This window comes from Neofelis nebulosa, chromosome 2 (assembly GCF_028018385.1).
Source record: "Neofelis nebulosa isolate mNeoNeb1 chromosome 2, mNeoNeb1.pri, whole genome shotgun sequence".
NCBI lineage: Eukaryota > Metazoa > Chordata > Mammalia > Carnivora > Felidae > Neofelis > Neofelis nebulosa.
The window spans coordinates 134,220-199,434 of record NC_080783.1 but is presented as its reverse complement, the minus strand read 5'-3'; the positions used below and the strand labels follow the sequence as shown (position 1 = coordinate 199,434).

The following is a 65,215-nucleotide window of genomic DNA, read 5'->3' as shown; positions in this document are numbered from 1 at the left end:
CAAAATGACTTTCAGGGATAGTCGTATGACTAAGAGGGTTCACTGTGAGAATTAAAATAATGCACGAAAGGGGCGCCTGGGTGGCTCAGTCGGTTGGGTGTCCGACTTCGACTCAGGTCATGATCTCACAGTCCATGAGTTCGAGCCCCGTGTTGGGCTCTGTGCTGACAGCTCAGGGCCTGGAGCCTGCTTCGGATTCTGTGTCTCCCTCTCTCTCTGCTCCTCCCCTGTTCATGCTCTCTCTCTGTCTCAGAAGTAAATAAAAACACTTAAAAAAAATTAAAAAAATAATGCACGAAATATGAAAAGGCTTAAGATTTTAGGTGTTTTCTGCTAGTGTAGAGGTGGGGCTTTGAGAAGTGGCCCAGTGACTGGGGGTCATAGGGAGCAGGTGGCAGGAGGAACCTCCCTGTCCCTGAGGATGAGCCGGCCCTCAGATGTCAGAATGGGAAGTGGTGCACCTTTGGCCCCGTGGTTCACTCGTGGGGCCCGCCCTGCACAATTCACAATCCACAGACAGGCCTCTGCACACACGGTACGCACATGCATACATGTGGGCACACACATACACAGGCACCCACCTCCTGGTGGGTGGCCCACCTCCTCTGTCCCCAACTGTTCCCGCCTGCTCTCTGCCAGGATTGATTGGCTTATGTATTTATTTTTTATTTAAGTTTATTTTTGAGAAAGCAGGGGAGAGGCAGAGAGGGAGGGAGTTCTAGAATCCCAGGCAGGCTCCCCACTCTCAGTTTAGAGCCTATGTGGGGCTTGAACCCACGAACCATGAGACCATGACCTGAACCGAAACCAGGAGTCAGACATTTAACTGACTGAGCCCCCCAGGCGCCCCACCTGCCAGGATTTAAGACGAGAGTTCCTTTCCGCACCGGTGGCCTCGCCTGGGTTCTGGTGCCTGACCGGGCCTGGCGCCCTGGGCCACTCCAACTGTCGAGTTACCCCTCCTGCCCTGCCAGCCCCAAGAGCCAGCCCTGACCTTGTGGCCGTGGCCACCGTCCCATGCCCCTGGCTGGGTGCCCACGGGCAGCCGAGGCTTCCACCGCACAGGACAGATCCCATGGGTGCTTGATGGCCTGACGGAGCTGGCCCTGCTCTGTCCCTGCTCTGTCCCCACCCGTCCGGGGTCAGCTGGTAGACCTGCTCAGGTCATGGTCTCACAGTTCTTGGGCTCAGCCTCCGACCCTCTGCAGCCAGGTGTGCAGCTGGCACGTTTCTCCCTGTTTCTGGGCTGGAGGCTGGGGCTGCTTTGCCTGGCAGCCTGGGTCGGGGAGGTGGCAGGGACCGGGCTGCGGGAGAGAGGCCTGTGCTAGGCATTTCCTGCCCGTGTTACCCAGTGGCGGTGGGCACGACGAGCATGAGGCCTTGTGCCCGCCGGCCGCCAGGCACCCGCTCCGGGAGCTCAGAGAGCAGGTACGGGACACTCAATGCTGTTCACCTCTCGACTGTCTGACAGTAGGGGCTGGCGTGTCTCACGGACGCTCCCTCCAGCTTTCCTCTGTGTTGTCTTAAGGCTGATGGTGTCTTAGAGTCCGCGGAACACAACACAGCCTGCAAAGCGGGACGTGGGACAGGGGGCTTGCTGGTGCAAACCCATGTTTATGGTGGTAAATGTGTGCTCCACCAGACGGGTTCCTGAATCTTCGCACACCCAGCAGGGACGTGACGAAGTCCTGTCCCGCCTGGGTGGATGACATGTGTCTCAAGGTGACAAGGACCTGTGCTGTCTGGACAGGACCCCAGCCCCCAGGGGAGCCGGTCACGTGCCTTCACGCCTGCGGGTAGCAACCTCTCTGGCGGCCACCGGCCACCGTGAAGACCGGTGGGGCGCACAGCAGGGCACTAAACATTATGTGAAAAGAGGCAGGAGGCCGGGCTGTCGGGAGTGTCAGCAGCACAAAGCCTGTCTGCAGACAGGACGGCTCCTCCTGGGACGGGGCCACAGCAGGTGGGGCTCCTGCCGAGGATAATCTCCCAGCATGCCTGGGGTGGTGAGGGGTGGCTTTTGTATTTGGATTAGGAAAAGCTTGTGCTTTTCACCTCAAAACCTCTACACTGGTGCAACGAGAGAAGTGGTTATTCAAGAGGGACCAGGACCTCTCACTGCTCATGGCTGATGGCCACCAAGGACCCCCGTTTGGAGGGGCCCCAGGGAGCGGCAGGAAGGGCCTGAGCTGCTGGGTGAGGGAGGGAGAGAGTGGGCCTGGGGGTCTCCACCCAGGGAGGTGCTTGTCAGAATGGTGGGGAGCCAGGGGGCTGCCTGCCCCTCAACCCCAGGGACGTGGCTGGGGCCTGGGCAGCCTTCCCCAGGCCTGCAGGGAGCAGAGCCCTCCTCGGGGAGAGCTGGCTTCCTGACTGTGGACCCCAGGGGCTCAGATGAAGAGTTTGGGGGTCATGTGGCCCACAGGTCCCCACGTGTCTGTCAGGATGCTCACCCTGTGCAGAGGAGGAGGTGACAGGCTGTTGCACAATATGCCTGGCCTCTGACCTCAACCCTCTGACGAGGACAGTGCTTACCCTGGACGCAGTCCCAGGTCCAGCCCCCGTCTCCTCCCTGACCCCCAGAGGGACAGGGGATCTACTTGGCCAGTCTCACCAGCCCTGCTGCTGCCAAGCCATCCTAGGCTTTGAGGTCCTTTGGACCTCAGGGGTCTGGGGAGAGCAGGCTGGGTCTTGTCCTGCCAAAGGTTCAGGCCCCAAAGCCCACGTGGGTGCTGGGGACACAGCCTGTCTCCCGGGGCGGTGAGGAGGAACATGCTGGCTGGACCTCCCTGGCAGGCTTGCACTGGCCATGGCCCTCGGGGGAGGCCTCCAGCGAGCATTGGGCTTATCCTGACGCCTGCCCTGGGGGGACAGCCAGAGTCAGGGCGAAGTTTCTGGAATAGCTCCTCTGCAGGGGTGCATTAAGAAGGAACTATCTGGGTAGTCTGTTTCCGGGCTCCCCTCCCTGCTGGCTCTGGTCCGTGGCTGTGCAAATAGGTGTTCTTTGGAACAGTGGCCCAGTCAGGCCGTGTCCCTCCGTTTCTGGGCGGAATGTGCGGTGCCCAGAGCCACCTTCTGGGTTCTGTGGCCGTGGGCCCGTGGGCCGGCAAGAGAAATGGGTTGCAGAGGGTCTGAGGTGGACGGGCAGCAGGGCTGGCCTCAGAAGCAGAGAACTGGCGGCGGGGGTGCTTGGGTGACAATACCCTTGCCCTCGGGTCTGGAGATGCTCCTGACTCAGGCCCGGAGGGCCTGCTCCGTGGACACTGGCAGGAGGCTGGTCAGCAGGCCGAGGTCCTGGCCCCGAGCCCCCTGTCTGGGCTGGCAAAGAGGGTGTGGTCCGTCCATCTCCCCGAGTTCCCAGAGCACGTGCTGAGCACAGAAGCAGGAGCCACGGCCATGCTGCTGGAGGCGGAGCCCTGCACGATGGTCCCTGCCGTGGAGCAGGCCTACAGGGCAGGGTGGGCAGGGGTCCTCTGGCCAGGCAGCCTGGAGGTAACCTCCGGGCCCTCTGGGTGTGGGGTCCTAATCCTCTCCCAGCCTTCCCTTGAGTCCTCTTTGTGAGTAGGCCGGAGCCACAGACCCTGCTCTCTAGGGGCCCCGGGCCAGGCCCCATGTGTCAAACATGGTTCCTTCCTCCGGTCCCTGGGGCTGGGGCCATCACTGCCGCAGTGTCCCCTTGCTTTGTCCCCTTCTGCTCCCCAGCCCTAGTCTGAACTGGGGGGTTCAGTGAAGGGCCCTGAGCCTCCCACCTCAGCCCACTCTGCCTGCCTTGATTCAGGGAGCTGCGACCCCAACTGGATGGGGTGCCCTGGGCCCCACCATCTGTAAGTGCAGGGATCGTGGACGTGACTCCCAGACTTCTGGGTGACGACATCCGAGGTTTAGGCGGCGGGGTAGAAAGGGAGTGTTCCCCTTAGAGGTGAAGCAAGGAGGCCCCCCATGACCCATCGGAGGGAGGGATGTGGAGGCTGCAGGGTGTGTCCAGGTGGGGGATTTGTCCACCACATGCCATCAGAGTCATGACCTTGGGTTACAGGCATAGGTGAGCGGGAGAGGGAGGCAGTGGGGCATCTGGGCCCCATTGGCAGCTGGATAGGCAGCGGGCTGTGCCGTCCAGCCAAGCATCTCTGATGCCGGCGATGCCAGCCTGAGCATCTCTGGGGGCCCACATCCGTGTTGCCCTCTGGGCCTCCTCTGGACAGCCTCGGTGGGTGACACGGTGCTCCTCTGTCCTGGGCCCTCCTCAGGATGGACGCTGGGCCTGGGGGCTGCATCGCAGGCGAGGGGTGGCAGGCCCCCCACTCTGAGACTGGGCATCCTCAGTCCTGCCTGTGGGGTCACCCGGCCACAGGGCAGAGGGCACAGGGAGACGTCTGCCCCACATGGGGGCCTCTTTGGGGGCTGGACAGGAAGCCCACCACCTAGATCGGGGCCTCTTGGTCTACCTGACCTCTGGGTCTCAGAGGGTCAAAGAAAGGGATCGTGGTCCAGGATCAGCCAGCTCTCCTGCGTTCACAGCCTCCTGATGCAGCTGTGGGGCGGGGTTGTGCCCTGGTGCTGTCCCCTCCCTGCCCTGTGTCCCCAGGTGGCCTTGTCTGTGGCAGCTCTTGAGGGCATCTCCTCTCCCAGAGCCCCGCTGACCTCAGCAGCTCAGAGTTGATTTTGCTTCACCCGCCCGATGGCGTGGTCAGTCCTTGCCCTGTCCTCCTCGGCTCAGCTGCACCCCCCATCCTTCATTCTCCTCCTACCCCTGTCGAGTCTTTGCCTCCCTCCCTCTCTGTGGCCTCCCAGCCCCTGGTGGTCAGGCCTTGCCCTGCACCCTTCAGGGCCCTCCTGGGGCTCGTGGCTTAGACTCCAAGTGCCTCCAGCTGTATCATCCCTGGATCCAGTGTTCCTGGGTTCTGCCACCCGGAGCCCAGCCCCAGTCACTGCTCCAGTCACTGCCTGGGCCCAGCAGCCCGGAGCCCGGTCCCAGTCACTGGGCCAGCCGGGCCAGGTCTTCAGGACTGGCAGCTTTGTGGTTTCTCTGGTCACTCAAGGTGCTTCTCATGGGGCTTGGCACAGTGACCTCATCAGCAAGTATCAGAGAATCTGGCCTTGCGAGGGGCAGCCGCTGTGCCCTCGGGGCGCTGGTGAGGCTTAGGGTTACAGAAGCAGTAAATCAGGAGGAAGAGAAATGTTGTTCACAGAGCCTGAAGGTCCCAGCAGGTGGGGAAGAGTGGTCTGGGCACTGAGATGTTCCCATGTGCGGCTCTTCGCACCCCCCACCCCTGTGCTGGAGTGTCCTGGCCCTGTGTCCATGCTGAGGCGCCTTCCCATCTGCGAGTGGACAGACAGCTGCCCTCAGGCAGCCAAAAAGTTTCTTTCCCCGATGGGGGCCTGGGGCCCTGCCAGCTTGGATGAGTGGCACTCTGCAGCTGTAGCCATGGCTCTTTGCCTGGTTTACCTGCCCCACTGTGGCTCTTCCTGGACAGCGGGCCCGGGGAGGGGTGACCCCAGGGAAGCAGAGGAGACCCTGCACTGGGGGACGGCTGGGCATCTCTGGACCAGGCTCAGTGACCAGAGCTCACCTTTCCCTGGGCTCCCTGGTGTGGGGAGGGGGCTGAGGGGAGGAGTGCCCACAGTCTGTCCGGGGCCTGGGGCCTCCTTGAGGCCACGAGGGCGGGGGGTGGTGGTTCACGGGCTGTCTTGTCCCCATCCAGTGACATCTGTTACCTGGGCTGGGGCTGGGGGCGTTGCACAGGATGTCCCACTGATCACTCCTACTCCCCGCGTGGGCTGTGGTTTTGCAGTGGCCCCACGCCCTTCCCAATGACCTTGGGCTTGGCCACATGGCTCCGCTGGTCAGTGGGATGGGAGGGGCTGGGTTGCAATGGGGGTTGGGGGGTGCGTGAGGTGTGCCCTGGCCTCCTGGGGTCCTCCTGGAAGAGAGCCTGCTGGGGCCCAGGACAAACCCCCCGCCCGAAGCAGCAGGGTGGGCAGACAGCCCCTGGGGCCCATGAGCTCGAGCACAGCCCTTGCTGGGGAGCTGCCGAGTTTCAGGGGTGTTTGACACACATCGGCAAGTTGGAAGTGGAGGGCTATGTTGTCTGTGTTCTGCCTTTTTCGCTTCACCCCCCACTTTGTGGAAATGACATACTGGGTGCTTGGCTCCCGCGCCCCCACGTGATGCGTCCTCCTGGAGCCCCGTGGACGGTGGACACTGGCCTCATCCTCCCCACCCACTTTAGTCCAGGGCTGTCCTGGGGGTGAGACTCCCTGCCCTCTGAGCTGCAGCCCCTGGGAGCTCCTGTGTGACCGCTGAGCATGGTGGGGAGGTACTCCCGCGGGCACCAGGGGGCGTGGGAGTGTCCTGAGCCCCCGCCCACGGCACCCCTCTCCTCCTCCAGGCCCCCGGCCCACCCACCTTATTTCTGTCCTGTCGCACCCACTATGCCAGCCACCGGCCAGGGCAGGGAGGCCGCTGGCCAGCCCGGACCAATCTGGGGACCAGGACTCAGTCCCCAGATTGTGTCTGGGGACCAGTCACAGAAAGGGGGCTGTGTGGGAAGGTGGGTCACGGGCCTGGCTCCGATGCCCAGCCCCTCCCTCGCTGGCCAGCAAGCCACGGAGCGCCACCTCCTGTGCTGTTATGGGGTTTTGTCCTTTTCTTACGGACTTAACACTCGGTTGAGCACTGCAGACGTTTCCCCTGGTCTGTTTGTCTTTGAAGCTTATTTATTTACTTCCTGGATAAAGAGACAAATTTGCATGCGGTAAAATCCAGTATTTCTATCTAGCATTCCAAGGTCCCCATTCTGAAGTTGTTTTCATCCCAAGACGTAAAAGCTAGTTAGGCTTTCTCCTAGAATAAAGCAAGCTTTGAAGGAGTAGAAGGAGGAGAACAGGTCTTGAATTTGATCCCGTTTCCCAGATCCATCCTGAGAGGGTTCACGGACCCTCAGCCTTCACCTTGTCCCCTTCATTCTCAGCTCTGGGTCCAGAGGCCCTTGAAGGTGCCTATGGCTCCCTGGCGACCCAGGGCTGAGGGACCCCTGGGCATGGGGCCGGGTGAGCAGGTGGGAGCCCTGGGGGGCTGGCCTGGCAGGGAGGCCCACGGAAGGAGCCCTAGACTCCCTGCACCAGCTGGGCCCCAGGGAAAGTCCGGTTCTTTCTGAGAACTGAAGCTTAAGCTCTCCCGACTTGGGCTGTAGGGCGTGGCCTTGCACCTGAGCCAGGTCAGCTCCCGTGGGAGTCAAGTTCATACTCTGCACGTACCGCACCCTGCCCAGTGTCTGTGCCCAGGGGCTGAGGGTTGGCTTCCCTCCACCTGGACCGCCACCTGCCCACCGCCATTGCATGGGCCCCAGCCAGCATGCTGTCCCCGCCAGGTGGCACGCAGAGGTAAGTTGGGGTGCGCTGGGGTCAGCACAGAGACACAAAACACGTCTCTAGTCCCTGCATATTCCAGAGACCTGGCAGAAATGAGCTGTTCTGTGTTTGTCTTTAGAAGGAAGTCATATATTGGGCTATTTCTCAAGAATAACTGCCCTGAACTCACTCTTCATTTCAGGCTTGCGTGACCCCTCCCTGTCTTCCCAGGCCCGGCGCTGGTCCCGGCCTCTGTGGGGACGTGGGGCTCGGGGCCAAGGGGATGACGGTTTGGTGTCTGGAGTGAAGGCCTGGGTGGGCGGCTGCTGGGGGTCCGGGACCTCCTGGCTTTGTCCTTGTCCCCCCCTTCCCATGGCCAGGCCCCTGTGTGCAGCAGGAACTTCCTGGCGTTGGGGGGAGTTCCAGCCTGAGCCTCTGACACTCCAGGGCCAGATATCCACATGTATGTTTTAAGGTGCTCGCTGGAGGGTCTGAGGCACTTAGAGCAAGGTCCCCTCAGGTGCAGGCACCCGGCCCTGCCGGCTCAGGGTAGTAAGTGCTATGTTTCCCTTTGTATAAACAGAGGGAGTTGTGTTTTTTTGACAGTTCAGGTTCAGAGGGGGATTGGGTGTGTCTGGAAATGCTTTGCATTTTCGTTCTCTGTCTCATCCCACACACTTTGGGGAAACGCCAGTGCCTCTGGGCGCTCTCCCCATGGGCCCCGGACGTGGGCACGACCAACTCTTTCCTGGGGTGAGGACAGCGGGTCCCCAGGGGCCAGCTGACACAGGGAAGGTCCAGGTGTCCCCCTCTCCGTGGAGGTGGATGTGGTCACCACCCTGAGGAGGAAGCATGAAGTGGGGACGTCAGTCTATCAGCTGGAGGCCAAGCCCAGGTCCCACTGGCTGCCCGGCCTCTGGCGCACAGGGAAGGTGAGGGGCCCCAGGGGGAGCCCCCGGGAGCAGGACGCCTGGTGGGACAGCAGGGCAGTGTGTTGTGGTTCCAGGTGGCCGTCCTGGCACAGGTTTGGGCGGCGGCTGTGCTGGGTGTCCCAGGCTTACGGGTCCACTCAAAGCCCCGGGAAGAAGGGGCTGCCTGGGTCACTCGGACACGCTCGCTCACTGTCTTCACAGCCTTCGACTTGTTTGCTTTCCTCGGATTGTGCACATGTTCAGAGGCCCCTCTCTGTTCGGCCAGCAGGCTTGACTGGTTGACGGGTAAACTGAGCCATGGCCCTGGGGACAGAGGGACAGTCCCAGGCAGGCTTGCCTGGGGAGGTACCCTGTGTCCCTGGGCACAGGGAGGGGATAGCCCTGGGCAAACTTGGCTGAGCGGGTGCCCAGGGGCCCTGGTGGTCGGAGGAGCCGTCTGGAGCAGAGACACGATCTTCCCCTCCAGGGGGCTTGTGGTCTCAGCGAGTGGACTGTGATGGGTTAAGGCACAGACCCTCCTCTTTGGGGCACCCTCTGGCTTGGGTGGCATCCCCAGCGGGGACCCCGGCCCCAGGTGGCACAATCTGACTGGCAGCTGTTGGGGTGAAAGCCCAGATCTTCCAGGTCCTGCCTCAGAGTTGATGGGGTGGGGGTGGGGGGGCTCCTGAAAACCTGCCTTTCTGGTTTGAAGCCCAGCTCTGTTTCTGGGGATCGAGTATCCCCTGGAGTGCCGAGCCTCCGGTCCTGCCTGTGGGGTGTGTGTGTGTGTCCCCGTAGGGGGGCTGTGTGACCCTGTGGGGGTTGACCTCGCAGGAGGCTGTGGCTCCAGGTCTTGGGGCCGGTTCTGAGAGTGAGGGGGACGATGCAGGGGGATCTGGGAGTAGTCTGCTGGTGCCCACCTGTGGTGGCCGCGAAGGGGGGATGGAGAGGGTCAGTGGAGCCCGGGGGGAGGGTGCAGCACCTCCTCACCATGTCTAGAGCGTGCCGCCCCCAGTGTGTGGTCAGGTGGGGTTCACTCTGTCAGGAGTCACCGGTGCTTTTGGGAAAAGCCTGGCTTATGCCCCAAAGCTGTCGTGGAGCCCTATGGTCTGTCCCCACGTGGTCCGTGTGCTGGCCTGTCTGCAGCCGTCATCCTGACCGAGTGCTGGGTGGGTGTCCTCTGAGCTGGCTGCCGGCCAAGACAAGGTGTCCCCTCCAGGTGTGGCCTCCTGCTGGAGGGCTGGGGACGGTGGCCCTCACGGGTTCCCAGTCCACTAGTGGACCAAGGAATAAACCAGCTGGAAGATGCCGTTCTCAGGGTGAGTCAGGCCCACACCTTCCAGAAGGCACTGTTTGGTGTGGGACTGTGCGGCTTTGTGACGGGGCCACCGTGACCTCTGTGGCTGGTGCCCTGCTGGGCTGTCTGTCCTGGCCTCCAGGCCCCAGGGGTGGGCTGGGAGGAGGGTCGTGTCCTCCCTACACCTGGCCGTGGGAGTGGCTTGGCTCCCAGCCTCCTGGTCTGGCACCCCTTGAGGGCCAGGCCAGGTCTGCCCCAGGGCTTCTCAGAGCCACAGAAACTTCTGGGAGGGACAAACCGGGAGTGCTTTGCGAATTGTCTCGTATTTTCCCAGCATTATGGGCCACTGGTGCCCTCTGGAGCAGCCATCCGGGAGACACATTTGGCCTCTGCAGTGAAGGTGGTGACCGCCAGCCCTCCCAGGGTCACACCTGGTGGTCGCCCACCCTGCAGGGGCCTGGAGGGCAGGGCTGCGGCCCCACCACCTCCACGGTGCCCCAGTGTATGCGGGCTCAGGTGGCCAGCACAGGAGGCCACCTTTCCCCTGGAGGCCATCCTGGGAGCTCTGGAGGGACCAGAAGGCGAATGCCTGCCCACCCGCTGTTCCTCCCATTTCCCCCCCACCCCCCTCCCCGGGACCCTGGGAGGATCTCACGCCTCTGCTGGTGGGGATGGGCAGTGCCTGCCCTGGGCCACTGAGGCGGCAGGGCTCCTGGGTCTTGCCCCCTGCGGGGCCCCCAAGGCAGACTCTGGGTCCCTGCGGAGGGGGTACTGCAGTGGGGGTGGGGCCTTCACGCACCTCCCCCCCCCCTCCCCCCCGAGGAGGGAAGGTGCAGGCCAGGGTGGGCGAGGCTCCAGCTGTGTGACCGGATGGCCTGTCACGGAGCGTTCCAGTGGCGGGCCTGATGGGCTCTGGGCGTGAGGAGCTGGGACGCTCAGGCTGAGGACGGCTCGGGCACCAGGCCCTGCTGCGGCAGGTTGCTGGGCCAGGGCATGTGCTGTCCTTGTCAACGGGAGATGGACAGGGTGTGGAGGGGCCGGGGGTCGTGCCGTCGTGGGGAGGGGCTCCCCGGGGGCTCCTCGGCCTCAGCGCGCCGGGGAGGGAGTCAGGACAGCACCCGGCTGAGGCGGAGGGGCCGAGTGCCCACCTCCCCACGGCGACGGTGACCCAGGAGCAGCACCAGCACCCAGGACACACTTCATGGGTCTCTCTGCAAACAGGTGTCGAAACAACCCAGGCGACACCCTCAGGTGTTTTCTGGTCTGGTCTGTCCTGCTCCGTGTTTATTTTAATCTCCTCAGTTTGTTCTTTTCTACCCCACATCTGTCTTATTTTATTCTGTATCTGTTCAGTCCTGCTCTCTCTCTCTCTATCCTAACCCATCCTAACCCGTCCCGTCCCATCCCATCCCACCTGTGGCCATGTTTCTCTGTCATGTCTTGCGGACGGTTACAATGTGGCCTTCTTTTCTTCTTCTAGAAGAAGCCCTTGGGTGGAGGGCGGCCCATATTATTCGGGAGATGTTGGGTTTGGGTGTCTGGCAGCCCATCCCTGTTGTTTCTTTGTTCTTCTTTGTATGGATGGCTCTGTGCTCTACCCACCCTGGTGTTGATGGTGTCTTCAGCAGAGGAAGCTGTGCCGACCTGGGGGACCTGGGGTGGCCCTGCCCCCCGGCCTTGTGCTGATGCAGCTCCCAGGGGCAGCAGAGCCCAGCCTTTCAGGCCAAGTGCTTGGCTGTGGGCAGGGAGCCCTGAGTAACATCCATCCTGTCCTTGGCCCCCACCGATGAGATGCTCCGACTGTACCTGATGCCCTCAGCTTGTCCTCGTGCCTACAGTGGTACAAGGGGCTCAATGAGGGCCAGGTGAAAGATGACAGATGCACCATGAGCAGGGATTTGGCAGGGGGGGCGGCTTTGTGTGACAACCTTGGATCCTGCATGCGAGCCCTGGGTTGGAGCCCCAGATGGGCTGAGGGAGAATGTGTTCTAAGGAAGCCCATTGGGTCCGGAGGCCCAGAGGACAGACGGAGGGCTTTGTAACACTTGACGGTTGTGTGTACAGGTGAGAGGGGAGGGTGCTGGGTCTTTCCAGCCCATTCTCCTGCTTCCCTCGGGCCGTGGGACCACCGAGATGGAACAGAGAGTGTGGCCGGGCAGGGGGCTGGGTGTAGCCCGGGGCCTCCTGTGCATTCTGTGGGGCTGAAAGTCAGCTCCCCGGATTAGGGTCAGTCCTGTTTTTTCTAGATTTTTGCTGAAACTGGCTGACTACTGGATGACCATCAGGCATTTGGTTCTATGTCCTTCTTCAGTACCACTGAGGCCAGTGTCTGTTTATAAGGAACTGGTCAGCTGGAACAGCAGGTGTGGGTGTGTGTGGGTGTGTGTATGTGTGTAGGTGTGTGTGTGGGTGTGGGGGGTGTGGGGGAGGGTGGGAACGAGTAATCCGGATATAAAAAACCCATTTCCGTCAGCCCCCCGTGAGTCTCCCTCATAGTAAGCAAGCTCGCCAGACCAGAAGCTCCTGAGCTGGAGGTGGGATGTGCAATACTGTTTTTATCCGTGATTTGAGTCTCGTGTTGGTTCTTACCCACATGCCTGGGACTTCTCCCTGAGGGACCTGGGAGCAGACCCACCTGGGGCTCAGGGGCCTGGGGCCTTGAGCTCTCCCACGGGTGCCCCCCGGGACTGGACCAGGGCCACGTCTGGCAGACGGCCAGACTGGCTCTCGGGCCTCTGCTGCAGGGGTTCTGGTGCCACTTGCTGGGACTCTGTGGCCTCTAAGAGCAAAGCCTGACCGAGAGCCTGCTGGCCCCCCGGATGCCACGGGACACCAGCCTTTCATGTTCCCGAGGCGGGCAGCAGGCCCACCACCTGGATGCTGGGCACTGAGCTCCACCCCAGGCATTCCGAGGCAGGAAGGTTGAGACTCTGGGAGTTGTCCTGTGAGCAGCCCAGGCCAAGCCCCCAAGGAAAGGGAGGTCCACAGAGACCTTTGTGCCTGAGCGGCAGGCACTGGGGGGTGGGGGGGTGGGGGGGGGATGTAGGAAGCCCCTTTCAGCTAAAGGCACTTGGGAGCACTGTCACGTGGTAATCATTTCCAGCTATATTTATTTGTTCCCACAATTACTGGCTTTCAAAAAAAGTTTTTTTTGCCATCTGAACACTTTGAAAATATTTTTAAATAGGTTTTTTTTATCACTTTAAACAGTTTTATTGGCACGTAATTCACATAGCAAACAATTCACCCATTTACCGTCGTGCAGCCACTGGGCTCTCCGTAGAGAACGCACGTCTGTGTGTCGGACACACAGGCCACAGAGGGGCTCCCGGCTCCCCATCTGGCGGTTGGCAGCAAATCCCGCCCACCCGCGGCCCTGAGGGTGGGCCACCTGGCACCCTGGCGGCTCCAGAACCGTGACCCGGCGGCCCCCGTGGGCGTTTGGACCACAGGTTCTTTTGGCAAAAGAAGAGCCTCTCTTGAGAAGCACACGGACATCTCTGAGGACTGTTTGTTCTAGTCGGACAGCTGTGAGAAACAGGCCAGTTCTTGTCGCCTCAAGGCCAAAGGGGAGAATTTCGAACAGATGGTCCGCGTGTGACAGAGCTTCATTCGGCTCCTCTGCAAGGGACCAGTAAACACACCGTGTTTGCAGAAGGGAGTTTATGTGGCGGCACAGTGGGGTCTGTGAGATCGCGAGGGTAGAGACCAGCCTGGGTAGTATCCCGTGTGGGCCTTGCCCAGTGGGAGCTAGAGTGTATATGGGCTGTAAAACCACTGTGGCTTCATCCACACTCAGGTACGAGGGGAACCCCCCACCCCCCGGGAAGGCCTCACGGGTTCCGGAGAAATGGCATGACTGCTGTGCGGGAACCCCAGGGCCCTGGAGCCCTGGGACCACAGTGAGGCCTTCTAGAGCTGGGAAAGCTTGTCGCTTCTTTTGTGGGAAGGGGACAGGGTATGCCAAGAAATGGTCAACACTGGTGTGTGCGCAGTGTGGATGGAGCCAACGACTCTAATTCGGCCGTCTCCCGCGAGACCACACTCCCGGGCGGGAAAGGGGACGCAAGAGGCAGCAGGAAGAGGTTTGTTCAAAAAGCTGCAGTCTTGAATCACAGCGGACCTGTCAGTGTGAGCTCGTGAGCGATTCTGCCTCGACATGTGCCGTTCTAACTTTGTCGCCCCTGAAACTACGACCTTCCCTGAGCAGTGAACACCCCAGCCCCCAGATTATGGTCCCTAAGGACCGTCCCTACCAGTGGGACCAGGGTTTCTTGGAGATGGGGCTGGCTCCAGGCCCAGGCCGGGAGGCGAGCAGGACAGGGCTGGAGTGTCCTGTGTCCCAGCCAGCACGGATGCAGCGCCAGGGGCACCAGGATTCTGGAATGAAACAGTGGCACCCAGTAAATGGGCAGCATGGGAGAGAGACTGGAAGTGACAGCCATGATGTACAAAGAATGTTCTTCTTCTAGTGATAAGCACCCAGAAATGGGACTTGGACGAATGTTTCATTTACAGTGGCAAGAAAAACTAGCAAATCAAAATAAATACAATGGGAGGCACAGGACCGACGTCATGAAAACAGCCAGAATGTGTTGAGAGTGTCCAGGTTGACCGTCTGATTGAAGGTACAGAGCTTGGACATACAGACGGAGGACGGACGGACACAGTGCTTCCCGTGGTGTGGCAGCATTGTAACGATGTCCCTCTTTCCAAACTTGCACCAACGCCCCCCCCCCCCCCCCCATCTCCCTTCCTGGGCTTCTGGTGTCCCCCAAGTTCTGCCCTGTCCACTGAGGGCTCCGCTGGGCACCTTTCCGCTCTTGACCCCGGCCGTGTCCTTCCCTTGGGGTCCCCACCCCTCTCCATCTGGGAGGTCACTGATGTGTTTCTTCCCTGTTTGTTCCCTGGCTGGGCCACAGTGATGGCCCTGTGGGTGGGGACAGCGTGGCCCTCTGGTTAACGCAGCTCTGGGTCACAGGCCTCTTTTGCATCCTAGCATGGGGTCCTGGGCGAGGCTTGTGACTTCCCTCTGCCCAGTGGCTACCAGCGATGACCCATGGGGACACCACGGGGTAGAGCACGTCAGGTGCTGGGATAAGGGGATCCGTGGTGCCTACAGGATAAATTCCTGGTCACAACCTGGCTGGGCAAAGGCCCTGTGCATTTTATTATTTTTTTTTTTTTTAAATTTTTTTTTTTTTCAACGTTTTTTTTTTTTTTTTATTTATTTTTGGGACAGAGAGAGACAGAGCATGAATGGGGGAGGGGCAGAGAGAGAGGGAGACACAGAATTGGAAACAGGCTCCAGGCTCCGAGCCATCGGCCCAGAGCCTGACGCGGGGCTCGAACTCACGGACCGTGAGATCGTGACCTGGCTGAAGTCGGACGCTTAACCGACTGCGCCACCCAGGCGCCCCTGCCCTGTGCATTTTAATCCAGAGTTCCCAAGAGGCGGTGCCAGTCAGGACACCAGTGACAGGGAGGGAGGGACAGCCTTGGGCTCTCCACACCTGCCACGTTTAAATGTCGCCCGTTTGGAATTTATTCTCATCCGTGGGGTGAGGGAAATCCGGCATAAGCCTTTTCCAGAGCTAGCTAGCCAGCTGCTCACACCATCCACTGCTGCCTCCCTCCCTCCCCTCCCTGGAAAGCTCCCTCACCCCCCACCCCTCCCCTGGGCTCCTGTCCTGCACTAACACCAAGGAGTTTCAGAGAGAGTGGTTTTCTATGCCTTGCAGTGGAGACCCCATGTCCCTTATAATTACTGCTTAGAATGTTCCTGGCTATTACTGTATGACTTGCTTCCCTTTGAACTCTAGAATTGACTTATTATTAAAGATTCTCTTCTGGGAATTATGTTAAACTTTGAGCGTGTTTGATGCGGAAATCTGGTCACCTCCTTTGTCCCAGGATGGGGGTGTGCCGGCCACTGCCGAGCGGGGGTGAGGGCCTCCTCTTTGCTCCTGTTTCGGCCTCGGGGCCAGGGGGCCCTGACTGGTGGGCCACGTGTGGATATAGCCACTTCTCCTCCGAGGAGTGCAGTGCCACCCCCCCCCCCCGCCCCTGTTCCCAGCTTGTCACACCCCTGTGTACCCTGTGGAGCTTTATGTGAAAGCCCCAGTCTGAGCAGGAAGTTCCTCCCTATGTGCTCTCCAGATGCTAAGCTCTTTGAGTCCAGATGTGGCACCCAGTTCCCTCATAATCTGTGAGCTGACCTCCTTCAAGGCCGAGGGCCCACAAGGCAGAGCCCCCTCCCCCCGCGCCCCCTCTGGCCACCGCCACGCCCTCCACTTCCCCTGGTCAGAGGCCTTTTGGGTACCGGCTACCCCTCCAGGGAGCCCCTGGGACAGCCTGCCGACCCAGGCACAACCTGTTGGGGACACTCAGGCCCCCCAGTTAGGCTCCAGGAAGAGACCCCCTCTGTCTTTTTCCTTTCAAGCCCGGGGAAGTATGAGGCTCAGCCTCTGAGCACAGGTCTTGTCCAAGGGGAGGCCTGGGGAGCTAGCTCCCTTGTGTACAGGGAAGCAGGTGGGTGGGGAGCGCACTCTGGGGGAAGGCTGAGGAGCTGGGAACAGCCTGGAAGGACGGCTGTGAAATCTTCCCAGCCACATCGGCAGACAGGGGCCAGGCAGCCGCCTGTCCTGGAGTCGAGGATCTGGGCTGGGCGGCTCCTCCCGGCTCGCCCCTCTTGGAGTTCAGAGTCCCAAGCTCTGTGTTGTCGTTGGCAAAGCCCAGGAGGGGACACCGGGGTCCTCTCTCCGACAGGTCAGGGCACGGAGCTAACCTAGTCAGTCACCACTAAACCGCGTGTGTCTCCCATCAGACGGCCGGGCCACAGGCCGGGCGTGACGGGCAGAGCTCGGAAGAGGCTGCAGCCCCTCTTGGTGGCTCTGAAAGGACCCTGACTCCGGCTGTCTCGGGTGGAAGGAGAGACCCCGGCCTCTCCCTGCCTTAGCTCCTGTCCGCAAGGTGCCGTCCCCGTCGAGTGAGGAGGTCCAGGCTGTTTTCGGCTGTGCAGACACAGCGGGACAGCTCGCTATCAACTGCGGCTGAAAATACCTCGATGCAAATGGACATTTCTAGTGCACAGGGGCTGAAAGCATTAACAGGCACCAGAACGGGCATTTATCGGTCTGATGTCAGGAACATGATTGCAGACCAGGGCCCGGTGAGGCCCTGAAGACGGTTTTCCCGCCACGTTGCGGCATGCCTACGGGTGGCCGGCTGCAGCTCTGTGTCCGGGGCCACCTGGGTCGTGAATTCTGTATGCAGAACCTGACGTCAAGTGCTGTCACCTGAGTGCTGCGGTGAACAGAGGCCTGACTTCCGGGTGGCTCTGGGCCACCTTGCTGCTGGCCTGGCCACCTGGGTCCTTGGCCACTAGCCAGGTCACGTACTTCCTCCAGAGATGTGTCTGCCTCCGAAGGCAAGCCCAGCTCGGGCCCAGGCTGCAGCCCACCGTTCCCAGAGATTTACAGAAATATAGCCATATAGACACCCACCACCTTCTCCCTGTCCCCCCACTACAGAGGCTGGAAACACCGAGGAATGCTTTCTCAGCAACCCCTTGCAACTGGAGGTGACCATGTGACTGAATTTTGGCCAACAAGGTGGAGGTGGAATTTTGCTAGGGGCTTTAAGAAGGTGTCTGCCTCTACCATGGCTAGCTCTGCCCCTTCTCCCTTCTTGCTGATCCAAATGTTGATGTGATGTCTGGAGCTTGGCAGCCATCTTGTGACCATGAGGCTACAAGCTGGGAGAGGGAGAGATGTCAACATCCTCAATGTGGTGGGGCTAAGTCTGCCAGAAGCAGCAGCCTCCCCTCTCCAGACTTCTGGATTGGTGAGGAGAATCCACCATTGTTTTCTGACTGGGGCGCTAAGTTATATGGCATTTTTATCCTGATGTGCAGATGTGTGTCACAGCCCCAGCAATTCCTGACTCCTTTTCCAGCCACGGGCTGGCATCTCTGCTTGGGTGTCCCAGGACATTTCATATGCAACAGATTTGCTCCCCCCACCTTCCAAACGTGTCCCTGCCCCGCTGCTCTCTCTCTCCTCCATCCCACGCCGCTCTTCTCTTGTGGGGCCCCTCCCCTCCCCCCAGTGGTGGAAAATCAGGACGTCCCACCTCTCAGACCCTCTCTTTTTTTTTTTTTTAATTTTTTTTTTCAACATTTATTTATTTTTGGGACAGAGAGAGACAGAGCATGAACGGGGGAGGGGCAGAGAGAGAGGGAGACACAGAATCGGAAACAGGCTCCAGGCTCTGAGCCATCAGCCCAGAGCCTGACGCGGGGCTCGAACTCACGGACTGAGAGATCGTGACCTGGCTGAAGTCGGACGCCCAACCGACTGCGCCACCCAGGCGCCCCTCTCAGACCCTCTCTTGATGCGCCCGTGGGGGTGCGAGCTCAGGGGTCTATGGCAGGCCAGACTCCCAAGGATCCCTGCTGAGGGCTCATCAGCTGGCCCCTCTCGCTGCCCCCCTCCCCAGCTTCTTCTGGCTTCTGAGCAGCAGAAGGGTGCAGTACGGGGCCAAGAGGGGGTAGAGTTTGATGATTCAGGCCCTTCCTGGGTCTCAGCCCCCAACCCAGAGGCCCCATGGGGTGGGCGCAGGTAGGTACTCGATAGGAGCTGATACACGGATGACAGGGGTGGGGGGTGGAGGGGGTGGTGCCGGCCCCGCCCATGCCCCTGAGGGGGGCTGAAGGGCTCGCTCTGCCCTACAGGTGCTTCCAGGCCATTCTCCTTCTGGCCCTGATCGTGTTCCTGCTGGCTGGCTTCCTGCACAGGGACATCAGGCTGTTCGCACCGTGAGTTCTGTGTTGGGTGCCCCATGGTTCGGACACTGCCTCCTCCCAGAGTCGTGCCTGAGACCCCAGGCTGTCCACCTCTGGGTGGCATCCAGCACTGGCTGGTGACCATTCCTTTCAGGGATCCTATAGCCCTCTGGAGCCCTCCCAGTGTCTCCTGTGGACAGTGAGCTGCCCAGCCTCTGGGGAGGGCTCGGGGAGGACGGGGGGGGGGGCCTGGGTGTCGGGCAGAGCCGCTGTGTGCAGAGGGTGACCAGGTGCTGGGAAGCAGGGCCAGGGCCCGCGGTAGGTCTGGGACGGCCAGGCCCCTGTCCCCCTGCCTGCCAGTGGTTCGTCCTCTGTGAAGCCAGGTCCTCAGGGGTGGTCACCCAGGTCCAGGGCTGGCCACTGGGAGGTCTTGTGGCTCCAGGCCTCTTCTCCCTGACCCTACCACCTCTGGTTGGATCTCCCCAAGGGGCACCCAAGCTGCCCGGGTCTCTGCTGGCCCCCCCATTGTACCCAGGGCTGGCACAGCTTCTGGATCCCGTCCGCCCCCCCTCCCCCACTATCCTGGGTTATTCTTACCGGTCACGCACTCGGGCACGGAAGGTGCCCGCTCTCCAGGCTGGTCACAGCTGGGAGGTGCTGTCATGGGATCACGAGAGAGGCCACCAGTGTCCATTCTGGCCCTGCAGTCAGGCTGGCCGGTCCAGGCATGAAGAGTCAGCCAAGAAATGCTGGGTGTGGTGTCCAGTCCACAGGGCCAGAGCCATGCTGGGTGCCCTGAGAACCAAACAGAAAGTTGGGAGGCAAAAGAAAGGGTGCCAGGGCCTGGGGACTGAGCTGTGGGATGTGGGGGGACAGATGATGTGGCACTTAGGGAGCAGTCAGGTCCGTGCCAGTGGGCCCTCTGGGGTTGCAGGGTTGGGGTCTCTGGTGGGTGGGGGGCACAGGTTTTGGTGTTACTGTAGGGAAAGTGTGGGTTAGGGGATCTTGGGTTAGGGAAAGCTCGGTGGTGGATGGTCTGAGGGTCTCCAGGTTGTGGGGTTGGGGGTCTCTCTGGGCGGGGGGCCCGTGGGCCCTCCCTGGTTGACATTGGCTGTGCTCTCCTCCCAGCCTGCTCGGGGGCCAGGCCGAGGGGCCACCCATTATCAACGTCATGTTCCTCAAGACGCACAAGACCGCCAGCAGCACGGTGCTCAACATCCTCTTCCGCTTTGCGGAGACGCACAACCTGTCGGTGGCGCTACCCGCCGGCTCTCGCTTTCACCTGGGCTACCCCTGGCTCTTCCTGGCGCGCTACGTGGAGGGCCTGGAGCCCCCCGGCCCGCGGCGGCATTTCAACATCATGTGCAACCACCTGAGGTTCAACCTGCCGGAGGTGCGGGGCGTGCGGAGGAGGGCAGAGGTGCAGGGGGTGAGACGCAGCCCCAGGCACTTTGTGGCTTTGAGGTGTGACCATGGGGTGGGGGGTGGGGGTGGCCTGCACGCTGGAGAGACTAAGGCTCTGAGTGTGCGTGCGTGCGCACCTCGCCGGAGCCTCACACGGGGCCGGACGAGGCCTGCCACACACCTTGCTCCCCTCCCCTGCTGACGGGTGCCTGCAATTGCTTTTGGAGTCGGATGTGGGCACCCTCGTGGCCTGCCGCCCTCTCCATCTGCGTCTCTGGACTCCCACTCTTGGTCCCCAAACCCACCGACCTCTCCCTCCCCAGGACCTTTGCACCTGCTGCCCCCTTTTGAGGGGGCACTCTTCACAGCTCCTCCTCAGGGTATTTAAAAATGTTTTCTTAAGGTTTATCTTTGAGAGAGGGAGAGAGAAAGGCAGAGTGTGAGCAGGGGAGGGGCAGAGAGACAGGGAGACACAGAATCGGAAGCAGGTTCCAGGCTCCCAGCTGTCAGCACAGAGCCCGACGTGGGGCTCCAACTCAGGAGCCATGAGATCATGGCCTGAGCCGATGTCGGACGCTCAACCCACTGAGAGCCACCCAGGCACCCCTCGGATCTCCGTTTAAAGGTCGTCACTTCCTCCCGCCGGCTTCCCTGACCTGCCTTCGGAAGGCTTAGCGGGGTGGGGGGGTGGGGCAACGAGAGGGGGCGGGGCCCCCGTCGAGGTCTTTCGGATTCTTCTGGACAACGGCGGCCGGAGGAGGGTGCGGGCAGGGGAGCGAGGCGGCCCCGGGTGCCCCGGCAGAGGAGTCACCAGCCCTTCCCGTCATGCCTCCAAACAGGTGCAGAAGGTCATGCCCAACGACACTTTCTACTTCTCCATCCTCAGAAACCCCGTCTTCCAGCTGGAGTCCGCCTTCGCCTACTACAGGAAAGACGTGCCCGCCTTCCGGGCGGCGGGCAGCCTGGACGCCTTCCTGGCCGCCCCGCGCACCTACTACCACCGCGGCGCGGGCCTGCGCAACGCCCCCGCCCGGAACGGCATGTGGTTCGACCTGGGCTTCGACAACGACGCGCCGGCCGACGAGGCGTACGTGCGCGCGCGCCTCGCCGACGTGCAGCGGCGCTTCCAGCTGGTGCTCATCGCCGAGCACTTGGACGAGTCCCTGGTGCTGCTGCGCCACCTGCTGCGCTGGCGGCTGGACGACGTGGTGGCCTTCCCGCTCAACTCGCGCAGCCCGCGCAGCGTCGCCGGCCTGTCGCCCGAGGCCCGCGCGCGCGCCCGGCGCTGGTGCGCCCTCGACTGGCGCCTCTACGAGCACTTCAACCGCACCCTGTGGGCCCGCGTGCGCGCCGAGCTGGGCCCGCGGCGCCTGCGCTCCGAGGTGGCCCGGCTGCGGGCGCGGCGGCGGGAGCTGGCGGCGCGGTGCCTGCAGGACGGCGAGGCCAAGAACCGGTCGCAGATCACCGACCGCCGGCTGCGCCCCTACCAGTCGGGCGTGGCCGACATCATGGGCTACAACCTCCGGCGGGACCTGGACAACCAGACGCGGCAGATGTGCCGGAGGATGGTGACGCCCGAGCTCCAGTACATGGCCCACCTGTACGCCCGCCAGTTCCCGGGGAAGCCCCCCAAGAACATCCCCTTCCTGGAGGACTAGAGGGACGGGGTCGGGCCCCCCGTGTGACTGCAGCCCCCTACTGTCATGGCGGGGAGGCCGTGGCACCAGTTCATGCGGGGGTGGGGCGGGGGGGGGGGGGGAGCTCCCGCAGCAGCCCCTCTTTAGGGTGAAGACCCCTGTGAAGGCACCCACCCGGGATCCATTCTCTTGGAGGGGCCTTTTCGGTGAGGGCCCCGATCTCGGACAGTAGGGACACCTGGTCTGATGGCATGAACCTGTTCAACAGAATACGCTCGCATGTTTAATTAGACGTCAGTACACCGCCCCACGAAGGAACACACACGGACACGCGGCCCATCAGAGCGCATGCCAGCACGGCCGGGGGAAGGAACCACTGGACACGTGAACCATCAGAACTGGAACTCAGAGAACCCAGAGGGGCTTGGGCAGCAGGGCCATGGGTCCCTGAGGGAGCCCAGAGTGGCTCCCTGAACTTGCCGGTCACAGAGACACTTGTGCCACACCCACAGGCGGCACTTGGATAACAGGCCCAGGAAACTGGTATGAGGCAGCGAGTCTGGAATGTTCAGCTTCCCATCTCTTTGGCTGTATGAGGTTTCTTTCCAGCTGAAGAATGGCTTCAGGTTGAGAAATGTTCAAACTGTGTATAAGACGCATGGTTTGGCCGGAGCACAAGGTGGGGGTTAGTCCTGCAGCTCCCTGTTGGGACAGCCCCCCGGAGTGTCTGCCGGAGGAGCCCCCGCGGCTGGCGGCACCCTCCCTTGTGCCGGAGACCCCCTCGGGTGCAGCGCCAGAGGGGGGCGGCTTCCAGGCACCCCTGTTTGCCACCCGTGGGGAGGGACTGAGGACCCCCTGCCTAGCAGGACAGGATCTCTGGCTGCCCCGGGGCCCAGTGCTTAGGGCGGGGTGCACACTGGAACCGGATGCCCCTTGTCCCGAGAGAAGCGGGGTGCCTGGGGCAGCCAAGAACCAGAACTGCTCTCACACGCTCAGCCGGGAGGCTCAGCCTGGCCTGTCTGCCGGGTGCCCGGGGTCTTCTTCCTTCCACGCCAGGGTCCTCGGCCCGAAGTCCCCAGTTGCCTGGCCGGGAGGGGGTGGGGGGCACCTGTGGAGGGGGCGTGGCCGCACTTTTCAGGGGGTGCGGCACTTTTCAGGCCGCACTTTTCAGCATTTCGCAGAGACACCCAGCCATCAGAACAGGCAGCAACTACCTTGGACATCAATTTAATGGGAAATTTAAGAATAAGGAATCTTCAGTGAGATTAGAGGACATATTGCAGAGATTTTTGAGAGTAAAACAGGATATCAGAAACTGAAAACCTGACTTCCCCAAAACTGCACAGAGACAGTAAAGACCAGAACGGACACTGCAGAGAGCTAGGGGCAGTGGGGACCGTGGAGGGACGTCCTGGGGGAATGGAAGGGAGACCAGATGCAGGTTAGGCAGCACGTGGGTAACAGAGTCCCAGAAGGAGAGTGAGGGATTTATAGGTAAGAAACTATAGCCACACAAAGAAATGAAAATATTACCCCCATTTGAAGACAGACTCAAATTGGGTGCCCTGGGCGTCAGGCAGGCTCCACCAGTTAGCCTGGGCCAGCGTGCCCGTCCAGGATGAGGACAGACGTGCCTTGTCTTGTCCCCAGTGCCAGGACCACAGAAGGGGGTCTGTTCTCAGCACGCCCATCAAGAACGCAAAGTTATAATAGGAATTCAATGATGTTTGCTTTTGCCTTTGAGGTTGGCAGGAATGTAAACTGGTTCTGTCTCTTTGGAAGGAAATTCAGGGGTATTTATTACAAGGTAAAGTGCATGTGGTCTGTAACAAAAAAAACACGGAAAACCATCTGCTCAGGAAATCCATTCAAAAGGGGTATTTAAAATGCTTGGGTCTGTAGCCAATAAAAGTGGGGAGCACAAAGCCAGGCAGAAAATCCCTTTGGGGGGGGATTTCAACGCCTTTGTGATGCTGGGGTCAGGGTGGGGGCAGGGGGGCAGTGATGGCCGGCTGTGGGCTGATTTTTCAGGAGAAGCTGGAAATACAGGTTTTCATGTAAAATCTCCATGTTTTGTTAAAAACCTGCTGGTGTCTCACTAAAACATTATGGGGTCGGGGAGGATGGGTGACCAGGTGGAGGGAATAAGAGGCACAAACGTCCAGTTAGGGAATAAATAGCAATGAAGGTGAGGGGCACAGGACAGAATGCAGTCAGTCCTGTGATAATGTTGTTTGCAGGTGGGAGTGAGCATTTTGTAATACATATAATTGTGTCCCAACCTGAAGCTAATATAGTGTCATATGTCAACTACACTTCAATAAAAAAAAACAAAACAAAACAAAAAAAAAAAACCACACCAGAAAACAAAACAGAACCCATAGATCTCTTGTTCTGTTTCTAGAGGAAAGATCGTTGTCACACATGAAAAACAGCTGGTTTTCAGATGAATACACGTGAAAGATTATTAACGGCTTACTTAGAAAATCTCTATGAATAAAAGTTTTCCAAAAGGTAAATTATTTACTAAGCACTCCTTGGTATCGTTAAAAAAATAAAAACAACCCGCAAAGTACCCGAATCCCAAATCCTTACGCAGAGGGAAGGAGGCCTGTCCAAGAGTCTCCTCCTTCCAACGCCCCAGTGGGTATCGTGGTTAGACGGCCCTGCTGAACGTGGGCACTTTGCCCACGTGACTTGGAGGCTCCGTGGGGGGCCCATCAGACTGCATCAGGCCCAGACTTGGGGGACACTGGGAGCGAGATGGTGTGAGTGGAGCCCTGAGAGGTGGGGAGGCTGTGCCGACTCCTTCCCCGTCTTCCCTTTCCTTCCACGGCAGATCTCCGGGCTTCCGTCTGGGCGCAGGCTGCCGGCTAGGGACATCCTTGCTGCCCAGTGGCCTGGCCGGCATCGGGGTCGCCTCCCACCCGCTCCCCAGGTGCCCCCCCCGGGGACCTGAACAGTCCCGGCAGGTTTATGATCCCTACGTGGACATCTTATGATGTCATAATCTCCCCAGAGCTCGGTTTCCCCTTCCAAGTCCTGTTGTAACACCTGACGTGAGTTCCCTCCTTGGTGAGTCACACATAGAACCTCCACCAGGTGAGTTAGCACACAAAGAAAACTTTATTTGCGGCAGAGAAGGAGATCACGGGAAATAACTTCCAAAGCCGTGACCCTCGAGCAAGGGTGGCTGGGTTCCTTTCATTTAGGGTTAGGATGGAATGTTCAGAAAGGGGAGCCTCGTCATCCCGTGTAGAGGCAGGCACGTGGTCGCACACGGGCCTTAAGGAAACCTTCCGCCTACACACACGCTATGTGTTGTAGAAATGAGGCTTGGGCTCTTCCTTGGATGGAGGATGGAACGTTATAATGAGGTGAGGGTAACTGTCGGTGGCTCCGTGGGTCACTCCGTGGTCCGTCCGCGCAGGCGTGAGTCGGGGGTTGAGCTCACACTGGTCTGGGTGGTCTGGGCGGTCTGGGCCCCCAGAGCTCTTCGCCCAGACTGTCGTTACTGCTTGGGGGAGGTTTGAGTTTCCTCCACGGGATGCTTTACCTGGCGGGTCTTGTGCCTGAATGAGGAGGTGAGGGGGAAGGAAGAGCTTCGGGAAGGATGGGGGATGAAGGTCGGGGGGACAAGTGGGTGGCAGTAGAGCTCAGGTCTCAGGGTCCTGCAGGTGACACCATGTCAGAGGGAGGGGCAGGGGATGGAGTGTCAGAGGGTGGGGCCCAGGGGGCTCCTGAGCAGGACGGCCCCTTGGCCTTTCCACGGACGGCAGCTGGGGTGCTGAGGGCTCCCCTGGAGCCCCGGCCCGGGCAGCGGCCCCCCGGGAAGTGGGCCCTGGTGGAAGGGGCCAGCGTGGCAAGGTGGCTGGGGCTAGGAAGGGGGTGGGGTGCTGGCCCGCCGGGCCTGAGCTGGCTCCCCAGCACGGACGCGGGGCTGAGGTCCGGTGAGAGCCAGAGGGCCCGGCACCCCCGGGGCGGTGTGGGGGTCACGGCGCGTGGCCGGGAGTCTGAGCGCTCACTCGGCTTCACACGGCAGGTGTCTCTGGCGAGGCTTGCGGGCAGCGGATATCCGGGTCCAGCTCAGAGGTCCGCCGTGGCCCTTTGCTGGAGGGTGAGCCCCGACACTCCAGGGTGGAGAGAGCTGAGCAGCAGAGAGGAATGCAGTGTGGCCCTGTCGCGACGCCCGGCCCCTCCCCGGGGTGCCCTTCTGCACCTCCACCCGCTCTCCCAGCTGCACAGGCTTTAGTCGCACAGCTGGCGGGAGGGTCCTGGATCCTGGGTCCTGACGCGGCCCTGGGATCCCGCCAGCTCCCGGCCCCCGCCCACACAGCGGGCCGTTCTCTGTCTCTGAGCTGCTCAGGGGCTTGGAGAAGCAGGCGCTCCTGTTGCTGCCCCACAGCCAGCTCTTCAGCCTCCCTGTGGTGCCCGGTGAGTCCCCTCCCCGCTCACCCGCACCCCAGCCCCGAGGGCCAGAAACGGCGCTCCGTTCCCTCCCTGGTGGCCCTTCTCTGGGCAGAGGGCAGTGGGTGCCTGGACTGAGGGCCGTCCAGCCAGAGGTTCCGCATGGACGCCCGCTCCCCCCCCCCCCCCCCCCCCCCCCCGCCGTGGGATGAGGTCCTGGCCCAAGTGACAGGTGTGCCGAAGGGCCCCAGGGGTAGATTTAGAGGTTGGGTGATGCAGACAGGGCGCAGGAGCTCAATGCCAGGGGCACCGTCCCAGCCTGCAGGATCCGACGGGTGTGTAGGCCACACTCCACCAGGCACAGGGTTGTAATTGAGTCCTTGCCCCTGACAGGGCACAGGACAGGCAGGTTAGACTGGATTCCCATCCGGCAGGGCAGTGACGGAGCTAAGAGGGCCCCTCTGTCCGCTTGTCCGCAAAGCCTGTCCCTCCTCATGCTATCTTCGTGTGCGTGCATTTAAGTGCCCTGCAGCAGGCCAGGATCCTGGTCCAAGGGACAGGAGACGTGCTGGTCCGGAGGGCTGTCCTGAGTGCTCCAGGGAGCCCAGACAGGATGTTGGGACACAGCTGTCCTATCCTGGTCAAGCAGACCCCTGCTACCTGCTCATCTGGGAGCCCCCGGGGCCCTGCTCTTCCTTTTCGCTTGAGGGGGTCTTCCTGGGACTTTGGGCTCTGCCGAAACCCGCGGCCTGGCCTAGACAAGAAGAGCGCTGAGGGCCCGGCGGCCCTGCCCTGCTCTGTGCAGCCAGCAGCGCGAGCCGCTGGTCTGGGGAACCTCCGTTTCTCCTGCTCTGTCCGCAGGGTGGGGGTGGGGTGGGCCCAGAGCCTCTGCCTTCCCCGACACCAGCCCAGGTGGTCTCAGGGCCTGTGGAGTGAGCCAAGTGGAGAGAATGTCCCCTTGTGTCCATTCAGCCTTTGGGGACACGTGGCATGTGCACCTGCTTCCTGCTTGGGGACAACTGCCCCTTGGATGCAGACTGGGGGCGGGCCGGGGGGCTTCCGGCACACAGGAAGCTGCTCTCAGAGCCCCAGAGGCTGTGGTGGGGGTGGGGCGGGCAGTGGGGTGGGCCTGCGTGCCGCCCACGAGAGCCTTTCGGGAGCAGGTGGCCCTGGGCTGAGGTGGACTGAGGCGGACACGTCTGTCTGTTTGGGGGACCTCAGGAGAGGAGGCCGAGCCAGCGGCAAGGCCTCCCGTGTGTCCCGGCGAGGCCACTCCTGCGGTGGGTGCTCGTTCCCGTGACCGGTCACCCCTCTGCATCCTGTCTCCTCAGACACGCACTGGCCGTGCCTGTGTGTGTGGGGGCTTGATCTGCCGAGAGGGGTACTCTGAGCGTGACGTGGGGTGTTTCGCTCTCTCCCGCCTCCCTGCCTCGCCCTCCCCTCAGTGCCCTCAGGTGCCAGTTACCTCCCGGTGCCTGGCGGTGGGCCTCTGGCTGCTCCAAGTTCGGCGTGTGGCACCCCTGCCCCTATTGCCTGCGGTCCCCTGGGCCTCTCTGCTCACTCACTCCCGTCCCTGCGGTGGAGGGGGGGGTGGGGGAGGGGGGGCTGGGCCAGCCCTCATTTGTCTTGTGCAAATCAGAGAAAGAGGCCTCCACGTGCACCCCAAATGTGAGCCTCCCTTGGGAGCACACTCCTAGGAGGGGGGCTGCCTCCAGGAAGTCTGCCCTAGGCCACTCTCTGTCCCCTGCTTGTGGGCCAGCCACAAGCCACAAGGCTTGTGGGCCTTGTGTCCAGCCAAGGTTTTGGGGGTTGGGGCTGTGAGGGGCATGGGGCCCAGGGGCAGGGGCAGGTGGGGCCGGGGTTGTGGAAGAGAGGCCTGGAGTGCAGTGGGGAGGGTCTCCTCTCTCCTTGCTGAATCTCCCCCCCCTCCTGCCAGGGCCCCCCTGGTGCCTGGAACGTTGCCTCCCCTCGGTCCCTTCCCCTCCCCTTCCCCCACCCTCTTAGCCTTCCACTCTGGGAAGCCCCCAAGCACACCACCCCCTCCCCAACCTGGCTTCAGCTTGTGGGGTCCAGCTGGGGGGGCCTGGACACTGGGGTGTGTACCTTCCTCCCTTGAGGCACACGTGGGACCCATTTGGGGCACCCTGTGGGGGGTGTCTCTGCTGGACCTCCTCATGACCCCAGCTTTGCTCAGGAGCCTGAGGGACTGGTCCCCGGCACCCATAGGTGGCCTGCTAGGGACCTGGAATTCAGGCCCCTTCTCTGCAGGAGCCCCACTGGCGCCCCCTCTTGGTTTCAGCAGGCCCCCCCCCCCCCCCCCCCCCCCCCCCCCCCCCCCGTCTCCTGGCCACTCCCAAGAGCCCCCTGACCCCCAGGTCTGAGCAGGGTGGTGGCGGCAGCTGGGGCACCTTCCCCGAGAAGCCTGCGGCCGTGGGTGTGGGACGCAAGCTCCTTCTGTCTCCGAGGCTCCTTCCTGCGTGGTGAGTGTGCACACCGGTGTCCGTACCTGTGCCGCCTGCCCGGCTCTCCCTGTCTCATTTTCGGGGTGTCTAGCGCGTCTGTACCTGTGTCTCTCTGTGCTTGTGTGGCTCCCGTGCTCGTGGGGTCCCTACTGGGGGAAACTGAACCCCTGCGTGTCTCAAACGTTGTGCCCTGATTGTCCACTTGGACAGCCTCCTGCCTGTGTCCGGGCACGGGGTGGGCAGTAGGGGCACTCCGGCCGGGGGCCCCCCGCTTCTGACACCGAGCAGGCAGCTCCCTCTCGGGGGGACCCGGTTGAGAGGAGGAAGGGTCGACTGCAGACGTTTGGGGGTGCAGTGGCAAGGAGGGAGGGGTGGGCAGGGACGGCCGTGGACGTGGGGTGAGGAGCCCGGGACAGGGTGGTCTCCGAGGAGGAGGGGCACAGGGAGGCGCGCGGGTGGGTGGGGGCGTCTGCACCCGCAGAGCCCCCTCCCCCATCCAGGCGCACAGGAGGGGAGCGCGCCAGCCCCGCCCTCTGACCCCGGGGGCCCGGGGGGGGGGGGGGCGGGGGTGTCCCCGCAGAACATGGGGGCCCCGCGCGTCCCCGAGCGGACAGTGCTCTTCCAGCGCGAGAGGAGCGGCCTGACGTACCGCGTGCCCGCGCTGCTGCCCGTGCCCCCCGCGCCCACCCTGCTGGCCTTCGCGGAGCAGCGGCTCAGCCCCGACGACGCGCACGCGCACCGGCTGGTGCAGAGACGGGGCACGCTGGCGGGGGGCTCCGTGCGGGTGAGTGGCCGGGCGCGCCCCGCGGGCAGGGCCGGGGCGGGCCGCTGCCGCGCGCGGGTAAACTGAGACCGCCCCCCCCCCCCCCCCCCCGGCAGTGGGGCGCCGCGCGCGTGCTGGGGACGGCCGCCCTGGAGGAGCACCGGTCTATGAACCCCTGCCCAGTGCACGACGCGCGCACGGCCACCGTCTTCCTCTTCTTCATCGCCGTGCGGGGCCGCACCCCCGAGGCCGCGCAGATCGCCGCGGGCAGGAACGCCGCGCGCCTCTGCTGCGTGACCAGCCGGGACGCGGGGCGCAGCTGGGGCGCCGCCCGGGACCTCACGGAGGAGGCGGTGGGCGGTGCCGAGCAGGGTAGGCGGGGCGGGGTTCGCTCGGGGTGGGGTCCGCTCGGCTCGGTCTGCGCTGGGAGGGGGCCTGCAGAGTGGAGGGGTCTCACCAGGTGACGGGAGGGGGGCTCTGCACTGCGGGGGCGGGGGAAGGGTCCGTCTGCAGGTCACGTGGCTGCCTACTCCCCCACACCGTTTCTTGGGACTGACCCCCCCCCCCCCCCCCCCGCCCCTCCGAACCCCTCAGTCCCGTGAATGGGTGTTGGTCACCCCCACCTCCTGGCGGCAGGAACAGGCTCATCTAACCAAGCCCGTCTCGCTCTGAGCGCTGAGGCCCCTCCTTCTTAGCACCCGGACCCCGGTGTGGGGGGGGGGGGGTGTCCAGCCCAGGGCCAGGCAGGTGGCCTGACCCTAAAGCTTTTCCTCCACTCCTGCTGCCCCCTCCCCGAGGGCCATAGCACCCACTGCTCCCCGAGGCGACCCCAACCGTGGTGTGGCGACACTGGCCCAGGGGTCACGCTGATCCTTGTAGGTGGGAGCTGAGCTGAGGGGATGTGGCAGGCTTTGAGACCTGGCCAGGACACACGGAGCTGCTCCGAAGAGCGCTCTGTTCCTGTGGACCCTACCCCATGCGACCCAGGCCCAGGGCCTGACCCCACCCTGAGGGTCCTTGTACCCCTTCTGCCCTTGGCTGCCCCTCTGGGCAGGGCTCACGCTGAGCACTGCCAGTGGCTGCCCCCCTGGGCCCAGGGACTAGCTACCTGCTGCCGTCCGGAGAGCCTGGCAGAGTCACCTTCCCCGGGCTCCCTGCTCCCGCTAGTGGTGAAGAGAGGCTTGTCCAGCCCTGAGGGATTCGGAGTGGCCGGCAGGAGTGCGGGTGGGGGTGCAGTCCCCCATTTCCTCATGAGCTGTCCCCACATCTGAGGCACTGGCTCCAGATCGTCCCTGACCCCCAGGGCGGTGGCGTCTGGCTTCCGCCAAGGCTGCCTCCCAGCTCGGATGATCAGCAGTCCCTCTTCTGCAGACTGGGCCACATTTGCCGTGGGCCCGGGCCACGGCATCCAGCTGCGCTCAGGCCGCCTGCTGGTGCCTGCCTACACGTACCACGTAGACCGGCGGGAGTGCTTTGGCAAGATCTGCAGGACCAGCCCGCATGCCTTCACCTTCTACAGTGACGACCACGGTCGCACCTGGCGCCACGGAGGCCTGGTGCCCAACCTTCGCTCGGGCGAGTGCCAGCTGGCCGCGGTGGACAGCGGGCAGGCCGGCCACATCCTGTACTGCAACGCCCGGAGCCCCCTGGGGAGCCGCGTGCAGGCGCTCAGTGCGGACGAGGGCACCTCCTTCCTGCCCGGGGAGCTGGTGCCCGCCCTGGCCGAGACCGCCCGGGGCTGCCAGGGCAGCGTCCTTGGCTTCCCTGCCCCACTCTTTAGCAGGCCGAGGAATGGTAGATGGCCAGTGGGTGCCGGGAGCCACTCCTACTCTCCACACCTCTGTCTTGGAGTCCAGGAACCCTCAGAGGAGGGTACTGGAGACACCCAAGGGGCCCAGGGGCCCAGCGGGATGGAGGGATGTAGGGACAGCCCCGAAGAGCCTGGCCTGGGGCCTGGGCTCCGTGGGATCATGGCGGCCTGGACCTCGAAGGTCCCCGGGCCCCCTGCCACCCTGTCTCAGAGCCCCACCTGGCTGCTGTATTCCCACCCGGTGGGGCGCAGGGCTCGGCTCCATATGGGAATCTATCTGAGCCGGTCCCCCCTGGATCCCCACAGCTGGACGGAGCCCTGGGTGATCTATGAGGGGCCCAGCGGCTACTCTGATCTGGCATCTGTCGGGCCAACTGTCAAGGGAGCCCTGACCTTTGCTTGTCTGTTTGAGAGTGGGGCCAGGGTCTCCTACGAGGAGATCTCCTTCTGCATGTTCTCCCTTGGTGAGGTCCTGCAGAACCTGCCGCCGGGCCCCAAGCCACCCGGCCTCGGGGACAAGCGTCTGGAGCGCTGCCGGCCTTCCTGATGGGCTCTCTGGTCCGACCCATTTGTACATACCTCATAGTATGCTTTGAAATAAGAAACAAAAGTGGGCAGACTTCTAGGAGACATAGATCCACAGTTACAGTAGAAAATTGTAGATACAAGTCTCAATGACTGACAGAGTGAGCAGACAAAATCAGGTTGCGCACAGAAGCTTTGGCCAACTTGCCCAAGAAGCTTCACTCAGTGGACACACGCACAGCACTGCACAGAACAGAATCTACAGTCTGTTGGAGTACACGTAGGTGTGAAAATTGACATTATATTGGATTATGAAGTCAAGTCTCTAGAAGACTTCAAAGGATTGAAAATCACAGTGAAATTGAGCTAGAAATGAAAACAAAAGGAAACTTAAAATCTTCCTTGTGGGGGCACCTGGGCGGCTCAGTCAGTTCAGCATCCGACTCTTGATTCCGGCTCAGGTCGTGATCTCGGGGCTCCTGGGACCGAGCCCTGCGTTGGGCTCCGCGCTGAGCTTGGAATTCTGTCCCTCCCTCTCCCTCTACCCCTTCCTTGCTTCTCTGTGTCTCTCAAAAAAAAAAATTTTTTTTTCCAATCTTGTGTCTGAAAATTGAGAAACACAATTCTGAATTTACCCCTGGTTCAAAGAAGACGCTACAGTGAAAATGGAAAAAGACGTTGAAGTTAATTGTGTGAGCACCGCAGGCAATCTGTGAGTTGAGCTGAGCCAGGTGGGTCCCGTGGGGGCGGGGGTGGGGGGAGGTGCCGTGATGCCAGCACCTTAGAAAGTGGCAGTAAGTGAAGTCCAAGGAAGCAGAACTAGAGGGACAGGAGACTTCAGACACCAGAGGGAATGGCCAGAGCCAGAGCTGGGTTTTTAGAAAGCTAGTAAAACTGATAACCCCCTCGAGGGGCTGGTCATAAAAGACACAAAACGCACAAATCCAGTATCAGGAACGAGATGGGACACACGAGGAGGGCCCTACAGATGTTCACAGGTTTCAAGAAGATACTAGGAACCATTTATATGAATGGACAATTCCTGGAAAAATACAACTTATTAAAGACAAAATACCCCTCCCCCGTTCATGCTCTGTCTCTCTCTGTCCCAAAAATAAATAAAAACGTTGAAAAAAAAAAAAATTAAAAAAAAAAAAAAAAAAAGAAAAAAAAAAGGGGCGCCTGGGTGGCGCAGTCGGTTAAGCGTCCGACTTCAGCCAGGTCACGATCTCGCGATCTGTGAGTTCGAGCCCCGCGTCAGGCTCTGGGCTGATGGCTCGGAGCCTGGAGCCTGTTTCCGATTCTGTGTCTCCCTCTCTCTCTGCCCCTCCCCCGTTCATGCTCTGTCTCTCTCTGTCCCAAAAATAAATAAAAACGTTGAAAAAAAAAAAATTAAAAAAAAAAAAGACAAAATAGCCTGAAAAATCCTATTAAAGAAGTTAATCTGTAATTTAAGATCTCCGCACACTGGGGCACCTGTGTGGCTCAGTAGGTTGATTGTCCGACTTCGGCTCAGGTCATGATCTCGCAGTTAGTGGGTTCGAGCCCCGCGACGGTTTCTGTGCTGACAGCCCAGAGAGCCTGGAGCCTGCCTCAGATTTGGTGTCGCCCTCTCTCTCTCTGCCCCTCCCGTGCTCACACACTCTCTCTCTCAACAATAAATAAAACATTAAAAACATAATAATAAAAAAAATATGTGCATTCTAGGAAAACTGCAGGGGTACATGTTTTTCCCCGTGAATTCCGCCAAACATTTCAGGATACCTGCTGGTTTATCGGATAGTTTCACTTTGCAAGAAATTGCCCAGCCTGTTTTCCAAAGTGGCCGCAGCTCGTCTTTGGTGAGGAGTCTGTTTAGAGCCTTCGCCCTTTTTTAACTGTGCTGTTTGCCTTCTCATTGGGAGTTTTAAGACTTGTTTGCGTGCTTTGGCAAGTGAGCGTATGGAAAGATGCCCCCATGGGGAAGACCAAGTAAAACAAAGAGCAGGACGCGATTAGCCTATCAGCGCGGCGGGTCCGGAAGGCTGACAGCGCCGCCTGCTGGCGAGGGGTGGAGCAGCAGGAGCGTTCTCCTGCGGCGGGCGGGGCGGCCACGTGGGAAGACAGCGTCACCGTCTCTTACAAAACTGAACAAACTCTTGCCGTAGGATCCAGCAATTGTGTTCCTTGGTATTTATCCAGATGAGTCGAAAACCCATGTCTACACAAAAACCTGCACATGGTGTTTATAGCGGCTTTATTCAGAATTGCCAAACCTTGGAAGAAATCAGGATGTCCTTGAGGAGGTGAACGGACAAACTGGTTTATCCAGACAGCGGGAGATTACTCAGCGCCAAAAAGCAACGCGCTATCGAGCCGTGAAATACATGGAGGAACCGCGAAGGTGCGTCACTAAGTGAAAGAAGCCAGTGTGACAGGGTTACCTACTGTGCGATTCCATATGACATCCTGGAGAAGGCAGACCTTGGAAGACAGTGAAAAGATGGGTGGCTGTCAGAGGTTGTGGGGAGGAGAGGGGTGTGTGTGGGGCACGGAAGGTTCTTGGGGCAGTGAGGGCAGCGAGTGCCATACTATAATGGTAGGTACATGTCACTGTACATCTGTCCAAACCCACAGAGTGCACATCACCACGAGTGAGCCCTGATGTGAGGTACCAGATCACTGCTGGTTCATCAGTTAGGACAGATGTGCCCCACCAGTGGGGGATGCTAACCTCGGGGACACTGTGTGTGCGGGGGGCATGGGGGTGGCGTACTGAGACTTACTGCTCAGTTCTGTAAACCTAAAACCGCTTTAAAATATATCTACTAATTCGGGCGCTTGGGTGGCTCAGTCGGTTGAACATCCGACTTTGGCTCAGGTCGTGAGCTCACAGTTTGTGAGTTCGAACCCTGCGTCGGGCTCTGTGCTGACAGCTCGGAGCCTGGAGCTGCTTCGGAGTCTGTGTCTCCCTCGCTCTCTGCCCCTCCCCTGCATGTGCTCTGTCTCTGTCTCTGTCTCTCCCAAGAATAAATAAACATTAAAAAAAAATATGTCTACTAATTAAAAAAAAAAGTATAGCCATAAACACTCTGACAGTAAGAAAAGAGAAAGAAGAAAGTGCCTGACAATGGTTGTATAATCTTGAGAGCATCCGAGTGGCCAGTGGACTCGTGACAATGTCATCAGCCTCACTGTGAGCCGGTCAGCTCAGGAGCCTCAGACATGGGCCCCCATAATTGGGTGGGGCCACCGGACCGGAGCCGGAGGGTCCAAGGCCCCCAGGGGGCTGCGGTTGAGCAGCAGTTGAGGGGTTCCAGCGATTGGAGTCAACATCATGCTGGCCATGCTGCCTTGATTGCCCTCAGGAAGACACCTCCCCACCCCATCCCGAATTCTCCTAAATCTCAGGAGCTGTACCAGGCGCAAACATGCCCCTGTCCACGCGGGATTGGTTACCACGCACTGGGGCTGGGACCCTGGACTGAGGACCGCCAGCCCCTCCTTCCCGATCCCCTGGGCAGGTTGCCTTTGGGGTCTGTGCTCTTCTCCTGCCAGGAGACCTTTGTCAGGGCCCCCACCTTGGATTTCTGGGTATGGCACAGACTCCTGTCCTCCCATCCCACACGACCTTGCATTCCTCTCGGGAGGAGGCCAGCGCTTGCCCCCAGCTCTGCAGACCAGGAAAGGTGAGCACAGGTAGTGGGAGAGGTCGTCCTCCTGGCCAGAGGGGCTACAAGTGTGGGGCTCTGGTGGCCCCGGGCTGTCGGGGTGGCCACATGCCCTCCACCCCGGGTGCCCTGTGCCAGGGTCTCAGGCCTCATCTGAAGAGCCCAGGCCCCCACCGGTCCTCCTGAGGCCAGCCTCCAGGAGATGAGCCAGGCTGGCAGAGAGGGAACCGCTGGGGGTGGGTGGGGGGCGTGGGTGGGGATGGGCACGTTGCCCCAGCCAGGGCCGTTGACACACGGGACTGGGGCAGAGCAGGGCACGGAAAAAATGAGTGGAGGCGGGCCGCAGGGGCCGTGTTCCGGGAAGGCGAGCATCAGAGTGCTGACTGTGCCCGCGCTCTCTCACTTCTTGTCTGAGCCGTGGCGCTGCCGCCAGTGGGTGGCCCGGCCGGTGGCTTGGTGAGGCCACCGCTTCCTTCCCTCTCTGCTGCGTGCTCCTCTGTCTTCTTTTTTCTCCCCCTCCTTCTTCTTTTTTTAGAATACGAACTTATCTCTTTTAAAACATACTCAAAATATGTTAATTTTAATTGGTATTTTCGTGCTCAAAGTGCTCCCTTGTCTTTGAGTAGAGCCCCCAGCTCAGTTCCTTTTTTGGGGGGCAGTGAGTTGCCCCTGGGGTTCCCCCGACTCCTGCTGCCTGCCTGGGGTGCACGTGGGGTCCTGGCAGCTGGCTCACCCCTGGGAGGAGTTATATAGGCGGGGCTTAGGGGTCAAAGGGCACATGTTTCTCTAACCACTGGCTGGTGCCTAGTCCTCCAGTCCGGCCTTGTCGCCCCCAGCCGCTCCAGGGCTGTCTCTCCACTTCCTCGCCAGCACCGTGTTGTCACGCGGTCAGAGTTTTGCCCGCGGGTGATTTGTAAGTCGTAATCTGCGTTTTTCTTATTATGAGTAAAATTGAACATCCTTTGGTTGCTTAAGGGATCTGAGTATACGTAGATGGAACACACGCGCGTGTGTGTGGTTACGTGCGTGTCCGCGTGCATGCGTGTGCACGTATGTGTGCGCGTGGGCGTGTGAGTTGGTGGTGCCGCCTCATCATATCTTCTGCTCACTTTTCCATCATACCTTCCATCAGCCTTGCTCTTTCCGTATTTTAGGTCTTTACATAACTGGAGTCTTAACCTTTTGTGTAATAATATTGCAAATACTTTCCCCTGGTTTGCTTCTGACTTTCCTTTTGCCACATTAAAGTGTTTCCCCCAATTTGTAGAGTTGAATGTGTCAGTCTCTCTAATGGTGCTGTGGTTTCGAGCCGGTGTGGGGAGGCTTTCCTGCTCCAGCGTGAAGGACCTCGCCCGTCTTCCTCTGCGTCTGCTCAGGTTTCCGTCTTACACTTGTATTTGGGATTTGTGCAAGTCCCTGGCACACGAACGGAGTCCACCTGGTGCTTTTCGAATAGCTGCTCACGCCCTCTGTTGCAGGATGTCCTTTCCCAGTGTCCCACCTCTCGTGTGTGAGCACCACCGTTTCGAGCCGGAGGTCTGATACAGCTGCTCTCCTTCGTTTGGTTTCCTAGGTTTCTTCTTCTTGTTTGCTTCTCCATACGAACTTTTCAGTCGCAGTGGGTTTTCACTGGGATGGTCACACCTACCAGTCAACCTGGGGGGGGGGGAGTGGTGTCTCGATGGCACCGCGTGTCCCCGCCTGGAGGGCCCACACCTGCGGCCAAGCTGTCCTCCTGCGGGTCGGCGCATTTCTTGTTAAATTTACGCCTTGGGCGTAACTTTAGATTCTCTATCACTCTCTCTTCCAGGGGGCGGCTGTTTGAATGTATGAAAGCCATTTATTTCTGGGGGTTAATTTTGTGTGTGCCACCTGACTCCATTTTCTTATTGCCCTATTCGTGTTTCCGCAGAAGCTACTGGGTTTTCCAGGCATGCAAGCCTGTGCCCTCCGCAGCCTTCCCCGGCAGTGTTTGTTCCCTCATGTGTGACCTTGCCTGATGTCCTCGCCTTGTCCCGGACTTGGTGATTCTAGCTCCTGCCCGCCCAGGACAGGACCCCAGCGTGGCGGGCACAGGGTGTGAGCCCTGAGGGCTGGGAGGGGGGCAGCTGTGTTCCTGGCTCCTGAGGGTCTGGACGAGGCTCACTGGGAAGGACAGGATTGGGGGGGTGTTGGTCACTGCAGTCAGGGACAAGAACTGAAGGCCCCTGATGGTGGTGCTGTGTCTTCTTCCCGGAGGACGGAACAGACCTCCCCTCTGCATCTGGGAAGGGCCGGGTGTCTCCAGTGGGGCTGCACCTACTCGCTCACAGCCTGGCCTGACCCCAGCCCAGGGCACTGACACTGCCTGGGAGGGACGGTCAGGTGCAGGGGGCCTGTAGGGAGGGCTGGAGCAGGGCAGATACCGACGCAGCCTCTTGGCTGAGGTGATCTGGGGACAGACTTCTTGAGGGGGCCGTGGTACATGATGGGGGGGATGGAGATGAGGGGCCTCGGGGCTCCATGTGTTCCTGGGACAGAGAAGGTGCCGGCCAGGCGGGTGAGGGCCAGGCCCGAGGAGGGCTGGCTGCGTCCTCTATTTGAGGCAGAACTCACCCCCCCCCCGGCCCCCCGCCGCCCCAACAAGGCCAGGAGAGAACCTAGGCTTTTCTTAGAGTTTTCGTCAGTATTTAATTATAATATAATAGAACAGGGTGAGGGGCTCTGAGGTGTGTGTGGAACCTAAGACAGCCCCTGACGCCTGGGTACCACTGCCCCCCTGCCGTGACAGTGGGCCTGGGGGGTGCCGGGCGGAGGCCCCCATAAATAGCACCATGCGTGGGCACCGAGGGGAGGGCGACTCCCCAGCTGGGGCCCGTTCCCCTTGTTGTCCCCCTGCCCCCAGGCTGCTTGGTGGGCTGGGCTGTGCATGAGGGTGGCCCACAGACGGCCTGCCCTTCCCCACACCAGGAGCTCTTTTCCAGGCCTGGAGGGGCACGAGGTCCCGGACCCCATGCGTGTGCCCCTCCACCCGTGTGCTGCATCTCTTGGCCGTGGGGGCACTTCACCGGCACAGTCCCCAACCAGGGACCTTGTGCACCCATGTCCTGGAGCTCCCCTGGGAGGCATTGGTGGATCAGGGAGAGCCACAGCGCCAGACCATCCCCCGCAGGGAGGTGTGTGTGGAGGTGCAGAGCAGCAGATCTGGGAAGCGATGGGCCGGCTCAGGCCCCGAGTCCCCTCCCCACCGCCACACGGTCACACGGGACGGGGACACCTCCTACCCCCGGGTCACGTGAGTGGCGAGAGGAGAGCCAAGCTGGCAGGCCCCACAGCCTCCCCACGGCACGCTCCTCCTGGGAAGGGTCCGCCCGGGCTCCTGGCGGAGGCTCTGAAGGACACAGGCCAGCCGAGGAAGCCGGTCAGAGGGGCCAAGGGCAGGGTCCGTCCTCGGGCCTCAGAGGCAGGGGCCCCGGGGAGCCCGGCCTGCTGGGGAAGACGATCGTGGCATACTCGGTCTGTTCGGGGGCGCAGGGGGCGGGGGGCTCGGGCGTCTTCTCTCGCCACTGAAAATCCAGCTCTCCGTAGTCCACGGTGAACACGGGTGCCGCAGAGGGGCCCTCCTTCTGCAGGGAGAGGGCTGGCGTCGGCGGTCCCGTGGCAGACACGCGGGCGCGCACCGGCGCACGTGCAGACGCCGAGCCGGAGCGAAGCCAGGCAGGGCCCGCGCTCCGTGACCCTTCCTGGGGCCCGGTGTCCCCGTGCTCAGACTCCCTGGCGGGTTCCCAGCCCCGCTGAGCCCTGCAGTGGCCCCAGCCCTCCCCCAGCACAGTGCGGGCTCTGGTGCCAGGGCGCCAAGGGAAGGGAACTCACCAGAGGCTCGTCCTTGCTCCCGCAGGCACAGGCACCTGTGAAGAAGCGTCCGGAGTGAGCCCAGGAGACCCGGCGGTCCTCGGGGTGGGGGTTGTGGCAGGGCTCCCCGCCCCCGGGGGCTTGGGAGGGCACCACGCCTTCTACCCGAGGTGGCCGGCCGAGTGTCCTCCCCGCCCCCCCACCTCTCGCCCAGCGGTCTGGCTGACCCCGCCCCCCACGTGGTGACCCTGAGTCCCTGCTTGTCAACCAAAAGTCCGACGGACCGCGGGTTGTCCAGGCTGGCGACCACCTAGGACCCCCGGCTTGGGTCCTGCCGCGGGCGCCTACTGTCTCGGGCTGCAAACCCTGGCCGAGAGAGGAGCCCACCAGACCCACCCACCATCCCAGGTTGGTGCAGCACACGGTGGCTGGGGGCGGGTGGGGGTGGCGGCGGGTGGTCACAGTGAATCAGTGTAGCAAGTCTCTCTCCAACTGATGCCACACAGAACTGCCACGTGTCCACCAGTGGCCAGCACACAGAGCACATAGCACATTCTCGAAAATATTAGGAGGAAAATCGTTGGAGAAGTGAACTCCCACTGGAGACTGGCTGAGGTTGAGTACTGCTGCCCCGGGGAGACTGGCTGCCCTCCCAGACCCCAGCCGCCCTCCCTGACTCCATCTGCCCTCCCTGACCCCAGCCGCCCTCCCTCCTGACCTCAGTCGTCCTCTCTGACCCCAGCCTCCTTCCCTGACCCCAGCCATCCTCCCTGACCCCTGCCGCCCTCTTTCCTGACCCTATCTTCCTTCCCTGACCCCAGCTGCCCTCCCTGACCTCAGCCTCCCTCCCTGACCCCTGCTGCCCTTCCTGACCCCAGCTGTCCTCCCTGACCTCGGCTGCCCTCCCTCCTGACCCCAGCCTCCCCCCCTGACCCCAGCTACCTTCCCTGACCCCAGCCATCCTCCTTCTTGACCCCAGCCGTCCTCCCTGACCCCACTGTCCTCCCTAACCCCAGCCGCCTTCCCTGACCTCAGCTGCCCTCCCTGACCCGCTCAGCGGGGAGATCTTGGAAGTCTTGTCCAGGACCCTGTGGAACCTCCTATTCTCTGGCCACATGTCCCCCCGGGTGCCTGTCCCAGGAGACCATGACCTGGAGCCTGGGGAAGAGCTGACTCCTGGCTGGGTCCCCTCTCAGTGGCTCCAGGAGAATCAACTTCGGCACCTCCCTCCAGCCCCAGAGACATGCACCCATCGTCAGAGTGACCAGTCGTCCTCGTGACGCCGGGAGGCCAGGCACCTGGCGGGGAGCTGGGGGCCTCATACCACCTTGGTGGTTGTAGTCAATAGCAGAGCCCAGCGGCTGTTAGAATGACTTTCACTGTGCCCTGTGGGCTGAGGTGTGGCCTGAGGTTTGGGGGTGGCCTTGGTGCAGTCAGAGTAGGTGGCTCAGTCTGTTGGGGGGCTTCTCCTCACTTTGGCAGCTGCCTACCCCCCATCCCTCCTTAAAACAGGTGTTAGGGAGAGGGGGCCCCGGAACTTGGGAGGCCTGCTCCAGGCCCAGCCCCTCCTTGAGGGGTCCTCGCTGCGAGGGCGCTGGGGGGAGGTGGGGGGGGGGGGGAAGGGGAGGGTTGGGATCCCTGGCGGGCGAGGCTGTGGGTTGTGCCTTGAGCTCTGTCTGCGGGGAACGGCAGTAGGGTTTGGCACGATGTTACCTCGAGTGGCCCTGGGGAAGGCCGCAGCCAGCACCCAGGTCAGCAGCAGCAACAGCAGGACACCCACCAGCACGCTTGTGACGCCCACGACCAGCCCCTGGCCCTGGCCTGTGAGTCTGGGTGGGGGGCTGGGACTCTCTGTGGGGGGCTCCAGGACTCTCTCTGGAGGGGCAGAAGGACAGAGACTCACTAAGGGGAGCCAGAGAGGGGGCACGGGGGGGGACCCAGGGAGGGGGGACCCAGGGAGGGGACATGGGGGGCACATGGGGGGGACCCAGGGAGGGGACTCAGGAAGGGGGGACCCAGGGAGGGGGGACCCAGGGAGGAGACCCAGGGAGGGGACCCAGAGAGGGGGGACCCAGAGAGGGTACACGGGGAGGGTACCCAGGGAGGGTACCCAGGGAGGGGGGACCCAGGGAGGGGACATGGGGGGGACATGGGGGGACCCAGGGAGGGGACCCAGAGAGGGTACACGGGGAAGGTACCCAGGGAGGGGACCCAGGGAGGGGGGACCCAGGGAAGGGGGACCCCGAGAGGGTACACAGGGGGACCCAGGGAGGAGACATAGGAGGGACACTGGGAGGGACCCAGGGAGGGGACTCAGGAAAGGGGGACCCAGGGAGGGGGGGCCCAGGGAGGGGACCCAGGGAGGGGACCCAGGGAGGGGGGACCCAGGGAGGGGGGGCCCAGGGAGGGGGGACCCGGGGAGGGGGGACCCAGGGAGGGGACCCAGGGAGGGGGGACCCAGGGAGGGAGGACCCAGGGAGGGGACCCAGGGAGGGGGGACCCAGGGAGGGGAACCAGGGAGGGGGGAACCCAGGGAGGGGACCCAGGGAGGGGGGACCCAAGGAGGGGACCCAGGGAGGGGGGACCCAGGGAGGGAGGACCCAGGGAGGGGACCCAGGGAGGGGGGACCCAGGGAGGGGAACCAGGGAGGGGGGACCCAGGGAGGGGACCCAGGGAGGGGACCCAGGGAGGGAGGACCCAGGGAGGGGGGACCCAGGGAGGGGGGACCCAGGGAGGGGACCCAGCATCCTCCCCTGCCCTCTCCGAGCCCCGAGGGGCGTGGCTTCCAGCTCTGCACCGACCAGCCTCTTCCAGGCGGCACCTCTGTTGAGCTTCCAAGCTTTCCCTACCCTGACAAGTGCCACCTGCCGCCCCCGCTGAGGCCCTGCCTTCCCTTAAGGGGCAGCGGGTGTGGGGGTGCTTCGGTCACCCCGTGTGTCGGAAGTGCAGCCCGGGGGGTCCCTGACGCGCCCCCTGCCCCGGCCGCCGGGCCGTGCACCTTTCACAGTGAGCTCCGCTCGCGGGCTCTCGTAGATCTGCGTGTTGGGGGGCAGGTAGATGGCCCCGCAGAGGTAGATGCCGCTGTCGTTGAGTTGGGCGGCGAGGATGGTCGTGTGGAAGTCCTGCCCACTGGGCAGCCGCGTGACGCGGAAGCGCCTGTCCTTGCCGGGCTCGGTGTGGTTCTCCTGGAAGGCGGCCAGCTTGTCCGTCTGGTTGCGGGGACTCACGCGGTACCAGTTGAGCACGAAGCTCTCGGGTGCGTCGGGCAGGTGGCAGACGAAGGTGGCGTTCTCCCCCTCGACCACCGTGAGCTGGGCCGGGGAGAAGGTGAGGGGGCTCCAGGGCCTGTAGGGGGAGTCTGAGGCGTGGGGAGAGGACCGGCTGGTGAGGAAGGAGGCACGCGGGCAGCCCGCCCGGACCCTCCTGCTCTCCCGGCCTTCGCACACCCCAGCCCGCACCGGAGCCCCCTCTGCGGAGCCCCTGGCGGCTTCTCCCGGCCCTCTCTAGAGGCCATGGCGCTCTCCCCGGGCAGCTCTGTGGTGGGACTTTTGCCCTTTGAGCCCACCGAGACCCGAGGCCCCAGGTCCCCCCGTTTCTCCCTGGACCGTGGTGGTTAGTCCGTCACCCCTCCCTTGCTGACTCCGGGTTGCTAGTGTCCGGGGGCCTGACCCCCCACGTTTCTGGCTCCACCGTCCTGGGCCTCTGGCTCATCGGGGGCCTGGCCGGGTCCCGTGCATACTGAGGGTGGAGGGGTGGGTGTCCGAGAGGCTGGGAGGGGCCGGTGGGGGCCTCCCACGGAAAGCCCAGCCCCCAGGAGGCTCAGGGTCCAGCCTTTGGCCCGTCTCAGGACAAGCTCAGAGCTGGGTGGGGTCAGCGCGGGTCCCTCCGTGTCTTCCACCACGACCCTGGGGACGGGAGCTCGGAGGCCAGCCGGGCCGTTGCCCCCTGATATGGACAGAAATGGAGGCCCCTGACAGTCCTGGGCCCTGGCCTGCTCTCCACAAAACGAGGCCTCGCAAGAACACCCGACAGCCAGGGCTCTGGCCCAGCGACGCCGCCACGCCGGGCACGCCCAGGCCCGCGCGCACACATGCGCTCGTGCTCCCACACGTCCACAAGCGCCCGCGTGAGTGTACACGCCCTCGCATGCTCACCGCGGCAGGGGAGAAGCCCCTCCATGGAGGCCCAGGCATCTCGCCAGCAGCACCCATATGGGGTCAAGGCGACACGGGGACGGGTCACAGGCTCCCAGGGTTCCAGAGAGTCACGGCCAAACCCACACGTGCTGGGCCCCCCCTTCACTGTGGTCGGCTCACACGGGGAGGTTGCACCACGACCTGAGTTACACACGGGGAAACCAAGGCTTGGAGGGAGGAGGCGGCTGGCCACAGGCTGCTAAGCCGGGACCCAGCTCCGGCCCTGCCGCCCCCTGCCCCGGCCCCCTGCCCCTGCAGCCCTCCCGGCCCCTCCCGGCCCCTGCTGCGCTGCTCCCCTGGGAGCATCCAGACGTGAGACGTGGCCCAGTGGGGTCGTTTCCTGGCCCTCCCAGCACGTCCCCCACCCCTCTACTCCCCAAATGCTCGGGGACCGGGGACGTCAGTCCCGAGGTGAGGCCGTGTGGCTGCCCCTCTGAGCTTTTCTTGCCTGGCGAGGCCTCCGCTCCGGCAACAGCGTGTGCCGGGCGAGGTTCCTCACACATGGGGCCACAGCCCTTCAGCTGGAGTCCCTCTGCCTCTGGGGACAGGGTGCCTGAGGCTGGTCACGGTGTCCTGCTGGCCGAGTGACCGTGGCCCCAGGGAAGAAGGGGCCGGTGCCAGGGCCCAGCGAGCCCCGTCGGGGCGCGGGTAACAAGAGCTCTTCCTGTACGTCCCCACTGGGCCCCTCACGTGGGGCGAGATCACAGAGGTGGCGGGAGCAGGGTGGGCCCTGACACGCCCGCAGCACCCTTGTGCGTCGCTGGCCCTGCTCGGGGGAGCACGCGGGGCGCCCCCCACCCCGCTGGGAGCCCGGAAGCTTAGAGAGGCTGACCCAACCAGTCTGGACCTTCTACTTCTTGCCTCCCTGGTGTCTCCCTTGGTCACTGATGGAGGGACAGGGCTGTCACGTGGCCATGAGGGTGGGCACCCCCTGGGTGTCAGGGCCAGGAGGCCACCCAGCCTGGGGTCCCCTGGCCCCCGTGGGGGGGGTGGTGGTGTCCGTGCATCTCTGTGGCCCCGCAGAGGGCCCATCCCCCTGGCCAGGAGGAGGCCAGAAGGCCTGGAGGGGGCCAGGCCGGGACTGGGGGGGGTGGCTGGTGCAGGCGGGAGGCCCACTGCCTTGTGGAGCCGGCCATCTGCTCACGGACCCCAGCCCGGCTTTCCCGGGGGTGACACAGCACCAGGGGCACCCACAGTAAGCCTGTCTCCTATTTTAACCATGCGTCCCAGGCACACACGACCAGCACGGGACAGCAGGACCGCTGACCCTGGCGGCACCGACAGCCGTTTTTACGCATCTGTCCGAGAAGCACGCGTCCACTCACGGAACTCGTCGAGGGAGGAACAGTGCCAGCAGGGCGAAGTCTGGCACCGAGGCCGTGTGATCCGTGGGGCCTGCCCAGCCCCGTGCCTCCGGGCTCCCTCTGGTCCACGTGGTGCGTGGACTGCCCACTCCCGCAAGCCCCCCACCCCCCACAAGGGCCCCTCGAGGACTCTGGTTCAGACCCTCACTGCCCCGCGTCTGACATGAATTTGCAACCATTTGGGTCACTTCTCTGTTCGTCGGCTCCTTGTGGGCCTCCCAGGGAGTCTGAACTTGGTGTGGAGGGGACTCTGGGCTGTCCGGAACCCCATCCACCCTGGCCCAGCCTCTCTGCCTAGGCGTCTACACGGCAGCCTCCCGGTCCTGCCCAGGTCCCACTTCCTCTGGGCGCCATATGGCCTCGCCGCTTCTCCTCAGACTCCTTCCCGGGACACACTCCCACGGCCGGGCCCGTTCCCTTCCCACCCACCCGTGTCCTCACAGCACGCTTAGGGGCAGGGGCCGGATACAGCGGCAGCTTACGCCTGGCCCGAGACAGGTCGAGGGGGTAGTGTTCCTGTGGGGAAGGCGGGAGGGGGCAGGCTCGTCGCAGGCTCCAGAGCAGCTCTGACCAGGGAGCACCCACCTCTCTCAAGTCACAGGGTGTGTGACCGTCGAGGGCGCTGGTTGTTTGGCCGGGGTGCAGGGCCGTAGGGGGGTTCCCAGCCGGGTGCTCAGGGGCCTCTCCGGATGGAGAAAGATGGGCTGCCTGGAATAGGAACCTGGGAGCACCAGGGGGGAGTGGGCCAGAGGGAGCACGGGGCTGAGACCTCATGGGGGAGATAGAGGGCTAGGTGGGCCCTCGGCTCTCTGCTCTCCGGGAGCAGGGGCGACGGCCAGATGGAGCCTGGGAGTCAATCCAAACTCCTTCCCAGAGAAGGGTCGATAGTGGAACTCATTTTTGAGGACAGAGGATGGGAGTCCACTTTGTCCCTACGGTACCAATATCTGTGAGTCTTATATTGTTTGGGCTTAAACACTGAAATGTTGTCTATTTATATTTGATAATGAGGTGTTTGGGGAGTGGGCTCAGGAGAGAACACTGTGCCCGCCTGGCAGGGTGGGACCCCGAGACCTCACGGTGGGGCCCAGTGTCGCAGGACAGGCTGTGTGTCAGGCTCCCACAGAGAGCGGTGTGGGCCACGGGCCACACGTTTCACCCCCAGCTGGCGCTGGATTTAGGCAAACCCTGTCTGTGGAGTCAGAAGGGTCACGCAATGGGCTGTCGGGGCTCCAGCCACCCCCACGGGTCTCTTACTCATCAGGACGGAAACAGGGTGCCTTGGCCTCCTTGCCGTGGGGTCCCCGAAGGGCCCCAGCACGCCTGTGATCACCCACAAACAGGTGTCAGACACACCCGGGGGTGCGTGCCTGCGCCCCTGGCTTGGACCCTTTCTGCCGTCAGCAAAAGTGAGAACAAACACATGGGGCCTCGTCCAAGTAAAAAGCGTCTGCACAGCAAAGAAAACCATCAACACAGTGGAAAGGCCACCTACGGGATGGGAGAAAGTGTTTGCAAATCACACATCTGATAATATCCAAAAGACGTAAAAACTCATGTAAATTGCTAGCAAAACGCCCAAACAATCCAATTAAAAATGGGCAGAGGACCTGAACAGATACTTTTCCAAAGAAGACACACAGAGGGCCACAGACACACGGAAAGATAGTCCACATCTCTCATCGTCAGGGAGATACAAATCCAAACCACGGTGAGACCTCTACCCCCACACTGGTCAGAGTGGCTGACGTTAACGACCCAAGAAACAGGTGCCGGCGAGGACGTGGAGAAAGGGCAACCTCGTGCACTGCTGGTGGGATTGCAAACTGGTGCAGCCGCTCTGGAGGACAGCGTGGAGGCTCCTCAAGAAACCAACAACAGAACTACCCTACGACCCGGCAATTCCTCTGCTTATACTTATCCGCAGAGAACAGAAAGACTAATTTGAAAAGATATGCGCAGCTCTGTGTTTACAGCAGCATTGTACCAACAGCCAAAGTATGGAAGCAGCCGACAGACGATGGATAAGGCAGGCGTGCTGTGACACAACGGAATGTTGCTCAGCGATTAAAAAAAAAAAAAAAAAAAGAACGAAACCCCGCCATTTGTGACCACATGGACGGAGCCGGAGAGCATTGCGCTAAGTGAAGTAAGTCAGTCGGAGAAAGACAAACACCGTAGGATCTCATTTCCACGTGGAATCTAAGAACAAAAAGCAAAATAAAACACGACCTGAGCTCACGGACGTAGAGGACAGATTGGTGGCTACCGAGATGGGGAGGGAGGTGCTGGCAAGTTGGGGGTGGGTGTCAAAGCGCATAAACTTGCAGTTACGAAATGCGAGAGTCACGGCGCGGGGATGCGCAGCACGGTGACGGGGACACAGTCAGTGGAAGTGCTACGGAGTGGACTGAAAGTTCTCACTACAGGAGACGCGTTTTGTGACTGTGTGTGGTGACAGATGTCGGTGGCCTTACCGGGGTCGTCGTTTTACAGTATATACACATCGCGAATCATTTCATTGTGCACCTGAAATTACTACGTTGTGGTCAGTCGTACCTCAGTAAAAATATTCCTAATTCTGTATTCCCGATCCTAAGGCTTTCCATATCCAAAGTAAAATTGAGATTTGATTTAAAAAAACAAACACCACATGCACACACAGAGCAGGGCAGGGCTGGTGGTGGCAGAGAGAGCTGGGGCCCCCAGTTGGAAGGAGCCGAAGACAGAGACATCTGAGTGAAGCAGGGGGTCCTCGGCTGGGCTCCCATCAGGGCCGGATAACCCAGACTGGGGCGCCCTGGGGTGCAGGAGCATCCGGGCTGTGGGTCAAGGCTACCGTCCCGGGAGGAAGCCTCTGGAGTGTTAGCAGAGAAGTCTGACATCTCGGAAAGCGCTGTGGGCTGAGCTGTGACCCCTGGTGCATGTGTTGAAGGCCTCATCCTCAGCACTGCAGAACGTGACCTTATTTGGAAATAGGGTCATTGTACGTGTAATTAATTAAGATAAGCTGGAGCTTGTGGGTCCCTCATCCGACATGACTGGTGTCCTTGTAAGAAGAGGGAAATTTGGACGCAAACATACGAGAGCTCCGTGTGAAGCTGGAGCGGGGATGGGGTGATGTACCCACAAGCTAAGAAACCCCAAGGACTGCCAGCAAACGGCAGAAGCCAGGGGAGCCTGGAACGGATGCCCCCTCCGCTTCGGAGGGGGCCAGCCCGGCCCACACCTACTCTCGGACCCGCAGCCCCCAGGGGTCGGTATTTCGTTATGGCTCACCCGGCAAATTAACACGGAAGCAAATGTGCCAGGGTTGCGAGCTGGCCACTCTAAGGAGGGGGTCCGCTGCCTGCTTTTGTGACTTTGCTGTAGGTTTCAGGCATTTCTCAAAATTATAAAGCAGAACAGATACATAAGCGAAATCTGGCTTCAAAGGACATTATCACGGGTTGTGCCGGACAGTTTTCATTAACGATCTGATTCCATTCTCAGCATAAGGCAGGCATCCCTGTCCCCAGCGGCAGGTGCCTTGTCAGCGATGCTGAACTCAAGCCTGCCTGTTTCAAAGCCTGTACGTACCCTTACCATTGTTGTTCGCTAGCATAGGGCTCGGCCAACTCTTGGGTTTGGGATATTTCATAAAATGCAAAACAAAAAACGTGTACATGAGGATCTGTGGGGGACACCCATGGAAACGACCAAAATAATAAATACAGAGAATAAATCAGGAAGGGAAGGAGATGACGTGGAACCAGATGTCCCACAGCCAGCAGTGCCGGAGGCCGATGGAAGAGCCGGAGGACCACCCGGCCTGTGATGTCGGCAGCGTGAGCGCTCAGTGCTGAGGTGGGGAAACGGAGGCACACCCAGCCACGTTCTTATCTTCCCCTGCTTTGGGAAGGGGTCCTGGTGGGTAGCCGGCCACCAGGGCTGAGTCATGGCCTGACTATGCTCGGATGACATCCGCCCCTCGGCCCCTGTTCCCCGGGCTCCCACGCAAGGACCCCCATGGGGCACCTTTTGGCCACAGGCCCTTGGACAACCGACCTCTGTTCTGAGTTCCCTCCCTTGAACCTGAGGGCCAGGCCAGCCTGAGGAGGAAATGCAGGGTGGTTGCTGCCTGGAGGCCCTGGAGGGGCATCAACACTCCAGGACGGGCAGCCCCAGGGTCGGGGCGGGCGGGTGGGGGGGGGGGGATGCTCAGGGGCCATCACACCTCTGAGCCCAGCGAGGTCCAGAGAAAAGACTCTGGGCTCCTCCCAGGGATCCACCTTCCCTGGAGGACAAGGGCAGCCAGGCCCCTCTCCCCGACCAGCAGACTCTGACCGGGGGCCCCCAGGGCCTGCCCGACAGACACCCGCCGAGAGGGGGCTAGGGGCCAGGGCCTCCTTGCCAGATCCTGCCGCAGATGCCTCCCCCAGCCGTGCCCACCCCTGCACACCCAAGAGTCTTGTCTAGAGGCCCCAGGCCCGTGGCAGGTGGGCTGGAGAGGTGAGAAGTCTTCACCTGAATGGCCGCACCTCGGATATAATTAGAGAAGTGTCTCTGGGCCGTCCAGCCTGGAGCCTTGCAGAGACAGTCCTCCCCCTGGGAGGCTGGTCCCATCCCCAGGAGAACATTAGCATCTGGGCTGAGGACCCATCATCCTTCAGAGAGCGTCCGGCCTGTCCCACGGGACTCTGAGGAGGAGCTGGGAGGTTCCTGCCTGCTTATCGGCGAGGATTGGATTGGACACCAGGTGAGGTGGGCAGGCAGGAAACTGGAGCCCAGAGAGGCCCCTTCCCCTGCCCAAAGCCACACAGCGCCCTGCCAGGGGCAGAGCTGGGCCTCCGGGCCCTGGCCCCCCACCCCCCCAGCCCCCTCCCCACCTGCCAGGGAGCATGGGTGGGAAGTCTTCCCCCTGACCACGTACCTAAGAGCCATCCTGGCCACCAGCCCAGCTGCAGCACGGCCCAGACAAGAGGCCAGGGCGCCCGTGGGGTCCCCATGCCTGGAGCGGCAGCCGCTGCCTCCGTAATCTCTTCCTCCACGGCTCTGGTAGAGTGTCAGCGGAAAGGAAACTGTCCCGTGTTAGGACGAGGGACCCGCCCCAGCCCCAGCCCTGCCCCCTCTTCCTCCTCCTCCACGTGGGTGGAGATTGGAGGGGAGCCTGAGAGAGAGAAGGGTACAGAGGGAGACAGAGAGACAGAGATGGGGGTGGGGGGGGGTGGGAGAGGGAGATGGGGGGAGAGATAGAAGATAGAAGTAAGAGGGTAGAGACGCAGGAGCCACAGAGACCCAGAAATGGAGGGAGAGAGAGAGGCCGAAGGAGGAGGGAAGGCCAGCCGCCGCTCCCCCACCGTGGGGTCTGTCCAGCAGCAGTTTTTGTCCCTTTATTTGTTGTTGCTTCTTCGCCCTTCCGCTGAGGCTGGTGAGGCTGCAGGGCCCTGTGTCCTCCCCCCTCCTGCCCTTGGGAGGGCAGGTCGTCTGGGCTCAGGCACCGCCCCCCCCACCCCTTGTCTACAATGAAGGGTGGCATCAGCCCACCTTGCCTGTGCTTGAGGGGTGGAATCCACATACCCTGCCACTGCTGAGGGGGGTAGGGGGCAGGGAGCAGGGGGGAAGGACAGAGGGCTGGGGTAGGGGGGAAGGGGCTGGGGCAGGGACAGGGAGCAGGGGGCAGGGGGCAGGGGAAGAGGGCAGGGGGCAAGGGGAGGTGGGAGGGGCAGGGCAGGGACAGGGAGCAGAGGGCAGGGAAGAGGGCAGGGGGCAAGGGGAGGGGGTAGGGGCAGGGCAGGGGGCAGGAAGCAGGGGACAAGAGGAAGGGGAGGGGTGGGGGCAAGGGGCAGGGGACAGGGGCAGGGGGCAGAGGGCAGGGGGCAGAGGGCAGAGGCAGGGGTAAGGGGCAGGGGCAGGGGGTAGGGGGCAGGGGCTAGGAACAGGGGCAGGAGGTAGGGGCAGGGGCAGAGGGCAGGGGGCAGGCTCAGGGGGCAGGGGCAGAGGGCAGGGGGCTCTTCCACGGCCAAGGGCTCACCCCACCGGGGGCTACAAGGCCACCACTCTGGGGCAGCTGAGGGTCTGTACGAGCCCACGTGAGACCCCTCTCCTCCAGTCCTGTGTCGGGGACTGGGGTCTCCCTGGCCCCGGGGTGGCCTTGGTTTGCCCGGCCCTGAGGCCGCTGGCCCAGCTTCAGGGGCCGCAGGCCAGGCGGGGTCCAGCGTCCTTCCACAGCGGCCCCCGGCTCTTCCTCCATGCAGTGTCCCGAGGACACCCAGTCCTGGAGGCTCAACCTGTCACGCAGCCCCCCTTGCCCGGCCCCCCCAGCACGTGGTCCTGGGGTCCCCAGGGACGCTGGGGTCTGGAGGCGGCTGCCGGTTTCCTGGCCCGTGCTCTTGTGTCCGACGGTGACGAGCGGGAGCGGAAACGGCTGACACGGGTGGCTGGGCGCGTGGGTCTCACAGCCTGAGCGACAAGGCAGAGCCCGCCTGGCAGCTGGCGGGCCGCCCGGCTCCACTCGGCTCGGCGGCGAAGGGAAGACATTAAAGAGAACTGAAGCGGTGGAAAAAGAGCATCAAAGACGCGTCTGCAGGCGAGGGCGAGCAGAGGAAGCTTCGGTGCTGAGCGAAGGGCCACTCCCAGAGCCGGGGCGCGGGCCGCGGGGGCGGCGTGGCGGGCGGGAGCCCTGCCGGCCAGGCTGGGCACAGGGCCTGTGGCTCACCCGAAGCTGCCGGGTGGCTCAGGGGCTGGCCTGGGGGACAGCCCCTGTGGACACCCCTCGTGGACAGCTGTCCCCCGCACACCTGCCTCGTGGCCTCCCCTCAGATGGCAGGCGCTTGGCCTGGGGCTGGGGAGGCGGGTCAGGTCAGGTTAAGGACAGCCGGGTGCCCGGCAAGGCTCAGACCTGTGGGCACCTGCCTCGAGGCTCCGCGCTGGGGGGCACGATGCCCTGTGGGGCTCGGGGCTGGAGGGCCTGCCGGGAGGGGCGGTGTGGGGGGTGTGCTCTGTGTGGAAGATGTCGCCGGGCCCCCGGGGGCCCCTGCACCCCAGCCACACTGGCTGTGATTCCACGGGCAGGAGCTTGGATGCGCATCTAGAGTGGGCCCCCGGAGAACCTAAGGGTGTGTGGTGCCCCTCCTTGCCCAGCGCCCTCTGTCCCCCCTCTGTCACTTCCTCTCTCCTCCCTCCTCGGCTCCTATCCCCCCTTCCCACTGATGTCCGCTGGGCGGTGGGCTGCGTGCAGGGGCCCACTGGAGAGGTTGAGAAGGGCACTCGGACCCTGGGGGCACTGGGTTGGCAGGGGTGATATGGAGGCAGAGGGGGGCACAGAGACCATGAAGGCTGGGGAGGCCGGGGGGTGGGGGGAGACAGGGCCCAGGGGAGCCTCCCACCCCACCCTGGGGTGGGCAGGACCAGCAGGTGACTGGATCAGAGCCGGTGGAGGAGGCTGGGACAGGTGGGGGAGGGGGCAGGAGCCCCAGGGACTATTGGGGTGCCGTACCCCCAAGGGGAGCTCCCTACCACCTGTCGGCATGCTTTCCCCCAAACTCATGCTGTCTCCCCCAAACACAGTGTCCCCCTCACACACAGTGTCCTTGTCAGTATCCCCATCATAGTCTCCCCGACACACACAGTGTCCCCATCATACACACTGTCCCTGTCACACACACTGTCCCGGTCACACACAGTGTCCCCCTCGCACACAGTGTGCCCTTCCCCCACCATCTTTCATTGAGGACAGGAGGGAAGGGGAAGGTCAGGGTCTTCATCTGTCCCCTTCTGGTGGCCCCTGCTAGCCGGCCCTCTCCTCCCTGCCGTGTCCTGGCTTCACCCCTTCAGGTTTGGGAGGTCCCAGCCAGGGTCGTCTGCTCCCTGCCCCCACCTCCGGACCCTCTCCAGTAGGCAGGCATCGGGGATGCCCCCCGACCCCCCGGGTCAGGGGTCTCCCGCGAAGAGCGTGTTGTGTGCGGTCCCTGGGAGATCGTAGGCTCTCTCGCCGGCCTCGTACCCTGGCCAGGCTCTCTCGAGGGCGACATTCTGCCCAAGGACCAGGCGCGTGGCGTGGTTAGTGTCGCACGGGGTCGCCCGTGGGACGGCCTGAGCGTCCTGCACTCGGAGGGAGAGCTGTGGGGGAGGCTGGCGTGTGGCCTGCCGGGCTGGGCCCCACGGGGCAGGTCCCTGGCCGCATTCCCGCACATGTGCGCGTCTGCTGCGGGCTCCTCACTGTGTTCTCTGTGGAGGCCTGTGGTCTGTGCCGGGAGACTGTCAGGGCTGCGCCTGCTGGGCGCCGCGTGCCCGTGTCCCTGTGTCCGACCTGCTCCACGTCCACTGTTTGCTTCCGGCAGGACCAAGGGGAGAAGACTCGGGAGGCCCCGGGGCTGTTAGCGAGGGGGGTGCCCCCCTCTCCCCCCAGGCGCTCTGGTCCCAGGCGGTCTGGTCCTGTGGGGTGCCCCCCTCCCCACCAGGCGGTCTGGTCCTGTGGGGTTCCCCCTCCCCCCCCCCCAGGCGCTCTGGTCCCAGGGGGTCTGGTCCTGCGGGGTGGCCCCTCCCCCCCCAGGTGGTCTGGAACTGCAGGGTGGCCCCTCCCCCCCAGGTGGTCTGGTCTTGCGGGGTGACCCCTCCCCCCCAGGTGGTCTGGATCTGCAGGGTGGCCCCTCCCCACCAGGCGGTCTGGTCCTGCGGGGTGCCCCCCTCCCCCCCAGGTGGTCTGGTCCTGTGGGGTGCCCCCCCTCCCTGCCCAGGCGCTCTGGTCTCAGGGGGTCTGGTCCTGCGGGGTGCCCCCCTCCCTCCCAGGTGGTCTGGTCCTGTGGTGTGTCCCCCCCTCCCCAGGAGGTCTGGTCCCCAGGTGGTCTGGTCCTGTGGGGTGCCCCCCTCCCCCCCCAGGCGCTCTGGTCCCAGGCGGTCTGGTCCTGCGGGGTGTCCCCCTCCCCACCAGGTGGTCTGGTCCCAGGGGGTCTGGTCCTGCGGGGTGGCCCCTCCCCCCCAAGTGGTCTGGTCCTGTGGGGTGCCCCCTCCCCTCCAGGTGGTCTGGATCTGCAGGGTGGCCCCTCCCTCCCAGGTGGTCTGGTCCTGTGGGGTGCCCCCCTCCCCCCCCAGGCGCTCTGGTCCCAGGCGGTCTGGTCCTGCGGGGTGCCCCCCTCCCCCCCCAGGTGGTCTGGATCTGCAGGGTGGCCCCTCCCCCCCAGGTGGTCTGGTCCTGCGGGGTGACCCCTCCCCCCTCTGGTGGTCTGGATATGCAGGGTGGCCCCTCCCCCCCAGGGGTCTGGTCCTGTGGGGTGCCCCCCCTCCCTGCCCAGGCGCTCTGGTCTCAGGGGGTCTGGTCCTGCGGGGTGCCCCCCTCCCTCCCAGGTGGTCTGGTCCTGTGGTGTGTCCCCCCCTCACCAGGAGGTCTGGTCCGCAGATGGTCTGGTCCTGTGGGGTGTCCCCCCTCCCCCCCAGATGGTCTGGTCCTGTGGGGTGCCCCCCTCCCCCCCCAGGCGCTCTGGTCCCAGGCGGTCTGGTCCTGCGGGGTGTCCCCCTCCCCACCAGGTGGTCTGGTCCCAGGGGGTCTGGTCCTGCGGTGTGCCCCCCCTCCCCAGGAGGTCTGGTCCCCAGGTGGTCTGGTCCTGTGGGGTGCCCCCCCTCCCTGCCCAAGCGCTCTGGTCCCAGGGGGTCTGGTCCTGCGGGGTGCCCCCCTCCCCCCCAGGCGGTCTGGTCCTGCGGGGTGCCCCCCTCCCCCCCAGGCGGTCTGGTCCTGCGGGGTACCCCCCTCCCCCCCCAGGTGGTCTGGATCTGCAGGGTGGCCCCTCCCCCCCAGGTGGTCTGGTCCTGTGGGGTGCCCCCCCTCCCTGCCCAAGTGCTCTGGTCCCAGGGGGTCTGGTCCTGCGGGGTGCCCCCCTCTTCCCCAGGCGCTCTGGTCCCAGGCGGTCTGGTCCTGCGGGGTGCCCCCCTCCCCCCCAAGGCGCTCTGGTCCCAGGCGGTCTGGTCCTGCGGGGTGCCCCCCTCCCCCCCAGGCGCTCTGGTCCCAGGCGGTCTGGTCCTGTGGGGTGCCCCCTTCACCCCCCAGGTGGTCTGGATCTGCAGGGTGGCCCCTCCCCCCCAGGGGTCTGGTCCTGTGGGGTGCCCCCCCTCCCTGCCCAGGCGCTCTGGTCCCAGGGTGTCTGGTCCTGCGGGGTGCCCCCCTCCCTTCCAGGTGGTCTGGTCCTGTGGTGTGTCCCCCCCTCCCCAGGAGGTCTGGTCCGCAGGTGGTCTGGTCCTGTGGGGTGTCCCCCCTCCCCCCCAGGTGGTCTGGTCCTGCGGGGTGCCCCCCTCCCCCCCAGGCGCTCTGGTCCCAGGCGGTCTGGTCCTGCGGGGTGCCCCCCTCCCCCCCCAGGCGCTCTGGTCCCAGGCGGTCTGGTCCTGTGGGGTGCCCCCCTCCCCCCCAGGCGCTCTGGTCCTGCGGGGTACCCCCCTCCCCCCCCAGGTGGTCTGGATCTGCAGGGTGGCCCCTCCCCCCCAGGTGGTCTGGTCCTGTGGGGTGCCCCCTCCCTGCAAGGAGAGGAGTCCTGGTTTCCAAGGTGCCCAGCGGTGACGGTGACGCCAGGGTGTGCAGGCGGGCTGGCGGATGGGCGGGTGGGGGGAGCCGGAACAGGAGCCAGCGCGATGGAAAGTGGGGGAGAGGGGATCCCCCCGCGCTTTCCCGAGCCAGCAGCCGAGTCACAGGGAGGTTTCCATTTATGGTAAAACACAGGAAGAAGGATCATCCCGAAACCGCCTCTGAGGGAGGCTGGGGTGATGTCACCCAGCCTGGACGCAGGCGGTGGTGGCCCTGGGAGGCAGCAGCAGATTCACAGCGATTTCTGAGGTTGGAACAGGAAATGGTTAATAGTGTTTGCAAATAAAAACTTTCTGTTCTATCCTGTTTTTGAAGCATTTCCCAGAAGTTAAAAAAGAACACCTAATTTATCTGCCCATTTTAAGAACCAAATTTTAAAAATGTGAACAAAATACTACACCATTTACTGTGCACAAGAATGGAGTTGGGTGTTTGTGAGGGTAGGAGGGTCACAGGAGATTTCCAGGTCCCCTCACTTTCTAAACTTTCTAGAATGCTGTTCGTTGTTTAAATGTGGACTTTTATCTTAAATTTCCGAATGCGCTTGTGTGTATGTGTGCGTACGTGCTCCCGTGTGTGTGTGTGTGCTGTGTGTTCACAAGCGTGTGTGAGACACGTGTCACGTGAACGCGTCCCTGACCTCTGATGGTGGACGCCACTCGGGCTCCTTGCTGGCCACCGGCATGTGGACGTGGATGAGGGAAGGGCCCTGTCCCCCCCTGCACGCACCTGCTCATTTTGATGGAGAAACGAAACCTAACTGTCTGCTGGTTTGAGGAAATCGCACTGTCAAACCAACTGTTTGCCAGTTATTTATTTTTTTCTTTTGCAAAATCACCACATGGCCGATTGGTTATGGCAGACACACTCACGGCAAATATGTCTGTGGCCAATGTGCCAGCCACACATGCACAGCCTCATGGGTCCCCAGGCCCCTGGCCTGTCCCTTCTTTGTCCAGGGTGGTCTCTGCTCCTTGCAGGGCAAGCCCCCGTCCCACCGAGGTTTGGAGGACGTGACTGGCCCCCGCCTGGCAGCAGCCGGGGGGACGCCAGGGCAAGGATCTTGGGGGCACTGGGAAGAGCCCGGAGGAGCAGATGCCGCTGCCTGCCTGCGCCCAGGATGCCCGCCCCGCCCGCCTGCTGGGGGCTGGGGGCTGCGCGGGCAGCGTGTCCCTGGAGGTGTACAACTTCTGCTGGTGTTTGGAGGAGGGCAGGGGTGAACCCAGCATGATTATTGCCACTCGATTTTCTCTCCTGGCCTGTCTGTCTCTGAACTTTTCTCCCTCCAGGCACACGAGGTGGGGTCCTGGCGACAGAGCAAAGCAGCCAGCCAGCCAGCTGGCCTCCAGCTTAGACTCCTTTGCTGTGCTGTCCTGCCCCAAAGCTGGTACTTCTCTGGTCCAGCCTCGCAGTGAGTGGCTTTGGGGGAACCTGCCCAGGCCACGCCCAGGCCAAGAAGGGGACAGATGCTCTGAGCTCTGAGATCCGCTCCCTCGGGGCTGCCCAGGGGTGAGGCCCTGCCTTCCAGCCACCTTCCCAGAAAGCTGAACTGAAGATGAGTGCCAGGCAGGCGAGAGAGAGTCCGTCGGGGAGAGGAGAGCGCCATCTCTGTCAGGTGGGCGCAGTAGCCTTGAAGTGGTGCCCGGTCACCCCTGGACTCTCCCACTCTGGAGCCCTCCGAGCCTTGGGGGTGGGGCTGGTCACAGAATGGTGGGCGCAGGTCAGAGGACGGGGCAGGCGCAGAGGGAGTTGCTGTCAAGCCTCCTAGAGCCTGTCCTCGGAGGGACCCGCATCCACGCGGGCGATGGCCGACCGGGTTCAGGGTGCGGCACGCCCCTCCGGAGTCGGCCATGTGCACACTCAGTCTCCTCCATCCTCCCTCTGCTAAAGAAGGGGGGGGTGTTTATGGCCAACTGGCTTGTTAGTTGGCCGCGAGTGGCTTTTGCAGAGGGTTCGGTTCGTGGGTTTGGGAGGAGAGATAACCAGGCACGTGGAGTGAGGCTGGTTTCCCTGGGGTTGGCCACCCAGGCCTTTTCAGCAGACGTCTAGGAAAGGTTTAAGGAAGTTTCCTAACCAAAAAGATTATTTTTGGGTTGTAGTGGTCAGTCATGATACCAAGACTCTTCCCTAAACTCAGAGGCAGGTTGTGGTCTCTGGAGGGGAGGAAACGGTGGGGTCGGCCACGCAGACGAGGCTGTGGTGTGGCCCGGGGCAGAGCACAGTGCAAAAGCAGTCAGGGCCGCGGGCTCAATCAGGTCACACACAGAGGAAAATCTCTGTGGGGACCCCCCCCCCCCGGACCGGGGCTACAGCCATCCCCTCGGACCCCTGCACGGGGTGTGTCCAGGACCTCATGTGCCCACCTACACACGATGGCCATAGGTGCCGCCCCAGCATATCAGGTAGAATTGCTGAGATTACCTGTGTGATAACCAAGAAACCCCAGAAAACAGTGCCCCAAGCTACCAGCGGCATCTGGGCGTGAACTTCTCTCTTGGACAATAATTCCAGAGGTGGGCAGCCCTGAAGTGATGTGGTGACTCCAACTGTCATCAAGGACCAGATGGTGACCATGGTCACCTCATGGTCTAAGAGGGCTGCAGGAGTGCCAGTCATCATCTCTGCATCGATAAACAGATGCCGAGGACAGTGGGATGGGGAATAGGCCTTCCCCAGCCAGCTGGTCCTGTATTATGGAGCCTTCCTGGAAGTGTGTCCCAATAGCTTCCTCTCCTGTCCCACGATTCCCCTTTGCTGCAAGACAGACGGCTATCACATCGCTGAGAGATCGAAGAAGAAGTTTCAGAAATGCAAAACATGATGGGAACATCAAGTCACGTGCCAGGGTTAGCTGCAGACTGGGCGAGCAGAGAATTCGTCAGCCGTCGAGAAGGGGAAAGGATTGCTCTGAGTGCAGGTCAGCGAGACACAGAGTCCGGGGCCGCACAGGGGATGGGGCTCTGCCCTCTGAAGGCGTTGGCTGGCTTCACACCCTGGAGCTCCAGGGCCTTCCACAAAGCAACAGGACCAGAGCGCAACATCCGAACTCCTGGAGGGGTGGGAAGGGAGATTGGAAACAACGCTCCCACGGGGGAGAGCAGGGACCTGGGGACAGGCTGGCGGTCAGAGCGGAGGAGGCCCAGGCCGCCGGGAAGGCCCACGGAGCACGCTGGCCCCGGGGGCGGAGGCAGTGGTCCTGAAAGCTGAAGGCGGATGTCCGACCTTCATCTGGGGGACGTGCGCGTGAACAGCGGCTTGCCCAGGTTGGGGCAGAGGCCCAGACGCACACGCACAGTATGTGTCCTGCAGGGTTCCTTTTGCAGAAAGCTCAGAGCAGCAAAAAGAAACATCTCAGGTGGCGGAGCTCCAAGGGGTCCCCCCACCCCGTAAAGCCTCTGCAGGGGAGGGGCACGCAGAGAGTTTTGGGGGTGCCGCGCGAGATCTTTATAACAACTTGTGAAGCATTATGTTTTAGCCATTTTTTTAGGTACACGCTTTACATTTCTAGCCAATAAAAAGTTTGAAAAAAAACCATGGGAAAATTTACAATGATACACGTTCCGTAAAGTTCCTCACAGCCTTGTTTCTGATGGCAAAGAATGAGCACGGGCGGGGGCGGGGCACGCAGACTTGGGCTCGGCTGCGGACTGGAAAGATGTCAGATATTTACAGACGGACGAGTACGGACCGCTGGCCGCGGTATGTAGTGGAGTAAAGAGGCCACGCTGTACGATAACATGTTTAGTATGAGTTCCTGTTCATGAAAAATAGATACGAAAATTTACACAGGCACGTGTGTGAAAAACGTATGGATGTCAGCACCACAAGGATGATCATGTACGATTTGATCGTATTGCAGTTTTCCCTTTTTATTAATCTGTCCGTTTCTCGTTTTTTCTGGAATGAAAACGTATCACTTGCGTAATAAAAAATGTTCAAGGGGATAAGGAAAAAGGCCTGTTTCTCATTCCTCAGAGACAAACCCGGTTGCCATGGAGACTGGAAGGCTGTCAGGGCAGCGATTGGCTGGTGAGGGTGCAGGATGTGGGATCCCAGGGCTTCCTTGGAGCCCGAGCTGGTGCAGCCAGCAGACTGCACTGCGGAGCCCGGCGCCAGCATGGACGGGGTGGACGTGTGGGCCAGCACCTTGGCCCAGCTGATGGCCAAGAGGAAACCCCAGGACACCTGGGAGCTGCTGCCTGAGGAGAACCTGGCCTCTGGGCACATGGAGAGTGGCGGTTTTCAGTACCGGCTAAGGGGGCTTTCCAGGTGCGCTGAGGGTGGGGGCTTCCTGTGGGGTGCTGGGGGGCGAGGGGCAGGAGCTGTTGAAGCACCGCCCTTGGTCGGCCCTGGTGGGTCCAGCCCGGGCCGGCTGCGGCGGGCACCCTGGGGGCAGGGAAGAGGGGCACGCATCCAGCCCGCTCTTGGCTCCAACAGGTAGGTGGGCCCGGAGCGCGTCCTCCCTTCTGGGAAGTGGGGGTGCTGGGGGACAGCCTGTCCTGTCCTTCCCAGTGCTGGCAAGCTGGGCAGTGCTGGCCACCCCCGTCGGGGCCCTGCGGACTCGGGGTGGGGGGCAGATGCTGGTGGGGTGATGCGGCCACCCACGCGTGGGAGGCTTACTTGGCCACTGCAGCATCTCCCGGTTTCCATGGCAGCACTGATGGCCTAATGGGGGATGGGCGGGTGATGGTGGTCACACCCTGCCCTGCAGAGGGGCCTGAGACAGGGAAGCTGAGTCATGACTGTGACTGAAGGGGCCACAGGCCGAGGTGGGGCTGTGTCTGGCCAGGGCCAGGTTGGGAACCCTAGTGTTGTGACGGTCACTGCATGAACCCCACTTCTTGTCATCATGATGGCAGCAGTGGGGATGGGCCAGGCCTGCAGGGATGGGGTTCGGGGGGGGAGGGGGCCTCACAGGTCCCCAGGGGGACTCTGTGGGAAGCCACACTCTGACACGGCGTCTGAAAGCCCCGGGAGCAGGTGTCCGGTGCCTGTCGGCTCTCCCAGGTGTTGGGAGAAACACGGCACTGTCCCACAGACAAGCGAAAAAGCTGCCTGAAACGTGTGGTTGAGGGTCATAAACACCGTTTAGCTGGTTTTCAGCTTTCGTGCAGGCACACCAGCAAGTGGCGGGGTCACACAGCACAGCCCTACATTCTGCACCATAGCAGCCACTGGCCACACGTGGCCCTTGGCGTGCGTGTTGATTCCACTGAAATGAAGTTGGAAGTGCGGCTCCCAGGGCACTGGCTGTATGGGTGCTCCCTGGCCACCTGTGGCTGTGTGCTGCTGGCCGGCCGATGCTCACGGAGCCCGTCCTCACCAGTGACCGCACTGTCTGGGGAATGCCCGCGTGTGGTCACTCGTCCAGGACCTGAGGGTCTGGGAGAGGGGGCCCCTGCCTGGCCCCGGGGCGTGCAGCCACAGAGACCCCAGACCAGCACCTTCCTCAGCCCCAGACAGCCGGTGCACGGCTCTCTTGCTCACGTGTTTAGAGCCAGATCGGACCCGTCGAAGAGGCTCTCTCACTGTCCTGCTGGGAGCCCCCAGCCCCTCCCGGCTCTCCCGACATCCCTCCCTGCCCCGACTTTATTTCCCTGTCACCTCCTCTCCTCTCGGGTGGGGCTCTTCCCTCCAGGGCTTCCCCATGTTTCTGTGCACAGCTGAGCCATAGCAGATGCTCCCCCCACTCCCCCCACAGGTACCCACAGGGTGCTCCCCCCACCAGGTGTCCATAAGGATGCTCCACCCACCAGGTACCCACAGGGATGCTCCCTCCCACCAGGTGTCCACAGAGGTGCTCACCCCCCACCAGGTACCCACAGGGGTGCTCACCCCCCACCAGGTACCCACAGAGGTGCTCCCCCCCCCCGCCCCACCAGGTATCTACAGGGATGCTCCCTCCCACCAGGTGTCCACAGGGGTGCTCACCCCCCACCAGGTACCCACAGGGGTGCTCACCCCCCACCAGGTACCCACAGAGGTGCTCCCCCCCGCCCCACCAGGAACCCACCGAGGTGCTCCCCCCCCGCCCCACCAGGTGTCCACAGGGATGTTCCCTCCCACCAGGTGTCCACAGGGGTGCTCACCCCCCACCAGGTACCCGCAGGGGTGCTCACCCCCCACCAGGTACCCACAGGGGTGCTCTCCCACCAGGTACCCATAGGGATGCTCCCCCCACCCCCCACCAGGTACCCACAGAGGTGCTCCCCCCCCCGCCCCACCAGGTGTCCACAGGGATGTTCCCTCCCACCAGGTGTCCACAGGGGTGCTCACCCCCCACCAGGTACCCGCAGGGGTGCTCACCCCCACCAGGTACCCACAGGGATGCTCCCCCCACCCCCCACCAGGTACCCACAGAGGTGCTCCCCCCCCCGCCCCACCAGGTGTCCACAGGGATGTTCCCTCCCACCAGGTGTCCACAGGGGTGCTCACCCCCCACCAGGTACCCGCAGGGGTGCTCACCCCCACCAGGTACCCACAGGGATGCTCCCCCCACCCCCCACCAGGTACCCACAGAGGTGCTCCCCCCCCCGCCCCACCAGGTATCTACAGGGATGTTCCCTCCCACCAGGTGTCCACAGGGGTGCTCACCCCCCACCAGGTACCCACAGGGGTGCTCACCCCCCACCAGGTACCCACAGAGGTGCTCCCCCCCGCCCCACCAGGTATCTACAGGGATGCTCCCTCCCACCAGGTGTCCACAGGGGTGCTCACCCCCCACTAGGTACCCACAGGGGTGCTCACCCCCCACCAGGTACCCACATAGGTGCTCCCCCCCGCCCCACCAGGTATCTACAGGGATGCTCCCTCCCACCAGGTGTCCACAGGGGTGCTCACCCCCCACCAGGTACGCACAGGGGTGCTCACCCCCCACCAGGTACCCACAGGGGTGCTCACCCCCACCAGATACCCACAGGGATGCTCCCCCCCCGCCCCACCAGGTATCTACAGGGATGCTCCCTCCCACCAGGTGTCCACAGGGGTGCTCACCCCCCACCAGGTACGCACAGGGGTGCTCACCCCCCACCAGGTACCCACAGGGGTGCTCACCCCCACCAGATACCCACAGGGATGCTCCCCCCCCGCCCCACCAGGTATCTACAGGGATGCTCCCTCCCACCAGGTGTCCACAGGGGTGCTCACCCCCCACCAGGTACTCACAGGGGTGCTCACCCCCCACCAGGTACCCCCAGGGGTGCTCACCCCCACCAGGTACCCACAGCGATGCTCCCCCCACCAGGTACCCCCAGGGGTGCTCACCCCCCACCAGGTACCCGCAGGGGTGCTCACCCCCTGGTGACATTTCCTCAGGGCTGTTAAGCCTGGGTCTTGAGTCCCAAAACAAAAGCAGCAGGACACAGCAGGCAGTGCAGTGACCCCTCACGGGTGTCGGGCCAGGCTTCGTCCCTGAGCGGGTTTTCCCGCCAGACTGGTGGAAAAGAATTTGCCCTTTGGCTTTTCAGACCGGGCTGCAGGTCAGGGGTGTGTACCCGCCCGCTGTCCCTTCCCAGAGGGGGCGCGGGCGCTCGGCCCTGCCCCGCCGCTCACGGCCCCTCTGTCCTCCTCAGGCTGCAGTGTGGCCGCTGCCAGTGGGGCTGGTCCTCGGCGCACGTGCACATCCTCTTCCACGTGTGGTTCCACCCGGCCAGCTGCCTGGGGCTGGTGAAGATGCGCCTCTGGGGCCAGCGCTGCCGGCTGTGCCCGCCGGGCTCCCAGGGGGCCTGCCAGGTGAGTCTCCTGAACGTGCGGCTCTTCCTCAACAAGCTGGTTCTGTTCATCCTGCAGAAGTGCTACGGGGAGGGTCTCAGCGCGGACCAGTGCCCCGAGATCTGCTTCGGCGAGCGCTGCGAGGCCTGCGACCTGGGGGTCTGCTTCTTCCAGAAGCCCCCAGACCCGGCCTGGGGGCCCGAGGTCCAGAGCCCCGGCTCCATTAAGGGCAGGTACACCTTGTACGGGGGTGACGGCGTGGCCTCAGCCGCTGCCGGCAAGCAGCTGCTCAGCCTTGGCAGCGGGCCCGTGGTCGACCGCTCCCGGGGCTACACCCCCAACTCTATCAGCATCCCCCTGTCCGTGTCCGACTTCATCAGGAACCCCGTGTCCGAGAGCAGCAACTTCTTCGAGCGCGACGACGACATAGTCACCGTTCCTTTCTCCCTTGTGGATGCGGGCAGGGACAGGGGGCCCGGCGCCGATGCCAGGGGCGGTGTCGGCCCCAGGGGGGGCCCCCTCCCGGCGGCTGACCCCCGCGGGCCGCTCGTCGTTGGTAGGGGCTCCATCTACTTGCCTGCCAACCCCACGGCCCCGCCCAAGGGCAAAGCGCTCCCGGTGAACTTCAAGAGCCCCATCTTCCACGGCCGAGGCCTCCTCATCAACAGCATCAGGCCCTTCCAGCTCAAAGGCTTCATCTTCAAGGGCCGGGGCTCCATCCCCAGCCCCACCGACACCGACCCGGGCGACCGGGGCCCGGCGGGGAGCAGCCGGTTGCCAGTGTCCTACATCGTCGGCCTCACGGATGACGGAGAGGGCTCCGTCACCTTCCCCTCGTCTTTGGCCAACATCGTCATAGAGGAGGACTCCTTCCCCATCGTCAACGGCTCCGTCACCTTCCCCTTCGTCTTTACTGACGAAGGCACAGGCAGGGGCGCTTCTGCCGACGTCACCCGAGGCAAAGAGGAGGGGGGCGGCGGCCAGGGCCCCGCCGTCGCTGGCCGGGAGCCCCCGCGGGGGCCCCACGCCCGCAGACCCGTCACCATCAGCGAGGGCTCCGTCACCATCCCCTTCTCGGTCTTCAACATCATAAAGTGTGTGGGCCCTAGCTCTACCGCCGGCAGCTCCCCGAGGGGTGGCCTGGCCCCCCGCGGCCAGTCCCAGAAGAGGAGGCGGCCGCGGGCCAGGCTGGGCAGGTCCTGCCCCGAGCCCGGCTGGGAGGAGGACTTGTGCCCCGAGGACGGCTGCTGCGGGCCCTGCTTCGACCCCTACGAAGAAGTGTGGATCTGGGTGTCCATGACCGTCTGCATCCTGTGGATTATGTACCTGTACAAGTTCAGCCCCTGACGGCCGGGTCCCCGCTGTGCCCCTCCAGCAGGGCCGCCCAGGCCGCAGAGCAACGGGACCCCCGCCCCTGTCCGCACCCCCGGGCCCCCTGCCCCCCTCCCTGCCCTCCCTGAGCTGAGTCCTCCGACAGCTGGTCCTTACCCTCCCCTCCCCTTCCCACTTCCGTGTGTGTTCTGTCTCTTGATGTGAGTCGTGGCTTCGTGGATGTCCACGCCGTGATTGTCCGCCAAGCTGCCCACGTGTGCTCCAGGCACTTGTCTGTGTGAGTGTTACAATCCAGTAAAATAAAAGTTAAATGGAAAAAAACCCACGGTGCTCTTGGGCTGAGTGGAAGCCAGCACCCGGAAGGTTTGGAGGTGGGCGGGTGTGGCGGGCACCTCCCTGCAGGGACCCGGTCGTGCCCAGCACTTGTTCCCCTGATGGCTTCTGGACTCCCGGCCGGGTGTGCTGGGCCGGGGTGCTCTGTCCTTTGAGCACGGGGATGCGGGCCATGCACGAGCTGCGTTCCTGTGTGGACCCCTGGGGCCCTCCTGGAGCAGATCACTTGCCACACCCCCGCCACTCTGGGAAAAGGTAAAAGCCCCCTTGAGCCGTGGTGAACTCCCTGCCCCCCGACCTGCCCCAGGGCCCCGTGCGTGACAGCACTGTTGTGGTGGGAGAAGGGCCATCCACGCCAGAAATCAGAACCCTCTCGTCAGCCACACTCTGGATTTCCATCTTCAGAGGCCACAGGGCCCACTTCTAAGGGGCAGGGGTATTGGGCTGTGCGGTTCCCAGCCAGGTGGAGGCATGACATTGGGCATGACCATATCAGGCCCCCATGCCCTCCTTCTCCAGGCGGGGCCCCAGGGAGGTGGGGAGTTGTCTGCAGGGACCCCGAGGTCTGAGATTTGGGAAGCGGGGGGTCAGATGAGAGGGTCTGGGGAAGCCTTGCCTTGTGGGGGGTGGGGGGAGCTGAGTGTATGGAAACCTTCGTCCAGGGCTCTGCCCAGTTGCCCTCTGGCCTGACCTGGATCCTACAGGTGCATGTTGGGGGAGGCACGGGGACGGGGGTGCTCCTGCACCGACTACGTTGTTGGCTGGAAGAGAAGAGGTGCAGGTGAGGCTTCAAATACCAGCAAACCCAGAAGGTTCCGCCCTGCCCTGAAGGCCAAGCCTGTGTGGGACACAGGGTCTGCAGACCTCAGACAGCCTGAACAGGAGCCCTCACCTGATGCCAC

The 65,215-nt window shown here is 62.7% G+C and overlaps 5 protein-coding genes across 9 annotated transcripts; 3 read left to right on the top strand and 2 right to left on the bottom strand.

Moving 5' to 3' along the window:
- Window positions 1-6,191: 6,191 nt before the first annotated feature.
- GAL3ST2 (galactose-3-O-sulfotransferase 2) lies at window positions 6,192-22,517 on the top strand. 2 transcript variants are annotated; one of them, XM_058698434.1, is made up of 4 exons: window positions 6,192-7,380; window positions 18,290-18,373; window positions 19,469-19,733; window positions 20,584-22,517. In XM_058698434.1, exons 1-4 carry the CDS (start codon window positions 7,352-7,354, stop codon window positions 21,400-21,402), a joined length of 1,197 nt encoding a protein of 398 aa, XP_058554417.1. In that variant the 5' UTR covers window positions 6,192-7,351; the 3' UTR covers window positions 21,403-22,517. The 2 variants fall into 2 exon arrangements, with proteins under 2 accessions (XP_058554417.1, XP_058554416.1); XM_058698433.1 differs by lacking the exon at window positions 6,192-7,380 and having other exon boundaries at window positions 17,937-18,373.
- A 1,967-nt stretch (window positions 22,518-24,484) lies between these two features.
- On the bottom strand, window positions 24,485-26,215 carry LOC131504329 (uncharacterized). Its single transcript, XM_058716463.1, has 3 exons — window positions 26,070-26,215; window positions 25,407-25,961; window positions 24,485-24,983 (listed from the first exon to the last, which is right to left on the bottom strand). Exons 1-3 carry the CDS (start codon window positions 26,213-26,215, stop codon window positions 24,893-24,895), a joined length of 792 nt encoding a protein of 263 aa, XP_058572446.1. The 3' UTR covers window positions 24,485-24,892.
- NEU4 (neuraminidase 4) lies at window positions 25,707-32,420 on the top strand. Of its 4 annotated transcripts, none has more exons than XM_058698424.1 (5): window positions 25,707-25,815; window positions 28,164-28,268; window positions 28,831-29,034; window positions 29,130-29,385; window positions 30,385-32,420. In XM_058698424.1, exons 3-5 carry the CDS (start codon window positions 28,834-28,836, stop codon window positions 31,368-31,370), a joined length of 1,443 nt encoding a protein of 480 aa, XP_058554407.1. In that variant the 5' UTR covers window positions 25,707-25,815; window positions 28,164-28,268; window positions 28,831-28,833; the 3' UTR covers window positions 31,371-32,420. The 4 variants fall into 4 exon arrangements, with proteins under 4 accessions (XP_058554407.1, XP_058554410.1, XP_058554409.1 ...); XM_058698427.1 differs by having other exon boundaries at window positions 25,737-25,815; window positions 28,174-28,268; XM_058698426.1 differs by lacking the exon at window positions 25,707-25,815 and adding an exon at window positions 27,378-27,456.
- Window positions 32,421-37,643: 5,223 nt separating this feature from the next.
- Window positions 37,644-49,496, bottom strand: PDCD1 (programmed cell death 1). The gene is made up of 5 exons (XM_058698435.1): window positions 49,302-49,496; window positions 41,828-42,187; window positions 40,543-40,704; window positions 38,851-38,885; window positions 37,644-38,603 (listed from the first exon to the last, which is right to left on the bottom strand). The coding sequence occupies exons 1-5, from the start codon at window positions 49,375-49,377 to the stop codon at window positions 38,400-38,402; spliced, it is 837 nt and encodes a 278-aa protein (XP_058554418.1). The 5' UTR covers window positions 49,378-49,496; the 3' UTR covers window positions 37,644-38,399.
- A 9,484-nt stretch (window positions 49,497-58,980) lies between these two features.
- On the top strand, window positions 58,981-64,015 carry LOC131494047 (receptor-transporting protein 5-like). Its single transcript, XM_058698420.1, has 2 exons — window positions 58,981-59,207; window positions 62,510-64,015. Exons 1-2 carry the CDS (start codon window positions 58,981-58,983, stop codon window positions 63,993-63,995), a joined length of 1,713 nt encoding a protein of 570 aa, XP_058554403.1. The 3' UTR covers window positions 63,996-64,015.
- Window positions 64,016-65,215: the final 1,200 nt, after the last annotated feature.

Excerpts from the sequence above, each read along its gene's own strand:
- GAL3ST2 (XM_058698433.1), top strand. The coding sequence starts at position 18,249 with ATGCCCCTGAGGGGGGCTGAAGGGCTCGCTCTGCCCTACAGGTGCTTC. Across the intron at positions 18,374-19,468 it reads GACATCAGGCTGTTCGCACC|CCTGCTCGGGGGCCAGGCCG; the intron begins GTGAGTTCTGTG and ends CTCTCCTCCCAG. Across the intron at positions 19,734-20,583 it reads TGAGGTTCAACCTGCCGGAG|GTGCAGAAGGTCATGCCCAA; the intron begins GTGCGGGGCGTG and ends GCCTCCAAACAG.
- LOC131504329 (XM_058716463.1), bottom strand. The coding sequence starts at position 26,215 with ATGGGAATCCAGTCTAACCTGCCTGTCCTGTGCCCTGTCAGGGGCAAG. Across the intron at positions 25,962-26,069 it reads GCATTGAGCTCCTGCGCCCT|CGGGCGTCCATGCGGAACCT; the intron begins GTCTGCATCACC and ends GGGGGGGGGGAG. Across the intron at positions 24,984-25,406 it reads CACCTGCCGTGTGAAGCCGA|CTCTTCCTTCCCCCTCACCT; the intron begins GTGAGCGCTCAG and ends TCCTTCCCGAAG.
- NEU4 (XM_058698424.1), top strand. The coding sequence starts at position 28,834 with ATGGGGGCCCCGCGCGTCCCCGAGCGGACAGTGCTCTTCCAGCGCGAG. Across the intron at positions 29,035-29,129 it reads TGGCGGGGGGCTCCGTGCGG|TGGGGCGCCGCGCGCGTGCT; the intron begins GTGAGTGGCCGG and ends CCCCCCCGGCAG. Across the intron at positions 29,386-30,384 it reads GGTGGGCGGTGCCGAGCAGG|ACTGGGCCACATTTGCCGTG; the intron begins GTAGGCGGGGCG and ends CCTCTTCTGCAG.
- PDCD1 (XM_058698435.1), bottom strand. The coding sequence starts at position 49,377 with ATGGGGACCCCACGGGCGCCCTGGCCTCTTGTCTGGGCCGTGCTGCAG. Across the intron at positions 42,188-49,301 it reads GTGGCCAGGATGGCTCTTAG|ACTCCCCCTACAGGCCCTGG; the intron begins GTACGTGGTCAG and ends CCCACGCCTCAG. Across the intron at positions 38,886-40,542 it reads CTTCCCCAGGGCCACTCGAG|GTGCCTGTGCCTGCGGGAGC; the intron begins GTAACATCGTGC and ends GCTTCTTCACAG.
- LOC131494047 (XM_058698420.1), top strand. The coding sequence starts at position 58,981 with ATGTGGGATCCCAGGGCTTCCTTGGAGCCCGAGCTGGTGCAGCCAGCA. Across the intron at positions 59,208-62,509 it reads CGGCTAAGGGGGCTTTCCAG|GCTGCAGTGTGGCCGCTGCC; the intron begins GTGCGCTGAGGG and ends TGTCCTCCTCAG.